General features: G+C 56.0%; 1 protein-coding gene across 2 annotated transcripts; it reads left to right on the forward strand.

The window, feature by feature from the left end:
* The first annotated feature begins 32,805 nt into the window (after positions 1–32,805).
* WNT4 (Wnt family member 4) lies at positions 32,806–58,570 on the forward strand. Of its 2 annotated transcripts, none has more exons than XM_087446605.1 (5): positions 32,806–33,073; positions 47,356–47,591; positions 56,925–57,056; positions 57,151–57,293; positions 57,999–58,570. In XM_087446605.1, the coding sequence occupies exons 1-5, from the start codon at positions 32,997–32,999 to the stop codon at positions 58,464–58,466; spliced, it is 1,056 nt and encodes a 351-aa protein (XP_087302731.1). In that variant the 5' UTR covers positions 32,806–32,996; the 3' UTR covers positions 58,467–58,570. The 2 variants fall into 2 exon arrangements, with proteins under 2 accessions (XP_087302731.1, XP_087302732.1); XM_087446606.1 differs by lacking the exon at positions 32,806–33,073 and adding an exon at positions 47,219–47,273.
* Positions 58,571–60,948: the final 2,378 nt, after the last annotated feature.

Here is a 60,948-nt window from a genome sequence, read left to right on the forward strand (position 1 = left end):
GTCACCTTGTCTGTGACAGAAGGTGGGAAGCAGCCAGGGGCCCTGAGGAGGGTGGTGGAGGCCAGGCCAGGTGATGAGGGCCTGGAGAGGGACCACCCACAACAAGAAAAGGGCTTGAGAGGGGGTGCTGAGAGCCCGGCTGAGACTGGAAACCGTGGCTCTGACCACCGGGTGACCTACCGGGCAGCGATTTTCTTCAGTGATTCTCAAATGAACAAGCAGCAGAGGAGGAAGATGGGGGATCAGGACGGGGGCGCTTTGGGGCAGGCCCTGGGGGAGGGAAAGGGAGAGCTTGGGAAAGCTGCACTGGAGGTCTCAGTGCAGGTAGGCAGGGTCCTACAGGGCGGGAGGTGGTCACCGCCAGGGAGTGGGGCTCGGAGTGTGGGTTTCAGAGGGGGCAGTCCTGGGGAATGACAAGACTTGGGGTGCCCATGGCAGGGAGCAGCTAAGGGAAGTGGAGATGAGAAGGTCCAGGAACTGAGTGACCAGGATGCTAGACAGGTCATCCACAAGGTCACTAGTCCCCCTTGGTGATGGTGGGATGGGGTGGAGGGAAGGGTGTGAACCAGTCTTTAAGCAACGTGGAAGGTGGCAGGGAGGTGGGTGGGGGACAGCGCCTGGTAGAGCATGGCAGGGGTAGAAGGAGGAGGTTAGCACTGGGGAGCCGGTGTCAGGCAGAGGAGGTGGGGAGTATCTGTGAGCCGTAAAGACATCTAGGACCTGTACATGGGACCAAAGACCTGGGCAAGGATGGGGTCTATGGTGAGGAGAAGGAAGGCAAAGAAGGGAGAGGATGAGAAAAAACTGAGTTTATAGGGCAGACTTGGTTATCCCATTTTACAGATGAGAAAACAGAGGCCCAGAGAGAAGAGACACCCAGGGTCACACAGTGACTGAACTTGAACTGGACTCAGGCTTTCACTCCAGCCACTCAAGCCTGCACAGGTCCCTTCCTCTCTTCTGGCCTCAGTCTCCCCATTTGTAAAATGAGACCAGCTGGTCTGCTGGCTGGACCTTAGCTGCGACCCATGAAGACTTGGGGGCTACACAGAAGTTCCCTGCCCTTTTAACTGAGTCACCTCCGAAATAAGAGAACTTTAAAAATTCCCCCAACTCTGTGTTGGGTCCTCAGGGGGGCTGAGTCACAGGAAAGGCGGAGACTGGGAGGAAGCTGGGATTGATACAGGTGAAATCAGGCTGCCGCCAGGACCGCTAGACAGGCGTCCTCTCCCCCAAGAGGCCACATCACACCTGCCCTTGGGAACCAGCCTGTGTTGACCTGGACACAACAAACACTCTAGAGCGAATTGTCCTCAACACCAAAGGCTCATTCCCCACCCCCCTGCCTGTCCCATCCCACTGCAGTCCATCCACTGCACGCCACTGGAGCCGTCTTCCCACGGCCGGCTTGCTCCTTGTCCCTCTCCTGCTCCGAAGTCTTCTATGGCTCCACATTGCCTAAGTCAGGTTCTCACCCAGCACGCCAGGCCCTTGTGATCCAAACCCACTGTGCTCTGCAGTGACACCATCCATGAGTCCTCCACTCCAATCTCACGCTTCCCAGCTCAGGCCTGCGTCATTCCGGTCCCCTGCTGCGCCCCTATCTGACCAGGAACGCCCTTTCCTCTCTGTGACCCAAATTGTACAAACATAGAACCCCAATGTCTCCACGTCCTCCAGGTTCACCATGGCCTCACTTTCAAAATAAAATCACTCGAACCCCACACCCCATGCAGCAAGAAGTCCACTGCTCTTCTTGATGTTTCTGAGACCTCCCAAGGAGGCTTACAGTTCCTGTCTCCTTCCACTCCTGCTTCTGCTCCTGGCCCGAGCCACATCTCCGTCGCCTCCTGCAGTCCGCCAGCCCCTCTCTGCTCCTGTGTAGCCTCTGCTCCGACCGCCTCATCCCCAAGGCCCCACAGACACAAGGCTGTGTGTGCAACAGAACTTACGGAAGGTTCGGGGAGAGCAGAGAGATTTCTGGACCTAACCAGCACCAACATCAAAGCGAACGTTTCACTTACTGTTCAGAACATTCAGGGGCCCTCGTTGCCAGCCCACTCCATGGTGCTGGCTGCCCCCATGTCCCCGAGCCCCTCTCTACTGAGGAACCGCTGCTCACCTCTGCTCTGCCCCGAGTCCTGGGCCTCCCAAAGTCTCCTCCAGCCGCCGAGAGATAACTCCCCGACTCCCGCTCCTCGTTATACAGAGCCCGTCCTTCACTTGGTGACGACCTTCTCCTTCCAGACCAGGATGGGGGGTGGGGTGGGGAGACCCTGCCCTTTCATAACCAGAAAGGGCCTCTCGAGGAGTTTTCCGAAGCAAAAGTGCAGCCTCCTTCTGTCCAGCCCCCTCTCAAGCAGGTGCAGCTACCCGCAGTCCTTTCTTTCGGTAGCAATGTTCTTGCTTTCACAGAATGGAATTTTAGAGTCAGAAGCGGGACCATCAAGTCCAAGGGCAGCATTTAACAGATGAGAGGTCGACTGAGACCCAGGGGTCAGGATCCCACCCAAAGAAAGCCCAGCAATTTAGTGCCAAGCCTGGGGCAGAACCCACTTCTCCGCCTCCAGGTCTGCGGCTTCTCTACTCCCCACACCACCTGCTTCTCCACATCCAGCACAGGGGGGAGGCGGCGAGGGGGGAACGGACATTCACTGAGCACCTACTGTGTGCAGACCTGGAGCCAAGCACTTTCTGTGCTCTGTGTCATTAATCCTCACCTCTACTCTTGAAACAGGAACTGCTATTATCCCCATTTTACAGATGAGCAAACTGACACCCAAGGAGCAAGCCCATAGTCAGCTGCCCAAGGTCCACCAGCTCAGAATTTCAACCAAGGCCAACTCTTCAAGGAATTACCCAGCTTGGTCTAAAGTGGGGTTCATATTCTTCACAACAAGAAAAGCAAACACTGGGGGACTCTGCCTGTGCCAGGCACCAGTACGAACGTTTTACATGATTTGTCCTTGTTTAATCTTCCCAGTAACCCCAGGAAGCATGTAAGATTGCTCCCATTTTACAGACAAGGAAACCGAGGCTCAGAGAGGTGAAGTGACCTGCCCAGGCTCTCACAGCTGATTAGTGGCCGAGGTAGACTCAAACCTAGATCCATCCAGCTCCAGGCCAATGCTCTTCCCACTCCCTTCCCCCAAGGTCCCCCTCACACCTCTCTGCTGGGGAAGGACAGGAGTGGGCACCAAGGCTGTGCCTGTCTCTCTCCTCTATCTCCTACCGGCTTTAGGGTCTAATTTTTGCCCCACTTGTGGATTCACTTCTGGGCGCCTGGAACGTGGTTCTGGTCTTGATGCCAGCCTAGAAGGGGCGGTCCCTCCTTCGCCTCCCCTGCCCTGCCATCCCCACTCCCAGGTCTCAGCAGAAAGGATTAGGTTTGGGGCTAGGAGGCCCCTCTGGGCAAAGTCCTGGCTGGCAGGCCCAGGCTGCTCCTCACTGGCAGTTCGCTGAGGGACTGAACTAGCTGACCCCTGCGGTCCCATCCAGGGCCAGGATGGGGCACTCCCCTCCCTCCAGGCACCATCACCACAACCCTCCCCTCCCCGCTGGGGCCCTGGCTCTCAGCTCCAGCCAACTGCATCTGAAGAGGCACTGGGCTCCTCTACGCAGGAGTTAGGGGTGCACATTTGTAGATTCGAGGAATGTCCCCCCTAGAGCTCCTTGGTTGCCAGCAACAGAACCCAATTTGGCTTCCTTATGCTGAAGGGGCATGTACTGGGAGGCTGCAGAGAGCTCACAGAGCGGAGGGCAGGCTGGAGAACCAGGTCCAGACTCAAGTCCAGGAGGAGGAGGGCTCGAGGCTGTCCCAGCAGCCCCAGCACCATCTGATGTCCCACTGGCTCTGCCTGAACCAGTCCCTGCGGCTGAGGGAATGCAAGGACCAGGCTGGCTCAGGCAGGTCACATGTTCCCCCTCTAAGAGGGAGGAGCCTCACGCAAACAGTGGACTCAGAGCGGGCAGGGGAGGGTCCCCGGGGATCCTGAGTGCTAGACAGTCAAAACGCAACTGACTGCCTCTGCAAGGGCCTCCGACATTGTTTCGTTCACGCACGTAGACTAGAGGCTTCTCTGGCTTGGCATTGCGTCTCTTGCATCACACTGAGACTTCTCCTAGAGCAGGGAGGGCCATGCTTCCCCGTACAGAGGGAGGGACGAGGGAGGAAGGAAGGTGTGCTTTTTTTTTATTTTTTTGTGAGGAAGATCAGCCCTGAGCTAACATCCCATGCCAATCCTCCTCTTTTTGCTGAGGAAGACTGGCGCTGGGCTAACATCCGGGCCCATCTTCCTCCACTTTATATGGGAGGCCGCCACAGCATGGCTCAACAAGCAGTAAACAAGCGGTGCGTCGGTGCGCACCCGGGAGCCAAACCTGCGAACCCCGGGCCACGGAAGCAGAGCATGTGAACTTAACCACTGTGCCACTGCGCCGGCCCCAGGAAGGTGTGCTTTTAAGCACTGATTATGTGTTTAACCTGGCGCTGGGCTTTTTCACACAGGTCATCCCTACAAGGAAGGAAAGGTGATCCTGGGAGAGCAGATGGCCCATGCAAAGGTATGGAGGTAGGACACAGTGACACCGCTGACTGGCTCAGGTCTGGAGGCAAGGGGGACAGAGCAGGGGAGGACACTGGAGGCTTGGACCAGGCAGGGCCTGATTGCGAAGGGCCTGAAACACCAGGACAAAAAGCTGGCCTCTCGCTAAACACTGGGCAGCCACCTCCTCCCTCCCAGCCACCTACTACCCAGCCAATACCACCAAACGAGACCCTCCTGGGGCCCCAGGGGCTCTTCCAGGGAACTCCCCAGCACCCAAGTTCACACCCTCCACTCGGTGGGGCCTTCATCTGGACGCAGCCTATGCCCATCCCAGCAGGGCAAAACGGACAAGCAAAGACAGCCAAGCAATAAAGTCACAGGCCCAGAGGCCACCTGGCCGGCCGTCTGGAGAGGGGCAGGAAAGGGAGTTCTTAGCAGAGATGAAACAACAATGTTGATTTTTAAATGACTTTTATGAAGCTAAAAATGAGCTGGAAAATAAAACAATCACTGCTTTTTTAGCTACATAAAAACATGTAACTTTGTTCTTATTTTTAACTCAACCACCATGATTCTGGTGGCCACCCAATCACTATACGATTTGATCCACGTGTTAACAATTGCCAGCCCCAAATCCCTCTGCAATTGATCTGTACAAACACCCACAACCCCCTAGATTGTCATCTCTTGGTTGGGTCTGTCTGAGACGCCTGTGACTTGTCAATGTGCTGCTGAGACGTACAGCCCTGACCCATTAGGGCAAGGCAGCCAGGTCTTGGGGTCCAGAGTGAGTGTGATTCCAGTGGGTTTTGAGGAGGGGCCCTAGGACATGTCTGAAGAATATAAACGGCCAGGGAACAATGTGGACTCAAATCACAGCTCCATTTACAAGCCGTGAAGCCTTGGCCAAGCCACTTCACCCCTCTGAGCCTCAACTTCCTCATCTATAAAATGGAGACGACAATGCTGACCCCTCGGAATTGTGAAAATTATGAAACTGGATGCAAAGGCACCTCACACAGTGCAGCACACACAGTAGGCCCACAGAAAATGGCCACTTTCCTCTCCCTGATCAATCCCACCAGCTGATTGAATCCTTGCTCTTGCCTTCCCCAGGATGACTCCAGCCCTGTCCGCGAAGCCTGCAGGAAGATAACGCCCCGTATGAGGTGACACAGGAGCAGGGCTCACTGAGTGGGTCCCACCAGCCTCAGACGGAGACGACTCCTGGGGCCCGGCATGGAGCCCACAACATAAGGTATGATGGCTACCACCGGGTGACGACCTGCCGTGAGTCACAGCAACAAACACAGCCCGCAGCATCCCGGCAGCTGCCCCACTGCCAGGTGAGCCCATTTATCTGCAGCATCTCAGCCCCGCCAGTGCCACCTGCAATGCCCGGGCTGGCAGGGCACTGGATGAGGACCCAGTCTGAACCTGCCAGGCCTCAGAGGAAGCAGAGCCTCTGGGCTCCACTCCCTGGGCAGGGCCACATGGGCTTCAGAGCTGCTGGAGGCCATCACAGATGGCAAAGGGCTCCATTCTTCCGTTCATTCAACGAGTGACTGATGGCAGAAGCCATGCAGCCCGCCCACTCTCTACCCGCTCTTGCCTTCTCCTCATCAGGGCCAGCAGTCTCCCCAGGCCCTCTTCTCCTCTTACTCACCCGCCAGGGGTCGCGAACTCCTGGGCTGTGGCCAGATCCAGGCTGCAGATGGGTTCTGGGGCTAAAAGCACAGGCTCTGGGGCCAGACTGCCTGGGTGTGCATCTTGGTCTGGCACTTTCTAGCTATCTGTCCTTGGGCAAGGTACACAGCCTCCCCAGGCCTCTGTTTCCTCATCTGTAAAATAGAGATAAATACTTCATAGAGTTGTGAGGATAAGGAGCTTAGAACAGCCCATAATAAGTACTCCCCAATTTTGCCTTTCTTTTTTTTTTTTTTTTTTTTGAGTTAAGCCAACATTTTAAAATAAGGAGATTTCACAGAAAAATTCAGATTTCTGGCTTTTCTTGAAAAATCAAAAGATTTAGGAAGACACATTCCTGCACGTTACCAACCGGCATTGCCTTTGGACCAGGGGTTCTCAGCTCTGCCATATCTTAGAACCAAATTAGAATCAAAGCTGGGCAGCTATGAAAATATCACGCTGCCTGGGCCCCACTCTAGACCAGTTAAGTTAGATTCTCCAGGGGTGGGGTCCAGGAACCCTATGTAGTAAAGGTGCCCCTGGCGACTCTAGTGGGTCACCAGTGTTGAGGGCCTCTGCTTCAAGCAGACCGTGGACTTGCCAGTTGGCCATGGTGACATTTGCTCTTTATCATTTCACTGTGGTTTATTTTAATTAGAGAACAATTATTGGATCCCTGCCTTTTTAAAAGTGGGAAATAGAAGCAGACCTAGAAGGCCACATGATCTCTCTCATACCTGGCCATCTTAGCTCATTCATGTGCCCACCTGGCCCCTCAAAGCAGCAGCCTGTGACCCTGGTCTCTGCCCTCTCCTTGGCCAGCCTCATCCACATGTCATCTCAAGACAGGCAACTCTCAGTCCTCATCTCTAGTCCAACCTCCTCTGTTCCTGAACACATCAGGAACTCTTGCTTCTCAGTGCCTTCATCTCCAATGCCTTTCCTGTCTTCTTCCCCAGCAAACATCTACTCATCCTTCATGGCCTTGCTCAAGGGCCACCTCCTCCTAGAAATCCTCCTGAATTTGCCAAGCAGTGTTGGAGTCTTCCTCTTCTATGTCCCAGGAGCATATCACGCATCTCTCTATCCACACACCGAGACGCAGTAGTCATTCCGTAGGGGTCTGCTCCCCACCAGACTGGGAACTTCACAAGAGTGGGGTCATATCTGGAGCCCCAAGACCTAGTTTAGGACCTAGCTCCCTGACTTCACAGCCTCTGCGTTGGCACGGCTTTCCTCCCTCACTACTCCACTTTGCACAGGCCGCTCATGGCCTCTCAGCCTCTCTCCATATCTCCATCTAGCTTCAGTTCCCACTGCCAGTGCCTCGGCTACTCCTTGTCTTTCAGCTCAGGCGTGGGATCTGACCAGGCCACTTCGACTCTTCTCATTGAGTCACAGTGACAGTCTGGCCCTGGACTGGCTGCCCTTGGGTCAGGGGCCCATCCTTGGCCAATCAACTGTAGCTGGGTGATGAGGTGCAAACACGGACTCCTTGAGCAGGGGTGAGGATGGGAGAGCTTCCTCCTCAAGGGGGTTGTGGCCACTGCAGGCCCAGGGATTGCCACGCCGAGTGCGCCTCCCCTGCTGGGCCTCAGGGTCCGCATTTGCTGACACCCTCCATGACCCCACTCCTCTCTGCTTTCTTCCCTCTTCCGTTCTTCAGCTCCTCCCCAGTCCACATCTCTCGCATCCAGTCTCCCACGCCATCCAGTGACAGCTCACGTGCACCGTGTCTGCCTCCTCCTCCTCATCTCTCGAACACACCTGGCCAGGGCAGCTTCAGAGGAAGTCTGGGGTAGGGTTGCCAGATAAAATACCGGACTCTCAGTTAAATTTGCAGTTCAGATACACAATGGATAATTATTTAGTACAAGTATGTCCCAAACACTGCATGAGACATACTTAAAAAATTATTAACAATTATTTTAGAAAATTAACTAGATGTCCTATATTTTTATTTGCTAAATCTGGCAACTCTAACATGAGTCCCGTCAGTGAGGCGGGTCTCAGTGGAATTCACACCTCACAAGGAAAGCCGGTTCCTTGGTACATCTTGGTTAAATTACACTGAACGTGCCTTTTCCGAGAAGCAAGTCTCTCTGGGGTGATGACAACTGGATGTTTTTCTAGATGAGTCTTGGAATTCCAGCACCATCTCTCCCACGTGTCCGTTAGGGCCCCTGAGTGGCTTAAGCGAAAATGGGATTCCTTGGCTCTTGTCACTGAGAGTCCAGGGGTGGGCTGGCTCTGCGAGACCTGAGCAGAGGCTACCAGGACCCGGCCCCTGTCTCTCTAACTCAGCTCCCCTCTCCTCTGTGCTGGCTCCACCCACAGACAGGTTTTCCCTCAGAGGGCGTCACCTTTGGCCACTCCAGACCCCTTCGCCTTTTCTCGTTTAAATCCTCTACACCTTGGTGGGGGTGGGCGGCCCCTTCCCAGGGCAAAGCTCTCATTCCTTCTCATTGGCTCTGATTGGGTCATTTCCCCATCCCTGAACCAATCACTGTGGCCAGGGAAATCCAGTGCTCTGATTGGCCAGATCTGAGTCACATGCCACCTCTGGAGCCAGTAGGAGGAGCCAGTCCCCTATTGCTCTATCAGGGTGCAGTCCTGGAGGGAGGGAAAGTGGGTCCGGGGAGGCAGGAAGGACAGATGACCTCTATGGTCCTGCAAGACACACCCTGTGTGGGCCCGGCCCCTGGCTTAGCAGTTAAGTGCGCACGCTCTGCTACTGGCAACCTGGGTTCGGATCCCGGGTGCACACTGACGCCCAGCTTCTCCAGCCATGCTGAGGCCGCGTCCCACATACAGCAACTAGAAGGATGTGCAACTATGAGTACAACTATCTACTGGGAGGCTTTGGGGGAAGAAAAAAAAAAAAGGAGGAGGATTGGCAATAGATGTTAGCTCAGAGCCGGTCTTCCTCAGCAAAGAGAGGAGGATTAGCATGGATGTTAGCTCAGGGCTGATCTTCCTCACAAAAAAAAAAAAAAAAAGACACACCCTGTGCTCATCACACCCCCACAGCTGTGATTCTGACGTTTTCAAGAGGAGCACGCCTTTTCCATGTGAACATTTTTCCAGATTTTACATTTAGCATTGGTTAGATGATAAACTACCTAATGATTCTTAAAAATGTGAATTCAGGAATTCCTTGAAACTGATTCATATTTTATCCATCACTTCAGCATCACTATGTATGTATGTGTTCAGCCTGCGGACAATGCCTGACGCCCGACAATGCACCAAGAGTTTGAGCACGCTTCACAATGACTGCCTTCACGAGCATGGACCCATCAAGAGCAAAGCCAGAGCCTGTGGGAAATGTCCCAGCCAGCCTGCGTCTGACAAGGCTTCTCAAGGAATGACAGACCCCTCTCCCACCTTGTCGCAGCCCCTTCAGCAGGTGCATCCTTGAGGACTCTTTGGTTGTAAGCAACATAAATGAACCTTGCTAGCTTCAGCAAAAGAAAATATATTGGAAGGCTACTGGGAGCTCCTGGGATCCACAGGGGGCTGGAGCACCAGGCTTAGGAGCCAAGGACACCGCAGAGGTTAGAAAGCAAAAGGTACAACATTGGGTTCCTGAGGGGAATAGTGTGGTGAGGATGCCAACTCAGAGATGGATGGATCAGCCTCTTTAGCACAAGATTCGATTCCGGTAAAGGAGCTTCTGTTTAGTGCACCTGTGGCTAAGGAAGGTGGGATCTCGGAGATAATTCTAGGCAAGAAAACCAGAACGCTGGCCTGCGGGGGAGCAGATACTGGCAGCCAGAAGCAAGAACATTCCCTGCCGGGATGACACGGACTTCAGGTGGTTTAGATGGGGATGGATCCTCCTCGATCAGGAGTGTGGGGGTCAGTTATTTTGCTATTAGAGTTGCCACCACTTTTTTCATCTTTTTGGTTATTCTGGAAGCATTCACTTGGATTTTTCCCTGCTCTGGTTTTCTTTATGTTTCCATAATCTTTCGGCTCCTGGGTGGTCTGGTTTCCGACAGGCAGCAGCGTCAGCTGGTTCTCACAGAGTCCATGTGCTCATGGAGGAAATGTGGCTGAGCCGATGTCACCCCACCCACAGAAAGGAAGTGACAGCTACACAAGGTGGAGAAATGTATGTGTTGTACCCGTAAGGATGATTTTGGTTACTAGGAACAGAAAACCCGATTCAAACAACCGTAAATAAAAAATGCAATTTATTGGCTCACATTTTTTTAAAGCCCTTCAGGAAGGGCTTGATCCAGCAGCTCAATAATGCCAGCAGGGTCATAGTTTCTTTCTCTTACTCGACTTGCCTTTTTCAAGACTGGCTCCCCTTATAGTCCCAAGACACCTGCCAGCAGTTCCAAGACAAAGATCTCCTCATTCTGCTTGGTAAGGTAGCAGAGAAGCATCTTTGTCCCAGAATTCCCAGCAGAAGTCCTGAGGTTCACTCTGATGGGACAGGTCTGGGTCACATGCCCAACCCTAAACCAGTCCCTGAGCCAGGGGGTTGAAAAGCACTTATTGACTTAGCCCTGCTCCTGCCTGGAACCAGAAGTGGAGTCAGTCCCTGGAACTATGTGGCTCTCCAAACCAAAATCAAGGCTATCTGGGAGGGCAGAGAGATACTGGGAAAGCCACCCACACGGGCCCGCTGCATTGGGCAGCCACATGGGAGTTGACTAATCATCATAATTGAGGTTCCATCATGAACTGTACTAAGCATTTCACATGCATGAGTTATGTGACTTAACGAATCATCACAGAACCCTGGGAGGTGGCCTTTTAATCCTATTTTGCAGAGAAGGAAGCAGGTCAAGTGAAGTGACTTGAAGCATGATAGCTATTGTGTGTAAGAGGCAGGATGAACCCAATGTCTATCTGATCCCAAATCCATTCTCCTAACCTCTACCCCACCCTGCCTTTCAATCATATGCAAGGCCCTGCTGGGGACACCAAGGAGAGGGCACATTTATTCAACAGACCTTAACTGAGCACCTAGTGTGCCAGGCATCCTGCAGGCTCCGAGCACTCAGAGGTCAGGGAGGTATAATCTCCGCCTTCTGTGAGGCTCGTGGCCTAGAAAGGGAGACAGGCGCAAACCTTCAATGACAACCCGACGGGAGGTATTTATTGCTGTGTTGGGCCCTTCATGTACATTATCTCATTGAATCCTTAAACAGGCCCTGGGGAAGATGGCCTTGTCTCTTCTGGATCCCTGAGTTAACAGGGACAGTGAGATTAAGTCCCTCCAGGTCACTCAGCTGGTTGGGCAACTCTACCTGGTCTCATTTTCTGGGAGCAGAGAGGTCATTCGGGAAGGTCAGATCAGCAAGACAGCCACGTACAGTCCAGGTCCACTGAGAAATGAAGGGCTGGAAGAGGGCAGGTGCACTGTGGTGGGCTGAGACGGCTTTCTGGAGAAGAACAAGTCTTGCTGAGCCATGGAGAGGACGGGTACAGATTCAAGGGGGCCGGGCTGGCGCTGGTGCTCATCACCTCCCCCATGTGCTCTGGATTTGTCTTTGCAGTATTCCCACCTCTGGGAATTCCCATCCCAGAATCCCAAATAGGGAAACTTTCTCCACTCTCTCAGTATTGCTCAAACCCCAAGGTTAGCATAAGGGAATTTTAATAGCCACAATTCACAGGCCCCTTCCTGGTGCCAAGGCTTTATCCCAGCCTTGCAATCACCCTGCAAGGTAGGAATTGTAGACATCATTTTACAAGCAAAAAAAATTGAGTCCTAGAGACAGAGGTCAGAAGTCACAGGGCCAGGATTCAACCTCCAGGCCTGGAGTCCTTGCTTGTCCTGAGACACTCAAGTTCCCCAGGCTAGACACACACACACACACACACACACACACACACACACACACACACAGCTTTACGTAACCTGGCTGTCAGAGATAGAAGAGGCTGGTGTCCTTCTTGAGTCACCCTGCCCTAGGCTTCTCTCTGACCAGACTTCTGACTTGGGCTCCTGGCTGTGGACCTTCTAGAACCTTCAGGCGATTCATTGTGGGTGTTCTCTCAGCAGGGAGCTGGGTTCCCTGAGCCTCTCCAGATCCCCACTCATTCCTCAAAGCCTTGATGAAGGGAATAAAGGCAGAGAGAGAACGGTGGACAAGAACGTGGGTTTTGAAGACAAGCAGGCCTGACCTGAAATCCAAGCTTGACCCTTCACATGCTGTGTGACCTTGGGCGCGTCAGTCATCTCCTGTCTCTGAGCCTCAGTTTCCTGAGCTGTTCAATGAGAGCCATAATTGCTACTTGGCAGGTTGCTGTTCAAGCAACCAGAAACCTAGAAGCTGTCCTTCAAGTGTTTATCTCTTCCCACCCCTCCCCCATCCAATCAGTTACCAAGGTCTATTCATTTTACCTCCAAAGTGTATTTCAAATTCACCCACCTCTTTGTCTCCTATGTCACTTCCCTCATTCAAGCCACCATCTTCTCCCACCTGGACTACTACTGTAGCCCACCAACTGGTCCCTCAGTGCCTTCTTGCCACCTTTACTCCATTCTCCGCAGTGCAGACAGAGAGATCTTTATAGAACATGTATTCCATGATGCCACCCCCAGTTACAGCTCTCCAGTGGCTTCCTATAGCTCCCAAGAAAACTTCAAAATTCCTGCTGTCACCTCCACAAGAGAGGTCCATGTGGGCTGGCCCTGCCACCCTCCTCACTCATCTCTTGCCTTCTCCTTAGGGCTCTCTGCACCTGACCTCACAGCTGCTCTGTTCCCTCTGCCTGGAATACTATTCCCCATCCTAGGCCAGTTAACTCCTGCTTATGCATCAAATCCTTGTTCAAAAGCCACTTCCTCAGAGAAGCTTCCTTGATTTCTCAGACCAGATCAGATCCCCCCATTTCTTGATCTCACCCTGTACTTCTCCTTTGTAGCACCAATCACAATGACAATTACATAAGTATTGGCTGAATTGGTCCTTGAATATCTGCCTTCTCAGCCATGGAGACATTGTTTTCCCCCTTCCTCAGGAGAACAACCCTCCCCACCCACCCCACCTCCCCCACCTAACAGTCCCAGAGGTGGGTCCGGATTAAGATTGGAAATGGATGTTGATAGAGGAGCGGGAGTTGTAGGGACATTAGCTGGGGCAGGCATCTTCAGTGCCCCATGGAGAATGCCCGGATGAGAAGGAAGCCCCAGAGACAAAGGAGAACCAAGAGACAGAGAGAGAGCAGCTGAGCCTGAAAATGTTCTTTTGCCCTGGAGCCAGCAGTGTCTGAAAGCCTCCCCCATTCCAAGATGCCCCCAACCCCTGGGTTTTGCTCTGCGTTGCTTTGCCTAAGCTGGTTTCACCTTGTGAACAGCAGATGGGAGGAGGCCAACACAACCTTTCTAGACCGGAGCTCCGTGGAGACGAGGACTGTGAGCCTGGCTTCTTCGGTGCTGCACCCAGGCCTCGCTCAGAGCCTGCCCCATTACCGCTTGTTGGATGAACCATGCCGTGGAAAGCAGTCAGCCCACGGTATGGCATCAGAAAGGAGTAGTGGTTAAGAAACGCGATGCCCTCTTTCTCTCCCCTCACATAGATGCTGCCAGCTTAACCAGAGCAGAAGCCTCTCTGATGTCCTGACTCCAGGACCCTCCTCCCTGGAGAGGAGACAATCCCAGTCCCCACCCCCCCGCAGCTGGGGGGCTTCTGTGACAGCAGGCTCCTCTTGGGCCATCCAGCTCACGCCCTCCACCTCACGCTCAGAACCTGAGGCATCTGGTTCCCCTCCTTGGCTTCCCGGAATGTTCTGGAGCTGACCTCTCACCCCAGATGCACACCCAAGTAGCCAAGATGACTGTTTACCCTCTGCCCTTAGAAACCATCTCCTGTTGTGGCAGTGGGCACCCCACACAGCTGCCCGCTGCCCACAGCCTGGCAGAACAAGCAAAGCTGTTTCCTGCTAGGGGTTGGCATGGCCAGGCTGGGTTTCCTACCCCTCCAGACCCACCCAACTGCCCCCTGACCCCCCAGCTCCCCACAGCCCCAGCGTGCCACACACTCGCCTTCCCGTCCCCCCCCCCCAAGGCTTCAGCAGACACCAGGCTGATGGTGGAGGATGAGCCCTCGCCTCTGGAGTCAGAGAGACCTGGCTCCATCCTCCTCTGCACTGCAGCTCCGTGACCTCCAGCAAGGCACGTCCTCTCTCTGAGCCTCAGTTTCTCCATAGGTAGCATGAGGATAATAAGTGTAACCACCCCCCTTGGGCTGTTTGACAATGAAATTAGTGTATTGCCTGGCACATCATTAAACACTGACTAACTTGAGGGGCCCTAACCAGGGGCTCGGCCCTTTCCTGAAGGGACACTGAGCCTTCACCCCTTTCCTGAGGGGACACTGAGGCTTCACCCCTTTCCTGAGGGGACACTGAGGCTTCACCCCTTTCCTGAGGGGACAATGAGGCTTCACCCCTTTCCTGAGGGGACAATGAGGCTTCATCCCTTTCCTGAGGGGACACTGAGGGCTCAGCCCTTTCCTGAGGGGACACTGAGGGCTCAGTCCTTTCCTGAGGGGACACTGAGGCTTCACCCCTTTCCTGAGGGGACACTGAGGGCTCAGCCCTTTCCTGAGGGGACACTGAGGGCTCAGCCCTTTCCTGAGGGGACACAGGGCTGGGAGAGCCCTTCCTCACCCACTGGCAGGTCCTGCTTTTAGGGGCCACCTGCTGCTTTTAGTCCCCTGGTTGGAAGGGAGCCAGAGGGTGGAGCTGATGCTGATTTGCATAGCCAGCTCCCTTCATGCATTTGACTGGTGTTATTCGGGGAGGCTCTGGGAGGTCTGATGGCGGCTTGGGGGTCTGAAGATCTCCCAAGCTGTCCTTGGACGCTGCTGACACCCTGGTGGCCCCAGTCCTGCCATGTGACTGGGGTCTGTCCTTGTCCTCCTCAGGACACCTCAGAGCCATGCCTGCCCCTTTTCCCCATCACCCCATCACCACTCTAGAAACAGGCCATTGTCCGCACATGCACCCACCCAATTCCCCAGTTTTGCTGTTTCCTAAAAAATAGGTTCCCCCAACCTGCAGGCACTGGCTTGGAGTCAGTGAGTGAGGGTGTCCTACTGGCTGTGTGGTCTTGGACGAGTCACCTCTCCTCTCTGAACGTCAGAGGATGGGGAAAACATTACCTAACCCCCTGGACACCGTGAGGATTAAACATGGAAACTTAAGGAAGGTCTGGACACAGCAGCAGGCCCTAGATAAACGATGAACCTACGTGGCAAGGAAATGACACATTTGCATTCTCCCCGCGCCCTTGCCTGCTGTCTCAGGAGGGTAGGAGCGTGAAGCAGAGAAGCTAGGAGAAGTAAGGAGAGGGTGGGCCAGGCGCCGGCCGAGCGGCCCTGGGAGCACGAGCAGGAACGAGATGAAATTTTGCAGCTGCACAGCAAGAGTGCGTGTGCAGGGCCCAGCCACGGCCCGTCCCCTTCCCCGCCCACCCACAGGCCCACGCTCTGTCCGCAAACGTCTGCCCAGTGGCCACCTCGGCCTCACGGTGTTCACAGCTGCGGGGCAGTCCACCTCGGGAGAACGGGCCCAGGGAAGGGCCCGCGTGGACCCTGGACGCGGGCTCAGGCCTCTGGGGCAGCGTCCCAGTGTCTGGAGAGTGGTCTACGAGGGGGCGTGGTATGGGCTCTGGGGGGGCACATCCCTTTGCCCCCTCACCTGTGGGATGGAGGGCAGGCAAAAGAGGACTAGAGCAGGGTCCAGGGTCAAGGTCAGGGCCCGGCTTGCCTCCATCTCAGGGCAGTTAGGGACGGACTGGATCCCTGCCCTCTGGACGCTTCAAGTCGAGCAGAGAGAACAGGCGTGAGGCAAAGAATTACATGGAAGTGGGATCTGTGATACAAATGCCTGTGGAGAGAGAGCCTGGCTTCACGGGGGGTGAGGGGAGGGTCCACCTTCTGATGCCCCCAACTGAGGCCCCTCCTCCTGCAAAGCCCCCTCCCCAGACCCCCCAGGCAGAGTGTTCAGGGAGCTGCACCCATGGCTTAGCGCCGGTCCTGCCATGCTCTGGCCCCCGCTGAGGCCCGGCGTCCCTGGACCAGTGTTGCTCAAGGGATGGCCCCCAGACCAGCTGCAGATTCCTGCCCACCCCAGACCCACTGAATCACGCTCTGGGGCGGGGCCCCAAGTCAGCGTAGTTAACAAGCGCCCTGGGGCTCTGATGCTCCTTGAAGTTTGAGAACCACTGATGGAGGGAACACACCCCATTCATGCATTTATTCAGCAACCTTTTATTGAGGACCTACTGTGTGCCTGACACAGCCCCTGACCTCGGAGCTGACATCCTTGTGGGAGAGACAGTACGACAAATAAATATACGACGAGATGGTTCAGAGAGTGGTAAATACTGTGAGGAGAATAAAACAGGGGCGGAGTGGTCAGGGAGGGCCTCTTGGAGGAGGTAATATTCGAGCTGAGACTTAAAGGACTCCAAGCCAGGTCTGTCTGGGTCCACGCCCTAACCGCTGCGGCAGTGCCTCCCTCCGTCAGTCAGCCTCCCGACTTTGAGGGGCCAGGAAGAGCAGAGGTGATGGTGGAAAGAAGGCTGTGCTTCCTCCCCCAGGAGAAAACCTTGACAAACGAAGCGTGGAGGGAAGTGGTGATATAATGCCCACCACATATAAATAGGCCTGTCCGCTCCAGAGGCGCCCTGGAAACCTGCGGTCAGTTTGGACTCTGCTTAGCCGAGCTCCCTGCCACCAGGAGCCCAAAACGGCTGAACAAACTTCGAGCTTCACATGGGGCTGGCCCTCGACGAGTTCAAGGCCGGAGCATTTCTCCAAAGTCAAACCGCAACAGGAAGGCACAGGAACCTCTTCCGAGGAGGCCTGAAGTGAGGGCTCTGGTCAGCCTTCCCGAAGGCTGGCATGGAGTGGGAAGGAGGGAAGCCAGGCATGTCCGCTTGCTCCAAAACCTCTACCCTGCCCAGGTGCCACCGCGCCTGAAATTTCAGCATGAGGATTGGGGCTTTGGGTTAAGCATGGCCCTGCATCCTCGCTCCCGGAAGAAGCAGTGCGTTTAGTCGCTGACGCGGGGAGTGGGGACGAGGGCCCCTGTGGTTTAGTGGTGCTGACTCTGTGTCCCGAGTTTTCCTTGGCAGTTCTGGTTTCAGATCATCTGTTCTCATTTCCCATGGGAACCAGCTAGTGTCGTGTTGGGAAATAGGATCAGCCTAATAGTTGTAGAGAGGAAGGGGCCCTGGGCAGGGGACCTGGAGCCCAGGTTCTTGGTTCTGGCTCTGCCGCTTGGGCAAGTCTCCCTTCCTGTCCCCAGGCCTCGGTTTCTTTACAGCGGGGAGTGTGGCCTAAATCAAGAGTCCGGGCCCTCCGGCTGATCCTCTTCCCTGACAAGAGGGAGGGTGTGGGCTCCAGGTCAAGGCGGTGGTGGCCCTGGTGAGCGGCTGAGAGGGGAGGAAAGGGCCCTGGGAGGAAGGACGAGGTGATGGAAGCAATCTGCTGACCCCTCAGTGCCCACCTGCTGCCCACTGGCCCCCTTCCTGCCTCCTTCCTTTGGCCCTTGGGCCCCCAGGGAGCTTGACCCAGTTGCCCCAGAGCAGACCTGAGCCCACACTCCAGCAGGGCGGCAGCCAACGTCAAGTCCCAGGGCAAGGCCGGCCTCCTGTGGGAGCAAGGAGAGGCTTTGCCAACACTGCTCAGGCCATCACGCCGGACCTTGGCTGGCAGTGGAGAAAGTGCCCGGCACAGAGGCCTGAGCACCATCAATGCAGGAAAGAGCACAGGGGCTGGGGTGGACAGGGACCTCTGCTGGAACCTCTGCTCTGTCTTTTATTCACTGTGTGACCTTGGCCAGCACCTTGGCCTCTCTGAGCTCAGTTGGACCATCTGTAGAATGGGGCTAATGATCCCTCTTAGAACCCATGTGAGGCTCCCGAGAAATCAAGCACCTCCTCTGCCCATCTCAGTGCCCGGCACACAGTGGGAGTTTTAGAAAAGAATAATTCCCTTCCCCTAATAAATGTAAATTGAATTGTGCCCTTGATCCTGGTCCCAACATTTAACCCAGGGGCTAAGCTTCCTCCACGAGAGGAACTGGACTCGGTTCAAAACTATAATCAACACTGTCACCCCCACTCCTGCCACCAAATCTCTGCACATGTGTCACTGAGCGAGGGTCCATCCAGTGCGTGGCACTACCACCATTGATAGTGACTGTGATTTATTGCACACCTACTATGTGCCAGGCACCTCACACACTTGCACTCTCCCAGCACATTCTCATCACAACCCTTCAAGCTGAGGAGACCCCCATTTTACAGACGTGAAAACTGAGGCTCAGAGATGTGAAGTTCCTGCTCCGGGACTACACAGAGGTAGAAAGGAACTCAAGCCCCACTGTCTGCCTGCAAAGCCCAGGCATTTACCACTAGGCTACCCTGCCTCCCGAGGCGGAGGGGAGCCTCTGCTCTCTAGTACTTCAGTGAGGGCTGCTGCAGAGACCACAGAGGAAATAGAGGCCTGAGTGGCTCCCCTAACCAACCGGCATTGGGCAATTTCCCCTACATGAAGGGCTCCTCTCCCTTTTTTTCAAAATAAGACCTGGGTTTCAAGGTATACTCCGAGGCTGCTCTAAACCCTGAAGAGCCAAGAGTAGGATTGCCATGCTGGGAGAACACTTCTAGAGTGATCCCATTTGCCAACCCCAAAATGGACCCATGAGGCCTTCCAAGGACGAGCATCCCTAGTATATGAATTTGGGGCCATTTGGGGCAATCAGGGTCCTGTCACCACTGCTGGCACATTCCCACGATGCCTTGGTTCTCTCTCTCTGGGAAAGTGCAGTTGTGTCTTCAGGCTGTGAGTCAGTCAACACATTTGTGGGCCACCCACGGTGATCAGGGCTCTGTGAGCCTCTCCAGCCCCTGCACACTTGGCTGGGGCTGAGAGCGGGTCCAGGAAGGCTTCCCGGAGGAGGGAGGGTTGAGCAGGCCCTGTGGACAGAGAGGATTCAGGCAGGCAGAGAGAAGGGTATGTCTTCTCCGAAGAAGCATCCTGGCACAACAGAGAAGGTTGTTCTTCACGGTCAAGCTGACCTGGGTTTGAATCCTTGGATGGACAGATGGATGGACAGATAGATGGACGGATGGATGGATGGATGGATGGACAGACGGATGGACAAATTGGTGGATAGATGGATGGATGCATGTATTTACGGAGAGATGGACAGACAGAGGGATGGGTGGATGGATGGGTAGGTGGATGGACAGACGGATAGATGGATGGATAAATAGATACATGAAAAAATAAAAGAAATGGAAGGAAGGAAGGGAAGGAGGGAGGGAGGAAAGAAGGAAGGAAGGAAGGGTCGATTACTTAGTCCCAAGGCCGCAGTCTCTCTTGCTGGCCCATCACCCCCCAGCCCCGCCGACCCCGAACCTATCAGTCAGGATACACTGGGTTATGTCACAGTAACAAACAACTCCAAAACCTCAGTGGCTCCAGATGGCGAAGGTTTAGTTCTTGTTCACACTGCCCGTTTGTGGGTTGGCAGGGGCTCTGCTCCACGGTGTCCTCGCTCAGGACCCAAGCCACCACCATCCTGCTAGTTGCTGGTTGCCGTCCCATTTCGTTGCCCAAAGCCACTCACGTGTGCACCCCTAACTTCAAAGGAGAGGGCAGTGCATTCCTACCATGGATCTGGGAAGAGGAGAACTGGATATCTGTGAACAGCCCTAATGCTGCCACACTCCAGCGCGTGGGAGCACTGTCCCCGGAGTCTGTGGGATGGGGACACGGTGGGGTGGGGAAAAGAATAAAGGCCCCTGGGCCCTGCCTTCTCAGTCCAGGGATTCCAGAGGCCTGAGGGGACACCTTCACTCCTCAGCTCTCCGGCCCTGCTTGCTGTGGGTGGAGACTGCAGGGTCTGCCATAAGCCCAGTCTCCTGGGGGCTGGAGCATTAATCTTGTCCTGGTCCTGTATCAGATGGACCTTTCCTCCTAACTATGCCCTCCTGGGCCTCCATGGGACACCCTGGAGGAGAAATATGGGACATCCAAGCTGGAATGTTTCCTAGAGGTGATCAAGTCCAACTCTCGTTTACAGAGAGAAACTGAGGCTCAGGGAGGCCGAGTGGATTCCACGGCCCAGCTTGTGAAGGGCAGAGCTGGGTCTCCAGAAACTCTATCCCAAGTCCCTTCCACCCTCACACTGCAGGCAGCCACCTTCGTAACGGGACATGAGGAGCAGGGGAAAACACCTGTCCTTCCCCTGGCCAGAGGCCCAGTGCTGAGCCTAACATGCAAATGTGGGCCTGGGGGCAGCTGGGGGGCCTTGAGGCCTATCCCACTGGTCCAGTGCCCCTTCCCATCTGCAGGGAAAGCCCTGGATTTGAAGTCAGGCAGTCCTGCGTTCCAGGCCCTGCCTCACCACGTCCCAGCTGAGTGTCCTTGGGCAAGTCACTTCACCTCACTGAACCTCAGTTTCCTAATCTGGAAAGTGGGAACAATCATAGCTACCCTGCCTGAATTGCTGGGCTCTGGGAAGGCGTGGGAATGTGTCTTCCATCATGACGTATCATACAGACGAGCACCAGGAGATGCTTTCATCCTCTTCTCCCCAGCCAGCCCAATCAGCCCTGGACCCCCAGAGGCCAGCACAAGTCCTGCAGAGTAGTGTCCAGGCAATATTTTGATGAACTGAATCGATTTGTTCTTGATTCATTTGAGCCGGTACCTGCCAACTCTGGGGCCAGCGCTGTGGGTGACTGGACGACATTGTCCCTTGGTCCTAGTAGGAGCCCAAATACATCCACTAAAGACGCAGCAGAACAGGAGGCCGCAGCCATGCCCGGTGCTAGCCACTTGCTCTGCATCACTCCTTCTCTCTTTTACAGCCCCTTCCCCGCCGGGCTGTGAGCACCATGGATGCGGGGACCCGCTAAATCCCTGATGACTGGCCTAGGGCCTGGCACGTGGCTGATCGTCACTGAAGGATCTTGTGGATCCCAGATCAGGCGGTCCCTTCTCTCTGAGCCTCAGGTTCTTTATCTGTAAGATGGGGAGGTTGGGAAAATAAACTGAGATAACAATGAACTTAGATAACTTTTTTTGCAAAGTCCCTGGATCATGAGAGACCAGCAGTGGGCCTGGCTGTCACCATCACTGTTACCATTATGACCAAGTGCTATAATACTGTAGATGAGAGAAACCCCTCGGGGGCTGCAGAGTGCTCGGGGGGAGTCCAGCCCGGCCCATGTTAGCCCTGAAATACCACTCACACTGCAGTCCACTGCCACACCCACAATTCCATTTCAGCCTCCCAGACATCCCCTCATATTTTTTTTGTTTGTCTGTTTGTTTGTTTTTGGTGAGGAAGATCAGCCCTGAGCTAACATCTGATGCCAATCCTCCTCTTTTTGCTGAGGAAGATTGGCCCTGGGCTAACATCCACGCCCATCCTCCTCTACTTTATATGTGGGACGCCACCACAGCATGGCTTGATAAGCAGCACGTTGGTCCACGCCTGGGATCCGAAACTGAACCCCGGGCTGCTGAAGCGGAGCGTGCAAACTTAACCACTACGCCACCGGGTCAGCCCCGCCATCCCCCATCTTTGATGAGAAAATCGAGACTCAGAGAAATGAACAAACTCACCAGTTCACACAGAACCTAAGAGGTTTGCCCAAAGGAGAGAACGTTTCCTGAGTGTTTATGGTGGGCCCGTTGCTGTGCCAAAATCTACACTTCTCTTGCCCTATTTTATCATCCCCATCTCACAGGTGAGAAAACTGAGGCTCACAGAGGCACGGGGGCTTGCCTGAGACCCACAGCCACTTAGTGGTGAAGGAACACCTCCCGCCCCAGCCCAGGGCCTCAGCCTCAGACCTCTGTGCCCGCTCTACCCCCAGGGGACTGGGGCCTGAGCAGTGCCCTGGCCACCCTCTGCTGCTCCCGGAAGTGGCCTGTGTCTGCACCTTGATCTCCACACCCACGATGCCAGGAAACCCCAGCAGGGTGGCCGAGCTGCAGGGTATTTATAGCGGACACGCAGCAAAGCTGCCACCCCCAACTGTTTACCCAACACGCTCTCCTAGCTGGACACTTTCAGCCCCGCCAGCCACAGACAGACCCTCACCGCCGCCTCATCTATTTTTTCCTCCTCACTTAATTTTGCATCATCTCAGCTTCCAAAATAAACTTCCCCAAACCAGCCAGGCTCATTCTGGCCCAGAATCCCTAACGGAGAGCCCCCTTCAGCCCCAGCCCCCACTTCAGCCCATCGAGAGGAGCCACCAAACCCAGCCCGGCCCCCCGGCTGCCTGTGGCCTTGATTTAGAAGCAGCTGCTCCGGCCCCGGCGGGTTTCCGACACTCCAGTGCCGGGGTGTCTGCATCTGTGGGGATGCCGGCTGGGCATCTGTGTGCGTGGTTCCTGGCTCGAGGCCGCGGAGGCTGCCCTCTGTCCTCCCAACTGCCCCCTCACACACACACACACACACCCACACACATGCACACACATACACACGTGCACACATACATGCATACGGTGTCCCACAAGCTTCAGTCTCCCCCAGGGCATTCCTCACCTGTTGGGTGGCCTCCTCCTCTCTGCTCTTGCCCTGGCCCCTGCTGACCCCTTCCAGCTTCATCATCGCACCCACCCGCCTCCATCTCTGCCCATCCACCACTCTGAACTTCCTTCGTTCCTCAGACACACCATGCTGTCTCACCTCCAGGCCTTTGCACATGCTACTCCCTTAGCCTAGAACACTCTTCCTCTCACCATTTGCCAGGCTAACCTTACTAACCCTTCAGGCCTGAACTTAGATGTAACCTCCACCAGGAAGTCTTCCCTGACCAGCATGGGGGAGCAGGTGCTCTGGACGATCCCACCTTTCACCTCAAAGGCCAAGGGAAGCTTAGAAGCCACACCCAGGGCAGAATGCAGCCCCCACAGTTCTCCGTGGATTCCTCAGCCTAGCCTAGGCCCCGCACACAGGCAAATCAGCTCTCTTATCCCCAGGAGAAAGTGCTCCTTCACCTCAGGGTCTGAGAGAGTCATTTAGTCCATCCCCTTGTGGCAGAAACCAGGGACAACTCAATCACTCCAGAATTACAATTCCAACTTTGTGCTTGCTCCCTTGAGTGGTGGGTTCTTCAGGCTAACAATTCAAAAGGCCATTTATTTCTTCCAAGTCTTTGGCAAGGAGTGAGGATAGGAAAGGAACTAATGTCTGACAGGTATATCTATTCCTATTTAAAAGAAAGGTACTCACTAGGCCCATTTTTTGGATGAAGTAACTGAGGCTTAGAGAATCGCACTTCACTTATTTGTTCAGCAAATGGCCCTAGGACACACAGTGGCCTAGCCACACAGTGGCCCTAGGACACAGCCGTGAGCAAGACAGGCTGATCCCCACTCTCCTGGAGATCGTAATCCCTGGAAGAGACACATGACGCAGATAATTTTATAAATAACTATTTAATACCCATTCGTATTAGGCTGATGGTGCTTCAAAGGAAAAGTCCAGAAGACTGAGAGAGAATATGTAACCAGGAGCCCATTCTCGGACATGACAAGTAAGCTGAGACCCGTAGGGAACTAGTCTGGTAAAGGTGGGGTTAAGAGCATTCCCCGGGGGGAGAAACAGCACAGGCGAAGGCCCGGAGGGCAGATGGAGGGGAGGTGGAGGGGAGATGGAGGTGGAGGGGAGATGGAGGGGAGGTGGAGGGGACGTGCAGGGGAGGTGGAGGGGAGGTGGAGGGGACATGGAGATGGAGGTGGAGGGGACGTGGACGGGAGGTGGAGGGAGGTGGACGGGAGATGGACGGGAGGTGGAGGGAGGTGGACGGGAGATGGAGGGAGGTGGACGGGAGATGGAGGGGAGGCGGAGGGGAGATGCAGGGGAGCTGGAGGGGACATGGAGGGGAGATGGAGGGACATGGAGATGGAGGTGGAGGGAGGTGGAGGGGACATGGAGGTGGAGGGAGATAGAGGGAGGTGGAGGGAGATGGAGATGGAAGTGGAGGAGAGATGCAGGGGAGGTGGAGGGGACATGGAGGGAGGTGGAGGGGACGTGGAGATGGAGGTGGAGGGAGGTGGAGGGGAGACGGAGGTAGAGGGGCGATGGAGGGAGGTGGAGACAACATGGAGATGGAGAGGCGGTGGAGGGAGGTGGAGGGAGATGGAGGTGGAGGGAGATGGAGGTGGAGGGGAGATGGAGGGGCGATGGAGGTGGAGGGGAGATGGAGGGGAGGTGGAGGGAGATGGAGGCGGAGGTGGAGGGAGATGGAGATGGAAATGGAGGGAGGTGGAGGGGCGATGGAGGGGAGGTGGAGGGGACATGGAGATGGAGAGGAAGTGGAGCGGAGGTGGAGGGAGACGGAGGTGGAGAGGAGATGGAGATGGAGGGAGGTAGAGGGAAGGTGGAGGGGAGGTGGAGGGAGATGGAGATGGAAGGGAGATGGAGGGAGGTGGAGGGGAGATGGAGGGGACATGGAGATGGAGAGGAGGTGGAGGGAGGTGGAGGGAGATGGAGGAGAGGTGGAGGGGAGATGCAGGGGAGGTGGAGGGGAGATGGAGGGAGATGGAGGCAGAGGGAGATGGAGGGGAGGTGGAGGGGAGATGGAGGTGGAGGGAGATGGAGGGAGGTGGAGGGAGGTGGAGGTGGAGGGAGGTGGAGGGGAGGTGGAGGGACATGGAGATGGAGGGAGATGGAGATGGAGGGAGGTGGAGGGAGATGGAGGGGACATGGAGATGGAGGGGCGGTGGAGATGGAGGGAGATGGAGGGGAGGTGGAGGGGAGGTGGAGGTGGAGGGGAGGTGGAGGGAGTTGGAGGGGAGGTGGAGGGAAGATGAGGTGGAGGGGAGATGGAGGTGGAGGGAGGTGGAGGGAGTTGGAGGGAGGTGGAGGGAGGTGGAGGGAGATGGAGGTGGAGGGAGATGGAGGTGGAGGGAGATGGAGGTGGAGGGAGTTGGAGGGGAGGTGGAGGGAGATGGAGATGGAGGGAGGTGGAGGGAGATGGAGGTGGAGGGGAGATGGAGGGAGGTGGAGGGAGATGGAGGTGGAGGGGAGGTGGAGGGAGGTGGAGGGGAGGTGGAGGGGAGGTGGAGGGGAGATGGAGGGGAGGTGGAGGGGATGTGGAGATGGAGAGGAGGTGGAGGGGAGGTGGAGGGACAGAATACATGATTTACTGAAAGCCACACAGCCAGTCAAGGACAAGCCTGGGTCAGAGCCCAAGGCTAGCTAACCCCAGGGCCTCTCCAACATGAGGGCAGGCTGCTGCTGGAGGAAATCAACACTGGGAGATGCCTGCATTGTTGCCTCCTTGTCCAGAAAATTGGATTTCACATATAAGCATGACAAATCGGTTAACATCACTCATTCTACTTGGGAATGTTTAAGAAAATTAAGTCCTCTACTAGAACACCTTAGCAATCGATTTTTTAAAAAGTCCTAATAAAAACAAGTCAAGAAAATAAACATCCCAGGGCAATTTGCGCCTTATGCAGTAATCCTTACCTGTCAGTTCCATTCCCCATTACCACAACCTTAACAGAATGCCTCTTCTACCTTACTTTGAACATTTCTTTACAAGTCAGAACTTTTTTCCAAGACTCCAGGATTACAGGTGTCGGAGGCCTTGTAGGTAATGTGAGTTACCTTTGAGAAAAGGTCAAGTTCACACTCCCACCCCCAAGTGCCCTTCAGGCCAATGAGCTGCTTTAGGGTTCTGCCCTGTGCAAGGATGGGTCTAACGAGGCCGTCCCACCCCTGGAGAGTTCGTTTCCTAGGTCCAGTCCTGTTGAAAACAGCTGTTCCCTTAACAGCAGCTTCAACACAGGCTCAGATTCAAACTTCTGGGCAAGGAATAGCGCTCACGAAGCTTCCGTGCCCCGCACACCACTTTGCTTCCTGAAGGAACAGCACCACTTCTAGCTCAAGCCCTTTTCAAGAGTCAAGCAGGATGCTCAGCCACGGGAAGTGTTCTCACCACAGCCCTGTTTCTGGAGGGAAAGAGCAAGCTCCTGGCTGACTCAATGAGGTGGGGTCAGGGCTCAAAGGAGCAGACAAGAGGGTGAAGGTGGAGAAGAATCAGCTTCCGGGATTTGATTCAGATAGAAAGAGTGGGCAAGGACAGAAGCCCTGTCGGGGGACCAGAACCATGAGTTAATGCTGGGTTGATGGACAAGAGGCCAGACCTGCCAGCCGGGATGCACAGGGGAACCCCAGGACAATCAGCAAAGGTGGATGCCCTCTGCCCTGATCCGTGAGGAACCCCATCCTTCAGGCGGGCGGAGTAGGTGTGCACGGCTCCTCCTGGGCAGGGGCTGAGAGCACAACAAAGGTAGAACCACTCCAGGGTGAGATGACTCCACGTCAAGTACAGGACTTAGAATCCCGGAATCACAGGATATTTGGGGTTGTCTTTCTCCCCAGCACTAGAAGGGACTTGAGAGAGGCGAGGTTAAGAAATTCCAGGGTTCAGGAAAGACTGCAGTCAGACACGAGGTGGGAATACCTGACCATCCGAGTGACAGCATCCTGGAATGAACTCCCGGAGGCAGGTCTGCATCCCTGAGACGGAATGTAGAAAGACCTGCCCAGACTGGCGAGGCCCAATCAGAGGGGCCCGCTTTCCAGAGTCCCACGACCCCTCCTTCAGGGCGAAAGATTCCGTAGCGCGTGTACCTGCAGCATCCGTGGATGGTAAAATAACAAAAAGCCGCCACAAATCTAAAAATGCTTTTCAATGACTTTGCATTTCATTCATCACAAAATCATCTGCAAACATTGCAAAATTAATTGTACAATCCAGTACCATCCACGAAGTCTTCTGGCCAAGAAACAAAGAAACAAAAAATTGAACTGGATGTATTCAGACTTTAAAGACTGGAAATACGGGGACCGAGGAACACGTTGACTGACAGAACATCCAGCCAATGCAGAAGGGGGACCCTCTACGGATCAACCAACCCAAAGTCTGCAACAATCAGGGCATTAAAAAAAAGCTGTAGGTGGGGGATAGAGGGGCGTGCTCTGAATTAAGAACAATTAAGAGACATAACAACCAAATGTCATAGGTGGACTTTGTCTGAGTCCTGATTAGACAAACCATCTGTAAACAGACGTTTTTTAAACTATCGGGGACATTTCATTAGAATGTCAGCATCCATTGCATTAGGTGTTCTAGACAACCATGTACTGTGAAGGTTTAACAACCGGCTCTCTGGGGTAGGGGGTGGAGGGGAGCCCTGGTAGGTAGCGATTGCCGATTTCCGTGGTGTAAATACTCCCGAGGTGGCCATTTCAAGCTACCAACACAACCTCACTGAACGCGGGCTTAAGAGAGCACCATCAGCGTTTAGCAGCCAGAACCAGCCGGCTCTGGCACACCACGGGTTTTAGAGATCTGCACTCAAGTACCTACAGGTGACGTGTCAAGTTATCTGAAATGTGTTATGAAATAATTCAGTAAAGAAAAAGAGAAACAGAAGAAGAGTCGATGAAGCAAATAGTGATAATTGCTGGATCTGGGTGATACATACATGGGGTTTATTATACTGTTACTTCCTTCTATTGTGTCTATTTGAACATTTTCATAATAAAAAATTTAAAACTACAGTCATCTGATACGTGGGCGGAAGAGTTTCATTCCAAGAATTCTAGGCGTGCACTTTGATTCCTGGACCCCTACCCTAACTCCACAGCCCCGGGGGTCTGGAGGTAAAGGATGAGAAGCACAGGCCTAAATCTGTCTACCAATCCATCAACAGGTCATGACCAGGGTTTCTCCATGGACCTGGTGCTCGGCTGAGGGTGGAAAGAGAGCCCAAAAAGAGGAAAGTGACATGGGTGCTGATTGGAAGTCCCGGCTCATCTTGGGCAACTTATCCAAACTCCTTGAGCCTCCATTTCCTCGTTGGCAAAATAAGGGTATTAATAAGTTATGGTGAGGATTAAATGTGATGTGTAGGCACAGCTCCTGACACACAGCAGGACACACGAAATCCTGGCTTCCTTCTTTCACACAGAGGACTGCAGGGACACGAGTGAGCTGTCAAAGATATGTGGAGGTCGTTCTCCCTCATCCAAGAAGGTGGGTGCCCCGTTGCAAATCTCCCCATTTTTCAAGAGAAGTTGGGGATCCAGCTTCTTACGTGAAATCTCCTGATCCTGAAATGTTGTCAACAAATTCATATATTTAAAAACACTGGGTGGGCCAAGCCAAACATACCTGCAGACCACCAGAGTGTGACTTCTGGTTTAAACCATTGAACAAGATGAAGAGCTAATATTCATTGAAACCTTACTCAACATTCATCGAAGATGGGCACCATGCTTACAAGGCCTAACACACATTATCGCATTGATTCCTCACAGTATCTCTTAGGATCCCCATTGCACAGATGAGGAAACTGAGGCTCAGAGAGGTGAAGAGATCTGGCAGGGCTGGGAGCAAACACAGGTCTTCCTGAGAACTTGACGTTCCACTTTACCTCCCTCTCTAGATTCCTAGAAGGGTCTCTAGGGAGCAGACGCCAGGCCCAGAGAGGGGCAGGGAGCTGCCCAGGGCTGCACAAACACGTATGGCTGGCTGAGAACATCAGGTTTCCCGTCCTCTTCTTGGTCAGGGCCCCGGGGTGGACAGCTCTGGAAGAGATGGCTACGCAGATCCATCCAGCCAAACAGATGGTGCAGGCCACCGTAGCAGGAGAGAAACCCTCTACTTTCTATCTCCTTGAACAATGCATGCATAGGCTTAAGAATGTTCCAGACTCTAAACCTAGACCCTCAGTTTCTCCTCCTCAAAAATCTGGGAAGTTGGATTGGAAATCCCAGTCACCAGCTGACCAGACGCTCCCTTACTGGGTGCTTCTAAGATCTGGCTAGAGACACGTCCCACCACATTACTCTGGACCCATTCACTGAGAGCTGGCGATAATTCAGACACGCTGTTATGTGATTCTTTCTGATTAAAACCTTGGCCCGGTTTCCCTTCCTTGGTGAATTTTCATAGTTTTAGTAGTAAGGAAGGAGCACTCACTCCAAAAATGGACCACTCCAAAAGTTAAGGAATTGTTTCCTTCAACTAAGGAAAGAGAAACAACCAAGGTGTGTTTAGATTCCATTTTGTGTGGGGCCCTCAATGAGTTGGGCACGGAGAGGGGATACAGAGAGGAGAGGCCCCACCTCAGTCCTTGAGGATTTACAGTAACTCCCAGGAGGAGCCTGGAGTAGCCCCCATGACCTCCCCCTTCTGGACCCAAACATTAATCCTTATGTGGATGACTCCTGTCTATCAAACAGGGCAGGGCATGATTCAGCACCCAGACCACCTGTGTCCAAACCCCAGGTGTGCTGCTTACTAGCTGTGTGACTGTAGGTAATCCATTTAACCCCTCTGTGCCTCAGTTTCTCTGCATGTAAAATGGGAATAACAATAACAGTACCTCTGTGATAGGGCTGTTGATATATCTTAGAGCACTTAAGAGCAGCACCTGGGCTTCACCACCTGTAAATGGGAATAACAACAGTATCTCTTTCCTGGATACTGTGGCCAGGATTAAATGAGTTAACATAGGCAAAGCATCGGGAACAGTGGCTGGCACATGGGGGCGGGGGGGGGGGTACTGGATCCACGTTCACTCCTGTGATGATACATGATTGTACATTAAAGAGCTATCGACAGTTGAACCTTTTAGTTACTTTGTGTTTATATCTTCACAATTGAACTGTTCTTGAAAGTCAGAAGAGCGTTTCCTCAAAGAGGCTCTCGCACTAAGACTTTCCAATGACTCAAACCAAAGACGGCTCCTCTCCCTTATCACGATCAGGGCGGGCCTCTCTGGCCGGCGGCCTCAGTTCCCTCCCTCCTGGGCTCAGCTCATTCCAGCTCACAGGGCTCACACCCTCTGCTTCACGGGTGTCTCCCAGCAGCCCCAGGAGAAGGTGAGTCAGGTAACAGTGTCCCCACCTGATGGACACAGACACTGGAGGTCCAGCAGCTCCCCAAAGGTCAGGGGGCACGCGCTGCGGGACAGGGGCTCAAGCCCAAACACCTGAGCCCCACGCACAGGGCAGCAGGGGGCCGAGGACCAGGCTCTGGAGTCCCAGGTCCACCACTTTCCTTGGGCAGGTCACTTACTTCTCTAACCTTCATTTCCTCATCTGTAAAATGGGGAAAATAACAGTACCTACTTCTGAGATTTGGGTGAGGACTGAATGAGCGACAGCTTGTAACGCACTTGGAACAACACCTGGCGCATCGGGGCTCCATATTTCAGCAGAATGAGACCTCCTAGTTTGCCTGGCACAGCCCTGGTTTATGCCTGATACCCCAGCAAGCCCTCCACTTAGAGTCCCCAATCGCTCTCAAAAACATCCTGGTTTGGAAGAAAATTATACGGCTACCCTAAAATAATTGGCTGTTGCTGTTTATATTATTATTACTATTATTATTTTCCACCATACCACACTGAGACTAAAGGAAGCCAATATGCTAGCTTGAAATAGTTCAGTAATTCAGTGCCACCCTTAGGTGGGAGTGGCCGCTGTCCTGGGGACCCTGAACTCTGATCCTCTTCCAGATAAGCTCTCGTCACAGGGAGAGGAGACCATGAGGCCATGGGGACAGGCCCACCTAGATCCTGTGCCCCCTCGTCTAGATCACCCTCTGGGTACTGAGGGCCCTGGGCTTCCCCGCCCAGATGGCCCTAAGCCTACTTCCAGGACCTGGGCGGGTCTCTTCTTCAAATGCATCCCCTGAGAATAGACCGCACCACTGGTATGCCCAGCCCCAGGCCTGAGGGGTGGCCCAGGGGCACTCTCTGGGGGGAGGAGGGGTGTGGACAGAGCTTGCATGTGCAGGCTATGTCCACATGCGCAGGGCAGGCCAGAGGCAGAGGAGGGGAAGGAGGGGCCTCCTCTCCCTGCACTGGCATGCTCCAGGGCAGGGTCCAGGGAGTCAGAATTCTACATTCAAAGCTGGCCTTCCAGGTTGTTATGAAAGTGTGCTTCTCAAGGTAGGAGACTAGAACATATTTTATTTCACATTTTGTTAGCTTGATTTATAACTTGCAAATATTTAGACATATGGTACGTGAGCCTCCATCTGTACTCTTGCTCGGCCCCACAAATCCCTGCCACCTTCTGCCCACTCTCAGCACCAAATGTTTACTGAGCCCCTCCTCTGTGCGGAGCTGGGGGGCATGCCAGGGAGCGAAGGGCACCATCCCAGCACCCAAACATGACCATCTACATAGGAGCAAACCTCACGCTCCTAAAATAGTACAAAGCATGGGGTCCGGAGGGAGGGCGTAGGCCTGGTCTCTATGGCTCTGTCCCCAACCCCTAGTGAGGTGGGACAGCTCCCTGCCCCCCTCTTGGCCTTAGTTTCCCCATTTAGACAAGAGGTCTCCAGCTCTGAGTAGGTGTGGGATACAAGCTGAGGCAGGGTAAGGAGTGACACAGAATCAGATCAGGCACTTGGAGAGGGCATGACCTGGGGATGGGCAAATAACTCTTACCAGTTATTAGGGTGTGGAATGGAGCACTCTGCATCAGCGAGGCACAGGCTGCAGCCCATTCCGCTTCGTTCATTCATTCCACAAACCTTGCAGCCACGCACCGTGTGCCAGGCGCTGGGCTAGGGGCTGAATCTGCCTGATATGGGAGGATAGATAAAACAAGAAAACCAAAACCCAAAGCAAGACTTAGTGAGCGTGCTAAAAAGAGAGCTTCCCTAGGCTTTTCCATCCTCACAACCCCCTGGGCTTACGTCCATTTCTCGGATGAGGAAACGGAGACCCAGAGAGGTAGGGGCTTTGGTTAAGACCCTGCTGCTTAGGGCGCGCCCAGATCTTGTGGCTAGCCAGAAGTAAGGTTTCGGATTCCCACAGTCTCCGGCCACTGTCCCAAGATGCCCAAAGCTGGGGAGGCCCCGTCCAGCTCCCGGAAGGCTGCAGGGAGGTGAGCGCCGGGGAGGGTTTGGGCGGGAGGACGCGCCGGCCGGGAGGCAGGGAGGGGCCTGGCGGGGGTCGGCCGGGAGTCACCGAACTCCCGGGTGCGCAGTCGGGGTGCGCAGCCCCGGGCTCCCGGAGCGCAAGCGGCTGGCTGCGCGCGAGTGGCAGCCGCGCTCGGATCGGTCCGCCACGGACGGGCCGGGGTCGGGCTCCGAGGCGCCGGCGAGGGGCGAGGCGGGGCGGCGAGGGCGGCGCTGCAGTGCCCGCAGCGGCGGGCTGGGGGAGCTGTGCCCGTCTGTCCCCAAGGCCCGGGCGGGGACCAGGCAGCTGGGTCGCCGCGCCTCTAGCCCGGCCGGACTACACGGCGCGCAGCCAGGCGTGCCTGGAGCGGGCTCGGGCCCCAAGTCCTCCCGGGCGCCGGACCCGAGAGGCCCCCGGAGAAGCCCAGTCCCGCGGGCCAAGGCGGCCGCTGCCGCCGCCGCTCCGGCCCGCCCCCGGGGGGTGTCCCGGGCGGCTGGGCCCGCCCAGGTAACCCCATCCTCGGCCCGCCCCCGGCCCGCCCCCCCGGCCGCCCGCCCGCCCGCCTCCGCCGCCGCCGCCGCCGCATCCCGGCTCTGGGGCGGCGCTGACAGTCTGGTCCGCGCCGGGCAGCGGGCGCAGCAGCGGGCAGGGCTGCCGGCAGGCACGGAGGCAGAGCCCCGCCGCGCGCGCCCCGGCCCGCGCCCGGCGCCGCGCCCCAGCCCGCCCGCGGGGCGCCCACCTGCCGCCCCGACGGGAGGCCCCCCGCGGCCGCAGCCGCTGCCCGGGGCCGGGCGCCCGCGGCGGCACCATGAGTCCCCGCTCGTGCCTGCGTTCTCTGCGCCTCCTCGTCTTCGCCGTCTTCTCGGCCGCCGCAAGCAACTGGCTGTAAGTCGGGTCGGGACCCGGCTGGGCCGGGCGGGGGCCGGGCGGGGCGGGGCGGGGCAGGCCCCGGGGGCAGCGGCCGGTGCCAGGCGGCGCGGGGCAGCGAGCGCGGGGGCGCCCGGCAGGTGTCTCGGCCGCGGGACGCGAGGCTCGCTCGCTCTCTCCGCTGCCGCCTCCACTGCCCCGGCCTCCCTCTGGATACCCCTCCTTCCCGGGTCCGGCTCCCAGCCCAGAGGCTGCAGGGGTGGCGGCGGCGTCCGCACCCATAGGCGGCCTGGGGCGCCCGAGAGCGCAAGGGGTGCGAGCGCGGGGCGGCGGCCGGGATGAGGCGCCGGGCGCGGGGCGCAGCCCAGGCGGGGCTGACAGGTCGCCGAGGAAGCCCATGACGGGGAAGGACCCTGGGTCGTAAGAGCAGGTTAATCCCGAGAAGCCCGGGCGCGAGCTCCCCGCGCCGAGCTGCGCCGCGCTGCGGGCTGGGTTGGAGGCGTGCAGGGACCTGTTTCTGCTTGCGGGGCGGGAGCCGGGGATAGAGGAGGGAAGGGACCGGGACGCCGGGCCTCCGAGAGCCCGCGGCTGGCGCTGGCCGGCCTTGGTTCTCCCTGGGACAGGAAGAAACTCCATCCAGCCCTTAAAGAGGACAACAGCCCCCCACCTCCCTGTGTCCCGCCTAAGGAGGGAGGGGTGGTGACCGCTCTGACCTGTCTGTCTGTCTCTCTTTGACTGGGCCTGGCTCAGGGGACTCCCTGCAGAGGGACAGAAGGTTCGCTGGGGGGATTCTAAGGGTGAGTGGGTGAACAGGGAAGCAAGGGGACCCAGACTCCCTCCTCAACCCCCTGACCATTCCCTTGGCCCCAGGCTTAACCCTGGCCCCAATTCCTTCTGCCGGGAGCTCAGCCCCCATCTGCTGTGGGCAGCCAGTGGGGAGCCAAGCTCCAATATTGATCTGAAAAGCATGGGGTGGGAAGGTGGGTAGCCAGCAGTGTAGCTGGGGTTTCCATGGAGACAGCGGGAGAGGAAAAAATTCTCTCTACATCAAGACGGAAGAACAAATATCTCCCATGAAATTGCCCCGAGTGTCCAATGGCTGTTGCTATGAGGTCATTGCGGCCGGCCAGGGCCCTGCAGGCTGGAAGGAGTGTGTTCGTTGGGGTCAGAGCCACCCAGGGCTTGGGGGACGGAGGTGATGTGGAATTCTCCCAGCTGTTCCGAGAGCGATCGACTCCAAGGCAGCCTGAAGTGGCTGTGGAGCTTTTGTTTTTCTTGGAGACTTAATTTGATTAACACTTCAGGGGCAGTGGCAAAGTGTACAGAAACCAGGGCACCACCACCTCCTCCCACCACCCCCTGCAGGCCATCCCCCTGAGTGGGGCCTGGGGGGCAGAGCCGAGGAGGGCAGAGCTGCTTTGGACTTGGGGGAGTCTTGGGTCCCTGGAGCTGACTCTTGAAAGCATGGGTTCAGAGCCTGGGTTTCCAAAGTGAGCGGGAGCATCGGGGAGAGCAAGAGATGGGTCTGATGCACCCGGCGCGGAGGGCTATGGAAAGGCAGAGAAAGAAGTGGCAATTCAGGGGTCTGATCCAGGCCTTCAGGCCAGAGGGCGACATCCGCAGTGGAAAGTCCTTCAAGAGCATCTAGTGTTTGGCTCATTTTACACATGAGGAAACTGAGGCCCCAGATGCTCTAACTCCCAGGCAGTGACCTACCCCCTTCCCTGAAGCCATCCCAAAGTTGAGCCAGTGTGGCCCAGGTGGTGTCACCACCCACCTTGAGCCACATCCAAGCCCGAAATCCCAGCCAGGGAGGCAGCCCCAGCTTTGGGTCACGCACACTGTGGGGAATTCCAACAGCTCAGTTCTCTAGCTTGCGCCGTGGGGGGGGGGGGTGAGGAGGGGCAGCCTAGACGGAGAAGAGAGGTTGGCAGACCTGTTCTCTGCAGTAGGGATGGTTCAGGTTGCCACGAAGCAGGTCTCCAGGTGACCCAGATCACTCCTGCTCCACCCTGGGCTTCATGCCAAGGGTCTCTCCGCTCAGCCCAGGGCAGGAGGAACAAGGGGCTTCCCAGGACCCCACCAACCCAGAGAGGCTGTGATGGAGAAGAGATCTCTGGGCACATTCCAGGACTAGGTCATTTGCCTTGTATTGACCAACCTCCAACCCAGGGCCGGGGACTGAGCCAGCTCTGGGGGAAATAGGTGTCACAGCCTGGCCTCCAAGGAACCTGGGGTCTAGGTAGAAAGACAAGAGAAAAGCAAACCCACGGATGGGTGGGACAGCGTACAAGCTACTGCTGTCAGAGGAAAGAGTTAAGTGTGAGCTGGAGCAGTCACAGAGGGGGGCTTGGCCTGGAGGTTGTAGAATCATGACAATAATAATAATTATAGTAGCTCCCACTGTACTATCCAAATCCTGACAACATCTGAATCCCATTTCACAGATGAGAAGATCAGGGATCATGGAGGTAATGGCCCAAAGTCACCTAGCCAGTAAGTGGCAGAGGCATCTGAACCAAAAGCTGCCTCTGGACGGAAAAGCTTCAGGCAGACAGATGTCCACCCAAGCACAGTGGCTGGCGCTGTCTTTTCACGTGTGAGCCACACCAGAGGTCTGGCCCCGAGAGGATGGCTGGCAGTGCTCTCAGAGGAGCAAAGCCTGGGTGTCCAGTCCCCTTCCAGTACCTGGAGTCAGGCTTCAGTCCAGGGTCGGTTGGCTGGCCGGTTGCAAGAGCCAGTGCTGTCTGTTGTCTCAGAAGGGCGGGTGGCCTGGTGGGGAGGCCAGGTGTCATGCTGCGTGCAGCAGCTGTTGGGCAGGATGGAGCCTGGAGCTGGGAGGGCTCCGCAGCCTGAGGCCTGGGCAAGCCCAGAGAAGCTGGAAGCTGTTGATTAGACTTCTGTCTGGCACCCAGAGCGAGTTGACAGCTTGTGGCAGCTCCCACCACTGAGGGAGGGATGGATGGATGAAAACAGTCTGTCGGTGGAAGGCCTAGACTCTGCCCCAGACCTGGGCTCAGAAATGTCTCTGAATGTCCCCCCACCGGGCACTGGGGCTGTGCTGGGAATCGGGAGACCAGGGTTTCAGTCCCAGCTCTGCCCCACGTGCTGGGTGGCCTTGGGTGGGCTTCTTCCACCCTCTGGGCCACAGTCCTCAGCAGATGGCTCTGAACCCTAAATGGAAGCACTGGGAAGGGCTAGTGAACAGATAAGCTAAGGTTTCATTATTGTGGATTTCCGGAAGAAAGGCAGCAGCACACTGAGCTGGGCCCCAGCACAGGCCCGCTAGGCGAGAGCCCATGCTGCACTCAAAGATAGCCCAGCCAAGTGGCTAAGAACTGGGTCTCTGGGACAGATAGCCCACAGTTCCATCCCAGGTCTGCCACTGGGCAGCTGAGTGACCTTGGACAGGTTACTTAGCCTCTCTGAGCCTCAGGCTCCTCATCTGTAAAATGGTACCCACCCTTGGGGGGTTGTGAGGGAAGAGTGAGCCCATGCATGTGGCATGCTGAGTGTCAGGCACGCTGATGGAAATGGTGACCATGGCTGCTGCTGGAAGCTGAGAGCTGCTGTCAGTGAGATGGGGGAGTCGTGTCCATGTTTACCGGGAGGATGGAGAGAACGGGCCTTGGGCTGCTGAAGCCCTGTTTGCCCCAAACCGTCCCGTCTGGATCCTGTGATTTTACACAGGTCACACAGGTAGGATCCGAGGCTGCTGCCTCCCTGCTCTTCAACCAGGGCCCCCACAAGAGCCTCACAGAGCCAACGAGGCCCAGCCCGGCTCAGGGGCAAATCCTGCTGGCCAGAGGAGTTGTTGCTGGGAGCGCCTGTCCGTGCCTCGGGGGAGGCACGCACTGCTCCTCCTGGATCTGACTCCCCGCAGGTGTGTGTCTCTAGGCCAAGCTCCCGTGTCCTGCTCGCTCGGCAGGGGTGTGCGACTCCCTTGGCCGTGGGCAGAGTGGGGCCTGGCAGTCTGGGCACAACTCGTTGGGCCAGGTGTGGGCAGAGCCAGCCCAGATGCACAGTGCCAGCCCCACAGGTAAAGGAAGTGTCCCCCTAGTCCCCATCTGAAAAGGATTCCCTCTGTCCCTTCTAAATGGTAACAACCAATCCCCTCAGAGCTCCTCCCACAGCTCTGAGCCCTGAATCACAACCACTAACACACTCGCCACCCACCGCCCGAAGTTTACACCGCACTTCTCACACCACACCATTGAGATTTGGGGCCTGTGGTGGGCACTGCAGAACATTTAGCAGCATCCCTGGTCTCTACCCACTAGATACCAGTAGCACCCCCCCAGGTGAAAACCAAAAATGTCCCCAGACATTGCCAAATGCCCCCTGGGGGGCAAAATCACCCCTGGTTTACAAAGCACTTGAACACCCATGACCATATTAGAACCACATAACTTCTCCCCTCCCGCTTTCAGAGGAGCAAATCTGTCTTCTTTTCAGCCCTGCTTCGGAGGCCCAGAGGTGCAGTGACTTCCCCTAGGACATTCTGTAAATCAGAAGCAGGATTTGAACTTGACTTGCTCCCACATGTCCAGATCTCATGGTTTTTATCCCCTGGCTATAGAACTGTCTAGTATTATATATAACTATAATCCAGCAGTGTGGCTTCTCACTTCTTCTACAGGTTATAAACATCGAGAGGCCGAGGCTGTGGCATAAACACCTCTCAACCTCCTCATAGTGCCTGGCACATGTCCGACGTGTAGTAGGGCCGCTCTCGATATTTGATGGATGAGGAAGGAAGGGCTTGTTCGTTCCAGAGGGTTTTAAGTTGCTGTCAAATGGTGCCCTGTCTTCAAAGACCTTGAGTCAGAGGGAGGCTCTGCTCCACTGCCCTGAGTCTCAGGTGATGTTAAGATGTGCCAAAGCGGTGTCAGGAAGTGTGGCTGTCACCCAGCAGATCTGCTGCGCTGCCCCTCGGCTCCCGGCGAGGGCAGACCCCGCAGAGCCAGGCTGAGCGCCTTCTCCCCCTCGCCCTCCACTGCAGGGCCCCAGGACCAGGCTCTGCCCGAGGGGTTTGCTCAGGCAGCAGTCACGACCTAGCTGTCTGTTATGGTTTGACTTTCTTCCCCAACCCTGGATTAGCAATTGAGCAACTCAGCAAGCATCTGACAAGACAGTGCTCCCCAAACCTGTTGAAACTTGCCCAACTTGGGCCCTGTGGGTGCATTTGGAAAGCTGAGCATTTGCACCAAGCCTTCTCCGCTTGTTCCTCCCTCTGGGAAGAAGGGCTTGGCCTGAGCCAGCTGGGCACAGAGTTAGGCAGGGAGCCACTGACAGGGGTGACGGCTACCCTCCATTGGCTCCTCCAGTCACCCCCACTCCAAAGGAGCTTGCAAGAGCTGCCGCTGGTTTGCTCGGCAAACTCAGCTGGAAGGTGAAGCTGCGACCCCATGGTTGCTGTCCAGATTTCCACAGGAGTTGCCAGGTTTTATCTCTGAGTCCTGAACTGCATCTTCTGTGAGTCGGCCAAACTCGGGAGAAGGCTCGCTCCCTGCCGTGACCCCACCAGCTCCTCCTTTCCCCATCCAAACCCCTCTCCACCTCCCCCATCTCCTGGCAAACTTGAAACCAAACTATGTTTTAAAACTATGTTTTAAAAGCCAAGTCAGAACCCCAGCAGTGGAGGGGACCTGGTCCGAGGGAGGGAGAGGGGGAGGGAGGCAGTGGAAGGAGGGAGGCCTGTGTCCCGGGAGGGAAGGAACCTCCCAACGTCTCACAGGGAACTTCGCAGAGGCCCATCAGAAGCAGGAATTGCTGATGAGACCAGAGGGACCTTTTCCCTGCTGTGACTCTGAATGGTCCTTTTAGACCCTGTTCCCACTCTGTTAGCACTAAGTCCGATCATGGCAGGAGTGGGTCCCAGGAACTCTTCCCCGAGGGCCAGAGACAGCAGGGCACTCCTCTTGAGTCAGGGATGCCCAGCTGTCCTGGCACCCAGGCATCGAGGACCGAATCACAGGCATCAGAGTTGGAGGGGCTCTCAGAGACGCTCAGCTCGACCGCCTCCCGGGACACTGAGCTCCGGGCAGAGGAGGGCCTGGTGAGCCCCATTCAGTCAGGTCACATGCTTGCCTGTCAAGACCTACTCCATCAGGCACTGGGCTGCACACTTGGGTTACCCAGCATATTAGTGAGAGAGCTGGAACTCCACCCCAGGTCTCCTGACTGTCCTCTCGGAACTTGCCCTGCTGCAGGTGAAAGCAGACCTGCAGCCCCACACCCCTAGCCAGTCATTCTCTGCTGGAGGTGTTGAGCAGCTGGAGCAAGGAAGGAACCAAGGTTTTCCCATCTGCCCTGCTGGTGTGGGGGTGCAGGTTTGGCCATAGGCTCTCCCAGGATTGAGCCTTTAGATGGGATCCACCAAGGCCAAGGAACTCGCTGGAAACCTAGAGCCGCCAGAGCAGGAGCCTCACTCAGGAAGCCAGCGCTGGCCCTGGACAGCTCAGCTGGGTTCACCCGTCGCTCCCCGCTCCCCACCCCTGGGCTCCCCCAGCCAAGCTAGGAAGGACAGTGCAACGGTTCAGTGGCTACCGGGGCAAGGAAGGCACTCTGAGGACAAAGGTTGGGTGGGTCTTTGCAAGGGAGAAGGTCTCTTCTGGCAAATTAGAGGGCGAGGCAAGGTCAGGAAGTGCCCTAAATCTGACACCCACTCCCCCTACAACCACGCCTGCCCCCCCGGGAGAGAAGGAAAATTCCTACCTTCCTCCAGGCTCAGGTCTGAGTGGCTAATTCCTGGCCCTGAGTCAGCCACCAGCTCCCCTGGAAACAAATACTGTGAGATGGGAAATGGGGGGGCTCCCAAACAGGAAGTAGGGGTCACAGAACCCTCAGGAATGAAATGTGGGGAGCTGGGGCACCAGGGCACTGGATGTAATGGAAACTGAGAAGCCAAGAGACAGAAGATGGGGGTGCTGAAGCTTCTGAGGATGGGGAGTAAAGGGAGGTAGGGATCGCAGGAGACAGGAGGAGGGGAATAGTGCCCCAAGGTACATAAGTGGGGGCTTGGGCCCCAAAGGAGGCCCTCATTTCCCCCCAACTGAGAAAATGCACTTGGGGCAAAGTGCACTTGAGCCGGGCATTGAGAAGTCTAGTGTTATGCTAAAGCCAGGACGGGCGTGGAGAGGAGGCAGCACCCACTGCCCCACAACCGCTGCAAGTGTCTCCAAGGCCCGCCCCGGCTCCCTGGCTGCTCCTTCAGGGCTTTCAGGCCAGTGGCAGCAACTCCTTCCATGGCTGCAGAAGCTGCAGGGACCACAGGCCTGGACACTGTCCAGGCAGCCACAGCACCACTGAGACATCTCCCTCCCCAGCACCTCTCACTTCTGAAAAAAACCCAGACACCTTCGCTGCAGTTCAGAAAAGACCTGGGGCTCTAGAAAGACACATCAGTGCAAGAATGAAGCCAGCTTCCCCAAATCATTGTCTATTGATGCCAAACCATCATGTCCTCAGAGGGAAACAGAGTGCCTTCTGAAGAGTGAGCCGCCTTGGGAGACGCGGGCTGGGGGAAAGCAGCGGGGAAACAGACCCTGTCCAGGACTGTGTTCTCGTGGACCATCTGGGAGCCTGATCAGCCAGCCCAGGCCGAGGAGCCAGAGTGAGCTGTTTTCAAATCCGGACCACCCCTGATGGGCTGCACGGCCTTGAACACGTGCCTCTCTGAGCCTCAGTTTCCTCATCTGTAAAATGGAGGGGATGATACCTGCCTGGCCAACCATGCGTGGTTGCAATGAGCACGTATTAAAGCATGTAGCTATTGTTTGAAGAGCATGAGTGACGGGGGACGTAAGGTCCCTCTCTTCCAGTCATCTAGTCCCACAAACAGATCCCAAGTCCCCTGGGCACACCTGAACTTGTCCTGGACCCCACCGTCCCTGCTCCCCTCCCCCTAGGGTCCCCAGCTCCTGATCCAACAGCACCATCCCCCCTCCATCCCATCTCCCATACTCCCGGGGCTTGAAGGGTCCCTCTGATGGGCCAGAATCACTGATGGGCGAGAAACGCATGCTGTAACTCTGCTTACTCCGTCTGGAGATCCGTCAAAAATCTGCAGTTGGGATCGAGGTGGAGGTGACCCACTGTTCCTGATGGGAGTGTGTCCACCCCTCAGTGTGCTCAGCTGAAAAAAGGGTTGGGAACTCAGGTCTAAGAGAGCTGATTGAGCCAAGCAAAAGAAGCTAAAGCAGCAGAACCACTGGGGTCCAGCAGAGGGTCCAAGCTCAAGGGCATGAAGAGTCTTTGAGACGGCAGTGACGATGATTACTATGATGGTAAACATCTTAATAATGATGGTAATATAATAATGTTGCCAACCGGGGAAAATGCCTACCATATGACCATTTAATTCATTTAAGCCTCCTGAGGTAGAAACTATTATCCTCCCCATTCTATAGATGAAGATACTGAGGCTCAGGCATGCTCACTTACTTGCCTCGAGGAACACAGAGATGGGATTCTGACTCAGTCTGTCCGTCTCCCTTGCACAGTGCACCACACTGCCTGCTGTGCTGAGGGATGAGAGTCTCCGGGACAGGGGCGCCATGGGGGAGAGGACAGCAGGATCCTAAGACCGTGGGTACAGAAACGTTCAAAGGTCTGAAAACAATTGGGGGCGTGATAAGGATCTTGGGGAACCAGGTGCTCCCCACCCCCATGAGAACACGGTCCTGGACGGGGTCTGTGTCCCCCTAGCTTTCCCCCAGCCCGTGTCTCCCAAGGAGGCTCACTCTGCAGCAGGCACTCCGTTTCCTTCCGGCTCCTCCTCCCACCCGTTGGCCTCCTTCCTCCCTGGTGAGGAGGCTCTAAATGTGGCCTGGGCAGGCAGGGAGGCCAGAAGGAGGGGACAGAGAGGCCTGGGCTGGCGTCCCAGCCCCCACCTGGACACCCGCGGGGCCGGGACCCATGACACCGATCTGCTTGGCCTCCCAAACGCTCCAGCTATTTCCCGTCTCCTCTCCTCTTGACGCGCAGAGTAAGAGCCGGGGAGGAGTCCGAGAGGTGCAGATTTTCCTCTAGGAATTTGTATATTTTTTTAAAAAAGCAAGCAAACCTGGAAAAGCTTGGGACAAGCCCAGCTAATTTTAGTTTCTAATGAAAACAGCAGGTGGCCGAGAGGATCTGATCTCCCTGGCAGGGCCAGGGCCCTCCAGCCTTGCAAGCTGCGGGCACGGGCCGCCTGGGGAGGGCCTCCTGGGAGGAGCCTGAAGGACCTGCAGCCCCCGTAGAAGATCGGGGCACGAGCTGGCTGGCAGTGGCAGCGGGGCGGCCTGGGCTGGTGAGGTAACCTGATCGATGGCACGGCTGTGGCTGGAGTCCTGGGTGGTGGGGGCAGCAGGTGGCAAATTGCAAAGCTTGTACTCAGCAGTGGCAGGAAGAGGCTTAAACTGGGGCATTGCAACCAGAACGGGAAAACAAGCAGGGATGGTCAAGGCCCTCCACAGGCCGGCCCGGCCCAGCGGCGGCCAGCCCGGATCACACCCCGGCTCTCTGTCTCCCCCAGAGATGGCTGTGCAGTCGACATTTGAGCCCTGCCCCACTCCAGGGTCAGTGAGTGGCATGCGTGTCTCTGGGGGAAAGGGTGAGCCACCTTAGGGTGCAAGGAGGGGATTCCTGAGGCACCTACGACCAGTTGGGCCAACCGCCTAAGGGTCTCCAAGCCCTCAGCAGACTGAAAGGCAAAGGCAGCCCCCATTCTCCTCCCTCACCTCCTGCTTCCCTACCTGAGCACTCTGCCAAGAGGTGAACAGCAGGGTCCCGGGCAGGACAGAGCCCCCATTCCCGCTGCAAGCATTTACTGCACACTTTCCACGTGCTGCTCCCTATGCTGGGCACTGAGGAGGCCATGGGCTGGACGTGACACTGAGGGCGGCATCAGCCTCCCGCAGCTGTTTAACAGGGCAGAGCCACACCAGGGTACAGGGCAGAGAGTTCCCAATCAGAGCGGGGTTTGCTTCCAGCTTTGCTGCACGCTAGCTGTGTGAAGCTGGGCGAGTCGCTCCACCTCTCTAGGCCTCGGTTTGCTCATCTGTAAAATGAGGCCAACACCCTAACCAGACACCAGAACGAGCAGCAGTGTGGGCAAGGGCCTGTGATGCCTGGGGTCCTAACTCTCTCCAGCCCACTCCCAGCTCCATGTCCAGCTCTGGCACCCAGCGCTTCCCAGGCAAGACCCTGGGATCTGGAAGAGCCAGGACGGGGGCAGGACTGTGCCTCCTGTGGCATGGGACAGCTGTTGGGCCAGATGAAGGCAGGGGCTGGGGGTGGTGGGCATTGGTGCCAGCGTGGGGGCAGGGACACTCCTTGGTGGAAGAGGTTTCTCAGCTTCTTCCTGGAAGCTATCCCAATGACTCACGGTCACGGCAGCCCGGCAGCTTACCCTTAAATCCCTACTACTGTTATTTCAGCCCGTCTCCCCTCGTTGACTTCTGAGCCTAGGGGAGGGAGGTGGGTGGCTCCTCTAGTCCATCTCATTCCTCCTTCAATGGCAGGGGCTCCATCCATCAGCCTGGCATGGGGCCAGGAGGCCTTTGAGGCTTGGACCCGCCATCCCAGTCTGTAGAAGGAGGACCACCAATTCTGACAGTGGGAAAGGCCACACAGACCCACTAGTTCATTGAACCCATGGGAGACAGGCTCCGATGAGGACAGGGACTTGCCCAAGGTCGCAAGGGTTGGTGGCTCAGCCAGACATCCCCAGCCTGTTCCTCCTGCCCAGAGAACCCCTGCCCTTGAGCACCTCCCTTCATCAGAAGCCAGGACCCAGCACAGCTGGACCTGGCCCGTTGGCTGGCTGCAGAGGGAACAGAGGCTGAGATGGGGACAAGCCAGCTCTGTGCCCGCATGTCACAGAGGGAATCGGGCCCGCTCCCCTTCTCCAAGAGGCCAACCCTGGGTCTGAGCAGGAAAGGATCCAACCTCAAGCCCAACTCCTTGTCCCCTCACCCCTGGCCTCCCAAACGTGAACCTGGCCCATGGCCAGTAGCTGGGCTCTTGGCGCCCCCTGCAGGCCAAGAGAGCCAGGTGGGACTAGCTCCATAGGGGACCCCTTCCCTCAGCTGGCGGAGGCAGGGGGACCCCGCAGGCAAGGCTGAGGAGCCAAGTGGGGCCCCTCACCTTCCAGGTGCACCTTCTCCCTGCCCGTCAGCCATCTTCCCGCCCTTGTCTCCCCTCTGAAAGGCTCAGGCTTCCGCCCTGACACTACCAGTCTCTGTATCCCCTAGGCAGGACCTAGTAGAGAAGTCAGGGAGGCCCCCGGGAGGCACGGATCGAGGGGAGCGTGAGGGGAGGTTAGACTGCCTGAGACCACCCACCAGAGAAGGGGGAGATCCTCAGAGTTAGGGCTCACCTACCATGTGTCCAGTGAGACCAGGTGCACCGGCCACATCAGATCGTGTTAATTTCTCACAGTAGCTTCTAGGATAGGAACAATTATCTCTGTTTCTAGATAAAGAAAGCCATACTCAGACAGGCCGCACAGCCAGGGGGCTGATGCAGCAGAGAGGAGGAGAGGGGGTCCCAGAATCAGATCTCCCTCAGGCTTAGAAGGAAACATCACCAGTGGTTACCCAAGAGCTTCTCCTAACATGCTCTCCAGGCCAGGCCCAGCCTGGTTCACAGCTGCTCCTGGAAACGTGTTAGAAGCCCAGATGCCCACCAAGCCTCACCTGGAGTGAGGCCCAGACACCTGGGCTTTCAACAAACTCCACAAATGTTTTGATGCACAGCCAGATTTGAGAACCATCACGCTGGTCCAACCCACAGGCCTAACAAATAAAATCCCACTGCTTGCACACCTCCGGGGATAGAGAGCTCGGCATCCACCAGGCAGCCCACCAACTGCACCATGGCCACATCCTTGGGTTGAATGAACCCAGCTCCCAGCAGCTTCTGCCCACTGGTGTCAGTTCTAGTCTTTGAGCCGCATAAAAGAACATTGTCTCTACCAAAGGCTTTGAAGTCAGGCAAAGCCAGGTTCAAGTCCTGGCTCCACGTCTTACTAGCTGTGTGACCTTGTGCACAAGGCAAATTACTTAACCTGTCTGTGCCTCAGTTTCCTCCTCTATAAAGTGGGGGTTCATTGGCATGCTGAGAGGAGAAATGCAATAATGTCAGTAAAGTACGTAGCCCCGTCCTGACAAAGTTCCATAACAGTTGGCTATTCTTATTATCATCATCATAAAAATTTCCCCTATTTAATTTTCTGTGTACTTGTCTATTGGGGCAACATTCATTCATTCCTTCATGCAGCAAAAAGATGTGGAGTTCCTCGGGCCCCGTGTCAGACCATCTTTCACATACAGGATCCCTTTTGCTCTGACAACAGGCCCCTGACTTAGCCAAAACCAGTGGTATCTTCCCCACATTACAGATGAGAAAACTCTCCCAGAGAGCAGTGACCTTCCCCCTTGATCCTTCTTCAGACAAGAAATGTGTGCAGCTTCATTTATAGGATGCAGTGGCATCTTCACCTCCCCCAGACCCAGTTTGCTGGCCAAGCCCCTGGGGGGTTGGGGTGCTGGTTCACTGTAGAATTGGGGTCAGCAGGACACTCGCTCTCTTTTGTTCAGAGCCCCTGATCTGTGTGGCTGAGGCTGAGAGTAAAGTTTCCTCAGGGAGGCGGTAGGAGGGCCCCTTTCCCTCTCTGTGCTCACCTGTAAAATGAGGGGTCTGGACCAGATCACCTGTCAGGGAAGACCGCTGAAGTCTGTGATTCTCTGCACTCTGCTGCTCCTCCAAGAACCCGGAAGGCAGCCCCAGGCAGCCCTGCCCTGGGAGGTGAGCAGATGCATCCCCCTCTAAATAGGTGGGAGGGGAGGCAGGGGAAGGATAGGAGTCACCACTCAGCTCTCCTCCCACCATTAGGCTGCCACTTGTGCACCTACTACGTGCACTTGGCCCTGGCCAGGGACACTGGAGGGATGGGGAAAGGTGGCTGACAGACAGTGATTGGAGCACAAGTTGTGGGGTCTTCCAGACCTGGGCTCCAATCCAGGTCTGCCCTTACAAGCCAGGTGACCTTGAGCCAGTCACTTCACCCCTCTGAAACATACCCAGCACTTAGTAGGTGCTCAGTCAATGCCCACCTCCTTCACTTGAGAGAGGGACTGCTTCTTCATCACAGGGCCTTTCCCCGGCTCTGCTCCCATCCCGATGAGCGTTTTGTATCTTGCTCCGGGCCGCCTTGCCTCCTGGTCCAGATCACAAAGTGTCCATCCTTAGACAGGGCAGAGCCTTCCCAGGCCTCTCAACCTGCCGTGGAGGAGGAAGCATTTGAAGGGGTTTGAAAGAAGCTTGGCTCTGGCACTTGCTATCTGTGTCACCTTGGGCACATCACCTTCTCAGCCTTCATTTTGGAATCCATAAAATGGGCATAATAATTATCACTTCACAGATTTGGGGTGAGGATGCAACAAGGTGAAGTGCCTGCCACCATGCATGGCACACAGTGGGTGTTCGATGAACAGTGTTGCTCACTCCTGTCCTCCGCTGAAATGGATGCATTAAAGCCCCTTCTCCCCACATGTGCCTGGTCCCAGAGCACCTTGACATAAATTGTCTCATCTAGACTGTGATCATCAGCATGACCCTACGAGGTGAGCCAGCATTGGTGCCCCATTTTCAGGCTATAAAAACTAGGGGCTGAGGGAGGGGAGAACATGGCACACTTTGTTTTTGAAGCCTGCCTCCCCCGCCACCACCAGTGTGCTGACCATCCCTAGTCCCCCAGCCCTTCACTGCCCTCATTATCCCACCTCCAAGGGCTGCAGCACTGACACTGGTCTCCATCTGTGGCCCTGGGATGTGGCTGGCAGTGAGGATCTTAGCCTTATAGCCAGAAGGTGGGCTTAGGTCACTGGGGTCCCGGCCTGGGAGTGGGGAAAGAGAGACACCAGGGCAGACAGTGGCTCCAGCCTCCTAGCTAGAGGGACCCCCCCTCAACATGAAGGGGTCAGAGTCAGGGCCTGGGTCTGGGGTAACATCAGGGCACAGACGCTGGTGCAGGAGGGATCCCGCAGAGACTCTGTCACCTTCCCTCCCAGTGCTCTGCCTGCTTTGGCTGACTCGAGGCGGAGGCCTTCTTGTGCAAGACAGCACTCCCCTCTCCAGCCCTGAGAGCCTGGCAAGAGTGCCTGTCACTGGATCCAGAGAAGTGGACCACCAGGACCCATCTCTGGGACAAGTCAATTCCCAGAGACCTGGGGTAGGCAGGGCCTCATCCTGGGAGTGGAAAGCGGAGGGAAGGTGCCCTGCACCGCACTCCACCCCCACCATCCTCTCTGCAGGTACCTGGCCAAGCTGTCATCCGTGGGGAGCATCTCCGAGGAGGAGACCTGTGAGAAGCTCAAGGGTCTGATTCAGAGGCAGGTGCAGATGTGCAAGCGGAACCTGGAGGTGATGGACTCGGTGCGCCGTGGCGCCCAGCTGGCCATCGAGGAGTGCCAGTATCAGTTCCGGAACCGGCGCTGGAACTGCTCCACGCTCGACTCCCTGCCTGTCTTCGGCAAGGTGGTGACGCAAGGTGAGGGAGGGGATCCTGGGGGGGCACTGGGGGAGTCAGCGGTGCCGGGGTGTGGGCCCCGGGCGAGGGGACCCCGGAAGAGGCCACGTTTCCTTGGGTGGGAATCATATGCTCTTGAGTAGCCGGACTATTCTGTCACTTATCAAGTGAAAACAGCACCCTGCTCAGGCAAGGGCATAAAGAATGCAGATGGGGGCACGGGGAGAGGGGCAGCATCTGGGTGGGCAGAGTCTGGGTGGGAGGGCCAGCAGAGGGGATGCCGTTCTTTGTGCTGAGCAGCACTCTGCAGTGTGCAGTGTTTCCACACTGGAGCTTCCACTCCTGTTTGACAGAGGAAGAAACCGAGGCTCAGGCAGGGGAAAGGATGGAGTGGCCAGAGCTCCTCAGAGGGTGGGCAGCAGAATCAGAATCCAGACCTGACACTCCAGACCCCCAGCCCCATGCTGTTTCCAACTTAGCACTTCACCTCCTGTACGCAAGCCCATCTCATCCGTCTGTACCTTTTAACGAACCACATTAAGAGGCTCACCAAGCCCAGCAGACCTGGGAAGAGCAGCACCCAGCTCCTCCCCTCCTGGGCTCACAGTCAAGCCAACAGCTACCGCTCAGTAGGAGTAGCGGCTCACACACTCATAGCACTAACTAGGGACCAGGCACTGTTTCAAGTGTTATAAGTAATATTAACTCATCTGGCCCTTGCAGATAGGCCTCCATATTGCAGATGAAGAAACTGAGGCACACAGAGAGGTTAAGTAACTTGCCCAAGGTCACAGAACTAGAAGGTGGCAGAGCCAGGACCTGAGCCCATGCAATCCAGCTCCAGGGTCTTGCTCTTGCCTGCGACAAGAAAATGCTGTGAGGGAGGGGTCACAGGAGCCTTGGGAGCACAGGGGTGGACCCCTCCCCTGGTCAGGCTGGGTGCTCAGAGAAAGCTTTCCCGGGGAGGTAGGCTCGCAGCTGAGACCAGAAATATGAGAAGGCATTAAGCCAGAGGAAGGTGGGCCAGGGCCTAGAAAATGTTCCGTACAACTGGAAGGCTCCTTGAGAGGTCACTGGGTCAAGCCGCTGCCCTCGAGGAAGTGCTCTGAACCAGCTGCCCTCTTTCTACTTCCTGAGCATGAAACTGACACTCCCGAGCCACCAGCAGTCGACAGGGCCTTTTGACTTGCTCAGGCAGCAGGAAGGCATTGCCTGGGCCAACCTTTGTCTTGGCACCTGTGGTCCTGGACGGCTACAGCTGCTGGGCTTGTGGCAAACCGTTGCATGTTGTTGGAAACCAGCTGTGATAGAAATTTGGAAGCCATTCTCCTGGAAGTTGGCAGAGGCCAAAAAGGAACAATCATGCTTGGCATTACTGAACATCGCTGCTCCAGAGAAGCAGCAGAGACCCAGTGAGCGGCCTGGGAGCAGAGACTCCCCCGGGACGATGCTGCCACTGCTGAGGGCCCAAGGCTGCCTTGTTTGGTGACGCCCAGACACTAGGCTCAAGCAACAGACCCTGAGCACGGGAAGCCCCTCGCACACAGTAGGTGTTCGATGTGTTGGATGGACTGGTGGATAGATCAGCAGGGTTTCATGCACCAGGCCCTTTCACACCCCCATGTCTTTGCACGTGCTTGTTCTTCTACCCCAAATACCCAACCCTCTTTCTCCACCAGCTCAGCGGTTCCCTCCTCCAGTTTCCCAGCTCCTGCACGTTGGTGGTTGCTTTTTCCTCTGGGTTCCTAAGCTCTTTGTTCATGCTGGGGGTTTTCCCCCTTTTCTGGTAATTTTTTGTTTTGATATAATTTCAAACTTATAGAAAAGTTGCAAAAATAGTACAAGGAATTCCCATACACTCTTTTTTTCATCTCAAGGTGATGGGTTTATTCAGTCTGCTACTTTTGTTTTCTTCTTTTTTTTACTGAGCTATAATTGACATTCATTGTATTAGTTTCAGGTGTACAATATAATGATTCTATATTTGTATATATTACAAAATGGTCACCATAATAAGTCTAGTTAACATCCATTACCACACATAGCTACAAAATTTTTTTTCTTGTGATGAGAACTTTTAAGGTCTACTCTCTTGGCAACTTTCAAATATGCAGTACAGTATTGTTAACTGTAGTCACCATGCTGTACGTTACAGCCCCAGGACTTATTTATTTTATAACTGGAAGTTTGTACCTTTTGACCCCTTCACCCATTTCGCCCATCCCCACCCCCCACCTCTGGCAACCACCAGTCTGTTCTCTGTATCTATGAGCTCAGTTTTTCCTATGAGGAATTCCCATATACTCTTTACCTAGATTCACCAACTGTTTACATTTTAACCCATTTGCCTTATCAATTTCTCTCTCTCCCTCTCTCTCTCCACCTTAATACATGCACACACACACACACGCACTTTGTCTACACCATTTGTGTTCACGGCTTTCATTACACCTTTTAGACTGAACTGTGATGCCTCTTTCCTTAAACCTTGAATTCTTCCAAGGCAAGGGTGATGTCTCGTTTACCTGTCTCCCAGCACATGGCAGAGCCTGGCATGGAGAAGACAGTCAATGGATGTCATCCAATGACAGAAGGCAAGGCAGGGCAAGGACTCAAAGGGGCAAAGAGGGGCAGGCATGGGTCAGTGCTGGCCTGAAGTCGGTGAGGGACCTGGTCGAGAAGTGCCTTCCTCACCTGTGTTTGCAGCAGGACCCAAGGAGGGGGCCCAGCCCTGGCTCAGCAAGTTCTGGGAGACACTGAGAATCCTACCGGGCTTGGCCAGAACCTGCTCCAGACTGCAGTCTGAGTGGCTTGGTCAAGCGTCCAGGGCCCTCAGAGCTGAGTCAAGGTACCCTCACACCAGGCCAGCCATACCAGGCAGACGTCAGTCGTGTTTGGAGGAAGAGTCTGAGCTCTCCCCATCCATCCATCTCCTCACTTTTGTATTTTTCGTTTTCCTCTTGAAAAAGTCTTAATTTGTCTCCAGTGAACAAGAGGAGAAGGGCCTTGTCCATCCCGAGGCCTGAGGGCACAGTGCTGCTCTCAGAAAGCCCCGGGGTTGATGAGGCAGCTGGAGGGAGAGCACGGCGAGCGTGACCTTGGGCGAGTGACCTCACTCCCCTGAGCCACGGCGTCCTCACCTGTGAGGTAGACCAGCACATACGCGTGCTCACCTTACAGGGTGGTCGAGAAGATTCAGTGACATGCGTGGCAGCACTCAGACTCCAGAAGAGCCGTCTGTCATCACCAGGGGCTGTCGTTTTTGGTGGCAGCAGCAGCAGCCAGTCCAGGCAGGCCTCTCTCACAGCCCCCAGCTTTGGGGGTTAGGGGGCTTGGCCGGTGCTCAATTCATGAGCTGCCTGGCTGGGGTCATGACCTCAGACATGGAAAGGTCATAGCTAACAGATCCTCCCCAGGAGCCAGGCCATACATGGAGAAGAAAAGGAGCCCCCATTTGTTGAGGGTCTCCTGTGTGCTGTCTGGCTTCAGATCACCCTCCCGACAACTCTGTGTGTGTGGTATTGTTCCCATTTTACAGATGAGAAAAGAGACTCAGCAAGCAGAGGGTGGTGACACACCCAGATCCAGGACCTGCCAACTCCTGGCTATGAGATCTCGGGCAAGTTCCATCCTGTCTCCTAGCCTCAGCATCCTCCTCCCTGTAAAGTGGGGACAGGCACCAGCCTCCGGGGATTCCCGTCAGAATTCAGAGAGATGATGCCTCTGAAGGGCTAACTGACTCCCCCAGAGACCCCTAGGGATGGGGGCAGCTCTCTTCCCACCAGCATTGCCCGGGGTCTCACAGTCTCCACCCGCAAGTAGTGGAGGCCACCCTGTTCCTGGCCTACTGAGGCAAGACAGATGGTGAAATAATGGTGACCCATGAAGACAATGTGTAAGTTAGGGCCAAACTGTGTGCTCTAGGCTGAAAGTCTACCAGAAATTTGGTAAAATTGGCGTCTGTGGCAGTGTCTGTGCGTGTTAGTCCCTGCTGGATCCCAGTGCAGAGCAGAGCCTGCACCTAGGAGGTAACTGGTGAATACTTGCTGAATGACCGGAAAGGGTCTGAGGGCAGGAGGGAGAGGCCGTAGACCCTGGCGAAGGTTTAGCTTGCCGGGAGCAGGTTGTGCTGGGTCTCAGAGCGGGCTGGCCTGAGCAGGACGGGGAGCCAGGAAAGGCAACCCAGACTCCTTTTTTCCTGCTTCCCTCCTTCTGTAGACAACACCAGGCCTCTCCTGCCTCTTCACATCTGCCTCTGTGACCCTGTCCCGAGAGGGCACTCCATGAGCCCTCAGGCCTGTTTGGGCTCTGGCTGCCACGGGTGGGAGGCGATGTGGTGCATTGGCTATAGCAAGGTGAAGATTCAACCTGGGCCCGTCTTTCCACTCCCCGTGTCTAACATCTAGGACACCTCACTGACCGTAACATCAAGCGGGATTGGAGAAGGGAATGCTCCTCAGTCCTGGGCTATGACTCCCTTCTCAGCTTTGTCCTCAATGTTGGCATCACACTGGACCCAGTGAGGGTGAGAACATGCCTTCCTTCACGGCAACCTCTTGGGCCAGCCTTTGGTGCCATCAGATAACTCACAGCAGGTGTGAGAGGGGTACCCCCAGAGACGCTCTGCCACTGGGAGTTCCTTGAGGACACACTCACCTCAGTGTCCCCAGTGCACAGCATAGGGCCTAGCTCACAGCAGGCAATCAATAAATGTTTGGCGAGGGCCGGGCCCAGTGATGTAGTGGTTAAGTTCGTGTGCTCCGCTTCGGCGGTCCATGGTTCACGGGTTCAGATCCCGGGCGCAGACCGACGCACCACTCATCAAGCCATGCTGTAGCGGCGTCCCACATATACTAGAGGAAGATGGGCATGGATGTTAGCCCAGGGCCAGTCTTCCTCAGCAAAAAGAGGAGGATTGGCAACAGATGTTAGCTCAGGGCTAATCTGCCTCAAAAAAAAATAATAATAATTTAAAAAAATAAAAATAAAAAATGTTTGGCGAGGGAGCAGCAAGAGAGGAGGCCTCTGCCCTAAGGAAGCTTTAGCCCAATGGCAACACGTGGTCAACTGACTAGCCCTGAGTCAGTGCCCCACCGATATTTGTTAGCGAATGAATAAGATGGCATTAATCACCCAGCGATAACACTCACAACACTACTTCTCGAGCGCCTGCTGTGTGCCGGAGACTGCACGGAGCACTTCCTGTAGTCTACCCATTAGATTGTCAGAACTACCTGATGAGGTCAGGACACTGATCAGCCCCACTCTATGGACAAGAAAACTGAAATCATCCCTCTAGGAAGTGGCCGAGCAAGGACTGGATCTCAGGCCTGCCTGGCTGAGTGTCCATGCTCTTCCCCAAAAGCCAACCCTGTCTCCAAGTAGCTGTGAGGGGCCTGCTCCGTGCCCAGCCCTGCCCTGGGTGCTAGGGGGAGAGGAGATGGGTGACAGAGAGCCTGGCCCCAGGGGCTTCCAGGCGGGCTGCAGAGGCCAGACAAACACACAAGACACTCAGAAGATAAAACTGTTTTCGGCCCAATTCTGACTGCGTGTGGCAGGCAGGCCAGCGAGAGTGCTGGCGTCCCGGAGGTCCGTGACAGTGGGAGGGGATGCAGGAGGAGTGCTAGGGGCTGGCCTGCCAGGCAGCGTTGTTATCCCCATGTTAGAGTTGGGAAAATGAGGCTCAGAAAGGAAGGTCCCACCACTGCTAAGAGTCTTACAGTTTTGTCCAGCTCCAAAGCCTTTACTGTTTGCCCTGTCCCCCTGTCTCTTAAATCCAAAGAGGCTTCCCAGAGGTGGTTTCAAGAAAAGGTGAGCTTTTGCAGATAAGAGAGCAAAGGAGACTGGAAAGGCAGACTAGGGGCAGGGATGAGACAGGACAGGGAACAATGTCTTTCTCAGAGACCAGAGCCGGACAATGTCTTTCTCAGAGACCAGAGCCTGTCCTGCCCCTTCCACCAGGACTCCTGCTGGGTCTGCTTTGGAAACACGGGAGTTCTGCTTGGAATGACACTTTCATCAGACACCCGCCAGGTGCCCAGAGGATCACTGTGCCCATGGCTGCCTTTCCAGCCGAACTCAGCCTCAGCTGGTCCTCCCCAAACACGCCTTCCTGCTCAAATGTCCTTCCTTCCAACATCTGGGAGAGACATCGTGCGTGATGGGCTCAGAAGAGCACGGGCCTGGAGTCAGACAGGCCTCGGTTCCAATTCCCACTTGGCCACTGACTGGCTGAGGGACCCCAGACAAGCCCCCAAGCCTCACGTCTTCTTCCATAGAGCAGAGCTAGAGAAAGCTGGTTGCTAAGGTGGTCAGGAGCCTTAGATGCCATATGGAGATGCCCTGGCATATCGTAGGCCCTCAGAAAGGGTAGCTATTACTGGATCCACAGGACAACTCTGAATTCCGAGCCCCAGGCAGCCTTAGCATTTTGGAAAAGAGGGCATTGAGGCAGGACTGAGAGGACACACAGGATTTAGACCAGCGGAGCCAGGGAAGGAGGTGCTCTGGGAAGAAGAAAGAGCAGGAAGAAAGGAGTTGGGTGTGGGATGGGTAAATGGCTTTATGGAAAAGGTAGAAGGTTGTAAGGCAGCTGCTGGCACCTTAGCAAGTTCTGCCTTACCCTGGGCCAGCTCTGCTGTCCCACAAGGACAAAGCCAGAAATGTCTTCCCCCTGCAGCTAGAACAGGCAAATCCCCTGACCCGGGAGCAGTTATCCACCGCATTGCTGGGGAACTCCCCTCTGCTACACTTGCAGGCGCACCACAATCCTTTTTCTGCATCTCACAGTCTCCACCAGATGCCCAGGGAACAAGGTTCCAGCCTGGGCACCTCAGCAGAGAGGAGGAGCCGGGAGAAGCCACAGCATTGAAGTCAAAATGCTGGGACCCAGAGCCAGTTAGAAAAGGCTGGAGAAGTCGCTGCCATCGGCTTTAGGGGCACGGTGGCTTGGCCACGTTCTCCAGGCCTTCTGGGGCCTCATGTGCTGAGCACAGACCAACTGCTCACCATCCCCCAGTAAAGAACCCACAAAGGGAACTGGACTTGTTGTACAGCACGTGAGATTTAGGAAGCCCCTCTTGGCTTCACACACGTGTATTCCGGGGAGCTCCGGGCTCTGGGAGGCAGGATAATGTCAAGGTTGAAAGCTCTGGAGCCAGGCTGCCTGAGTTCAAATTTGGGCTCCATCACTTGCTGGCTGGGTGTTATTGGTCAGGTTGCTTCACCACTCAGTCCCTCAGTTTCCTCATCTGTAAAATGAGGATTGAAAGTCTCTACTCCATAGGGTTGTTGTGAAGAGTATATAAATTACGTAAAGTGCTTAGACAGTGCCCAGCACAGGGTAAGCCCTCTATAAGCTTTAGCTCTCATTACTATTATCTTTATTCCAGAATCTTGTCCATTAGGCCTGCTCCCAAGCTGAGAAAACCATAGCATCCTTGTTCCCAAGGCCAGGGCAAGGGGGACCTGGAGTCCTGGCCAATGGACGTTGGTTTGGGGAATGAGGCAGAGGTCTCCCTGAGCAACCTCACAGGGAGCCCTGCACCCGAGGGCTACTAGCACTCAGGGAGGAGGTGAGCCCAGAGCTTGGGGTGGGCCGGGGGCTGCCTGAGAGCCCAGAGAGGCAGAGGAGAAAGGACCATGCCAGGCCAAGAGCTGGGGCTGCCCCACCAGTCCCATCCGCCCTATCTCCTGCTTTCCCTTCCCCCTTGGTCTTTGGGGCAAAGATTTGTGCTGGTTCAGGCCTGGAAATACCAGAAATACCAGAAACTAAAGTCGTCTCTCTTGGGCGGCCACAGCACAAAACCAACCAACATGATCCTGCTATTAACCTCGATTAACTTGGAGAGGATTCCATCTCAGGCCCCCGTGGCTGCAGCCAAGCCCCCTGATGCTGGCCCAAAATGGCCAGGCCAGGGCAGAGGGTGGGCAGTGGAGAGTGGGTGGTGGGTAGTATCCCCAGCTCAAGGGCTGAACCAAGAACAGGGCGTCCTGAGCCATCGGGACCTGAGCTGCCCCCCACCCCAGTACTCAGCTTCTGCTGCCTGTCCACAGACACAGGCACAGAGGAGGTGATTGTTTCCATCTGACCACGGCGACTGCTCCCCAGGGCGGTCGAGAGCACAGGCCTGGGTGTCGCAGAGGTAATTGCCAACCACGGGGCCAAAACCTGCCCCCTCCACTCCTGCGGACACAGACACTCCAGCAAGAGACAGAAGGACAGTCACGGGCACACAGAGGCCCTCACAGGGCCCAAGAGAGGAGCAGGACCTGTCTGGTCACACACCCAGCCAGCCACGCGCACACGCACTACACACACACACATACAAGCACGCACACACACATTCCCTCCCACCACCCACACCCCCAGAAAGAGGCCCCACAGCAGCTACACCCCCTGAGGCACAGTTCCTAAGAGGATAAAAACACCCATTCAGGCAGGGGACGAGGGCAGGCACCAAAATAGAACCACTGAGCAGTCACGGGGCGGAAGGGAAGGAACAGGCGGCAGAGGCGGGCAGACCTGTGCTTGAGCCCCGGTTCTGTCACTTCCTGACTGGGTGACTGGGACCAGATCCCTTCCCCTCCTCAAACCTGCACTGTGCCATCTGTGAAATGGGCACAGGTGAAGCTCCCGGAGGCAGAGGGCACCCCCCCCCATCAGCAGTGGTGGTAAGCAGTGGGGGCCGATGTTAACGATTTACTCTGAAAGGTTTAAGGAAGCAAGATGGTCTCAAAAACGGGCCCAGCCTCAGCAGGAAGAGCTGGGGCAGGACCACAGGGTCGGGGCCCAGGGCCAGCTGGGGAATAGGCACAAAAAGGACACAGGTTTGAGAGGAAGCCAGACCTGGGTTGACAGTCTAGCTCTGCTCCTTCACAGCTCCTAGTCTTGGTAAGTCAATTCACCTCTCCGAGCCCGTCTTGTCTCCCACAAAAGGACGTTAACATCACTAATCTTCTGGAGAGGTTGTGAGAACAGTATCCCACAGGAGCCAAGAGCCCTGCAGCTGGGCCGCCTACCTGTTCAACCACGTACTGTGTGACCTGGGACAAGCTGACTAATCTCTCTGTAAAGTGGGGACGATAATGGGACTTAGCTCATGGGGAGCCATGGGGATGACACGATCAGCACGTGTGAAGACGTTAGGGCAGTGACTGGCAGGTAGGCAGTGCAGCCGTTGGTATGGTGAGACTAAGCACCAGCATGGTACCTCCTGGCCCACAGGGTTGCCTGCCTCGCTCTCTCATGGGCCTCCATCGCTCAGGAGGCACCGTACACACCTTCCCCTAGAAAAGGAGGGTGCGGGGGAGGCGCACTGGGACCCAGCCCTGCCCTCCCTCTGCCTCCCACAGGGACTCGGGAGGCGGCCTTCGTGTACGCCATCTCTTCAGCAGGTGTGGCCTTTGCGGTGACACGGGCGTGCAGCAGTGGGGAGCTGGAAAAGTGTGGCTGTGACCGGACGGTGCATGGGGTCAGCCCGCAGGGTAAGTGCAGGAGGTGGGGAGGGAGTGGGGGGAGGGCAGGGGCCTGGGCCCAGGCCCTTGCTCACCCGTGGACCCCATGCCCACTGCACCCCAGGCTTCCAGTGGTCAGGATGCTCAGACAACATCGCCTACGGCGTGGCCTTCTCACAGTCGTTCGTGGATGTGCGGGAGAGAAGCAAGGGAGCCTCGTCCAGCCGGGCCCTCATGAACCTCCACAACAACGAAGCTGGCAGGAAGGTAGTGAGGCTCATCCCCTCCACGTCACCACCGGGGCAGGGGTGGGCTCGCCGAGGTCCCCACTCTTCCACCCACATGCCACTCGGAAAACATTTGCTCGGCTCTCACCAGCACCAGGCAACTCCTGTCGGCCAGTGGGGACCGGGACAGCAGGATGGGGAGGCAGACAGGTGAGCAGGTGTCACAGAACAGTGTGGGTGGTCCCAACACAGCACACACATCCCCAACACGCCCCCACCTATGCACATGTATGTACACAGGTGTGTCTCCATTCCTCTGTCACACACACACCCCAATAAGTAGCAAAGCTAGGATTTGAACCCTTCTCTGTGTCACCACGAAGATCATGTGCTTAACTACGACACCATCTGCCTTCTCAATACCTCCTCTTCAAGGTTCCTGTGCAGATTCAGTGCAGCCGTGTTCTTCCCCATCGCGTCATTTGTCATTCACTGTTTCATATGACACTTCCCTTTAAAATGTCTCTCCTCCATCAACTCCAAGTGCCAAGGGCAGGGACAGTATCTTCTTCAACTGTCCCCAACACAGCTTTCCAGCCCACCATGGCACAGAGTAGGTGCTTAATACAGAGGAAGCGTGACAGTGAATCCTCCAATTCTGTGGCGTGCCCCCACTGTCTGCCTCCCGTTACCCGCCTCAGCCTCCCCTGACATCTGATGGCCGCTCTCCCCACCGCCCCTGCAGGCCATCCTGACACACATGCGCGTGGAGTGCAAGTGCCACGGGGTGTCGGGCTCCTGCGAGGTGAAGACGTGCTGGCGAGCCGTGCCACCCTTCCGCCAGGTGGGCCACGCGCTGAAGGAGAAGTTTGATGGCGCCACCGAGGTGGAGCCACGCCGTGTGGGCTCCTCCCGGGCGCTGGTGCCGCGCAATGCACAGTTCAAGCCGCACACGGACGAGGACCTGGTCTACCTGGAGCCCAGCCCAGACTTCTGCGAGCAGGATGTGCGCAGCGGCGTGCTGGGCACGAGGGGCCGCACCTGCAACAAGACGTCCAAGGCCATCGACGGCTGCGAGCTGCTGTGCTGCGGCCGCGGTTTCCACACAGCACAGGTAGAGCTGGCTGAGCGCTGCAGCTGCAAGTTCCACTGGTGCTGCTTCGTCAAGTGCCGGCAGTGCCAGCGGCTCGTGGAGCTGCACACATGCCGGTGACTGCCGCCCCGCCCTGTGCCCAGCAACCACCTAGTGGCCCAGGGAAGGCCGATAATTTAAAGAGTCCCCCACCACCTACCCCAAAAGATACTGGTTGTATTTTTTGTTTTGGTTTGGTTTTTGGGTCCTCATGTTATTTATTGCCGAAACCAGGCAGGCAACCCCAAGGGCACCAACCGAGGCCTCCTTGAAGCCTGGGCCTTTGTGGCTGCCACTGACCAAAGGGACCTTGCTCATGCCTCTGGCTGTCCACATGTGGCCGCTGCTGACCACTCAGTTGTTATCTGTACCCATTTTTCTATTTGCAGACTTAAGGTGGGTAACAAGGAGTGTTACAGCCACATGCCTCCTGACCCTGCCATCTAGGGAAAGAGGTGGCCCTATGGCAGGGAAAATCAGTGCCACCTTGATGCAAGTTACACCCCCACACATACACACTGACCCCTGGCAGCTTCAGCCTGGTAGCCTTGTCTCTCAAGACCCCTGGAAAGGGAATGGGCAGATACCAGGTCAAGGGCAAAGGGTTCATTTCAGCCCTCCATGAGCCGCTGGAGGTTCAATCTCTGTGGGACCTCCCAGGCAGGAAGAGCAGGTGAGAGGAGGGCAAGAGAAGGCTACAGTCCCACCCCAGAGCCCAGCCTGTCCAGCCTCCCCCTCAAAGAGGGAACCCCCCCCTCCCCGGTCCTCCAGGCAGGAGTATAGGCTGCCAATCCAAGATCAGAGACCCAGCTGGGCCTCTGCAGTGACGCCTCCTGTGTCTCCTCCACACAGTGTTGCTCCTCTGTGAAACTAAGAATGGAAATCACACACACATAGGAAAGGCCGTGTAAAAAAACCCTCTCCCAACCATTATTTCACTCACTTAACCAAATTTATTGAGCAAATACTATGTTCTAGGCCCTGTACTGGGCTGTCTCACTGGATGATCACAACAGTCCTGGGATGCTTGTGCCCATTTTACAGCAGAGAGGGCAATGCTGAGCGGGGTCCCAGAGGAAGCTGGATGCAGAGGCAGAGCCAGAAGAGCCCTCCAGGCAAGGCTCCTCCTGGATTCCTGTACCCAAAGCCCCAGAAACTGCAGGTCTCTTTGGGTCTGAGCCTTGGGGAAGGGGCTCTGGCCGGAGGAAGAGGGGCCGGGAAGCAGCAGGAGCCACAGACCACAGGCTGAGCTAGAGCTCATATGGTTCCTGAGGGCAGAGCAGGCCCTGAGGGAAGAGTGGACAGCTGGAAGGCTGACGAAGTAAGGTCTCAACAGCTGAGGCACCCCTGCCCCCAGGTACCATGGGTACTGAAGAAGAGGCCCCCAGAGGCAGCACCAGCAGCCCGGGCCTGGCCCTGTGCACCAGTCAAACCATCAGGAGCCCAGCCCAAACTTCTATGAGCAGGACACTCACACAGCAAGACCTGGCCTGACCCAAGTGCTTCTTAGCTGGGTTCCCCACCACCAGAGGAACTCACTGTCAGCCCAGTCTCCAAGCTGCCCCCACACTGGGGCTTTAGGCTCCTGGCTTGAGGTCTTGAGCTCTGGGATCCCCACTGGAGGTTCTCAGACCCCAAGATTTGGGCTCCAAGGTTCAGTGTCTGAATTCAAGTCCCAGATTCAGAATATGGGTTCCAGACTATAGAAGCTCTCCTCCAGGCCTTGTGGTTTGTGCCTCCTGGTGTTGGCTCCCTCAGGAAGAAAGGGTCAACACCCTTGGCCCCCAGCCAAACTCTCTGCTCAATGTCCATCCAAGAAGAAGGCCAAAACCAAGTGAGATGCTGGAGCCACATTTGAATGTGGGGATCATCTTGGGGCAGGCAGGCTCTGACGTGGATGAAAGCTGAGCCGACAAGGTGTCCCCACAGCTGCCCAGCTGGGCTCACTGCTCCTCTGGTGGGCTCTGTTCAGCAGTCTGCTCAGTGCCAGGGAAAATACTATCCCTCACTGGGAGAGGTTAGACCCCTCCCCCTCCCGAGACAGGGCTGAGCCACTCTCCTCCACCCCAAGTTCTGTCCCCAGAGCCAGAGGAATAGGAGGTCTAGGCTGGATGCTCGTATGATGGGTACTGCCCCAGGAAGAAGTGAGAGGGTCTGTGCCTGTTCATAGGCTTCACCTTTTCACCTGCCAGGGGGCTCCTCAAAGCTGATCCTCCTGGGGTTCTGAAGGGTGTAACCTCAGTAAAGCAGACTAGATTCTAGGAATCTCTGCCCAGTCCTACCACCATCAGGACCCCAAAGGCGAAAGGGATCCACAGCCCAGGAAAATGGAGCTTCCTTGGACATGCCCCCTCCAAACTGTGCCAAATAGAGAGGAAGAACCAGCACAGGCCTGACATAGCCCACACACTCTGGAAGCTGGCCAGAGGGTCCAAGTCCTGCCCGAAACCTTCTCCACTAGTCTTGCCACAAAGGAAAGGTGATGTCCTCTGAGGCCTAGGGTTGAATCAGCCCCAGCTCTGGATGCTGCTACCCCTCTGCTGCCCCCACCCCATCCTCCAAT

This window comes from Ceratotherium simum, chromosome 22 (assembly GCF_057802395.1).
Source record: "Ceratotherium simum simum isolate JZ-2026a chromosome 22, ASM5780239v1, whole genome shotgun sequence".
Taxonomy (NCBI): domain Eukaryota; kingdom Metazoa; phylum Chordata; class Mammalia; order Perissodactyla; family Rhinocerotidae; genus Ceratotherium; species Ceratotherium simum.

Coding starts and splice junctions, on each gene's coding strand:
- WNT4 (XM_087446605.1), top strand. CDS start 32,997: ATGAGTCCCCGCTCGTGCCTGCGTTCTCTGCGCCTCCTCGTCTTCGCC. Junction 33,074..47,355: donor GCCGCCGCAAGCAACTGGCT/GTAAGTCGGGTC, acceptor TCCTCTCTGCAG/GTACCTGGCCAAGCTGTCAT. Junction 57,294..57,998: donor ACAACGAAGCTGGCAGGAAG/GTAGTGAGGCTC, acceptor CCGCCCCTGCAG/GCCATCCTGACACACATGCG.